Source organism: Trichosurus vulpecula, chromosome 3 (assembly GCF_011100635.1).
Source record: "Trichosurus vulpecula isolate mTriVul1 chromosome 3, mTriVul1.pri, whole genome shotgun sequence".
NCBI classification, from domain to species: Eukaryota; Metazoa; Chordata; class Mammalia; order Diprotodontia; family Phalangeridae; genus Trichosurus; species Trichosurus vulpecula.
This window is the reverse complement of record NC_050575.1, coordinates 371,298,334-371,370,422: the sequence shown is the minus strand read 5'-3', so window position 1 is coordinate 371,370,422 and position 72,089 is coordinate 371,298,334.

Sequence of the window (72,089 nt, the reverse complement as noted above, 5' to 3'; positions counted from 1 at the left end):
CCAATATCCCGCTCAGCTCTGGACTTTTCATCAGGAATGGTTGAAATTACATTGAATGTCCATTTTCCCTTGAAGGATCATACACAGTTTCACTGTCTAAGTGATTCTTGCTTGTAATCCCAGCTACTTTGCCTTCCAGAATATCATAGCCCAATGCCTTTGATCCTTTAATATAGAACATGCTCAGTTCTGTGAAATTCTGACTACGGTTCCATGATATTTGAATTTTTTCTGGGTGCTTCCAGTATTTTCTCCTTAATGTGGGAGCTCTGGAATTTGGATATATAATATTCCAAGGATTTTTCATTTCATGACCTCTTTCAGGATGTGTTCAGTATATTCTTAAACTTTTATTTTGCCCTCTGCTTCTAGAATATTGGGACAGATTTCCTTGATAATTTCTTGAAAGATGTTGTTAAGGATCTTTTTTATCATGGCATTTGGGTGGTCTAGTAATTTTTAAATGATCTCTCCTGGATCTATTTCCCAGGTCAGTTGTTTGTGTTTTTGTTTTTCCAATGAGAAATTTCAGATTTTCATCCTTTTTTATCCTTTTTTAAATTTCTTTTTTTTTCCTTAAAGTCTCATGGAGTCATTTGTATTCACTTGTCCCATTCTGATTTTTAAGGAACAAATTTGTTCAGTGAAATTTTCTACTTCCTTTTATTTCCTGTGGAATTTGTGCAACTCTGCCTTATTTCAATTCAATTGCAAATCAAGATATCACCCTGTGGTATCATTAGTCCTTCTTGAAAACAAAGGACAAACAACAAGACTATGAGCAAGTGGAATTTATATCAGCAAGGCAGGTCAGGAAACTATCAGCATGATTGAAAATATCAATAATAAAAACAGCAATCATATGATTATATAAAGAGATACAGAAAAATCCTTGTGGAAAATACAGCTTCCTTTCCTATTAAAAACATTGCAAGCATAGGAATTAGTGGAGTCATTCTTAAAATGTAGTACTATCTCTCTAAATCCAAAACCAAAGATTATCTGTAATGCCAATAATCTTGAAGCCTTCTCAAAATGATCAGGATTGAAGCAAAGATGTCCATTATAACCAATATTATTCAATATCATACTATTAATTCTAGAATAGAAATAAAGGGAAAAAATGTAATTGAAGAAATAAGACTTATCACTCTGCAGATGATAGGATGGCATACTTAAAGAACAGTAGAATATCAAATAACAATCTAGTTGAAACAACAATTTTAGGAAAGTTGAAAGATATAAAATAGTTTCACATAAATCATCAGAGTTTTTATATACTACCAACAAAACACAGAACCAGGAGAAATACAAGAACTATATGAACACAATTACAAAAAACTTTTAACACAATTAAAAACAGATTTAAACAAGTGAAGAAATATTGAACTGCTCATGTGTAGGCTGAGCCAGTATAATAATAATGAAAATACTGCCCAAGATAATTTATTTATTCAGTGGCATAGCAATAAATAAAAATACCAAAGAATTATTTTATGGAGATAGAAACAATAATAACAAAATTCCTCTCGGAGAACAAAAGGACAGAAATGTCAAGGGAATCAATGGAAAAAAATGTGAGGGAAAGCAGCCTAACAGTTTGAGATTTCAAACTACATTACAAAACAATGATCATGAAAACAATCTGGCCCTGGTTAAGAAATGGAGTGGTGTTACAGTTTGTTAGATTAAGTACACAATACTCAGTAGTCAATCATATTAACCAGTGTTTCATGATTCTAAAAATGCAAACTTTTGTGTAAAAGCTCACTCTGACAAAAACTGCTGGGGAAAAATGAAAAACAGTTTGACAGAAACTAGGCATAGCACATAGAGCATACCAAGATTAGGCAAGGAGGGCGGAGGCAAGGTGGCAGCTGGAAAGCAGGGACTTGCTTAAGCTCTCCCCCAGGTCCCTCCAAACACCTATAAAAGTGGCTCTGAATAAATTCTAGAGTGCAGAACCTAGGAAAAAGCATAGGGAAGCAACTCTCCAGCCCAGGACAGCCTGGATGGTCGCTGGGAAGGGTCTTTCGCACATAGAGCAGACCTCAGCATGGGCCATGCCAGGACCAACCAGACCAGGAGCCTGGCAGAACAGACATAGCATCCTGAATCAGTGAGGTGTGGCAGTTACAATACTTCTCAATCCACACATGCCAAAGAAAACAGAGGAGGTTAGTGGAAAAAGCCACTGGGACAGAGTGAAAGGAATATGTAGTCGGTCACCCGCTGGAGGCAGCAGAGATGGTGCAGCTCTGAGGTTGCTTCCAGAGCCCCAGCTGCAGTTGCTTCAGGCCCCAGGCCCACCTGGTGAGAGGAATTAAGCAGCAAATTAGACCAGGAGTGCAAAGTCTGCTTTGCTCTGCCTAGATCTGGGTAGCAATCACCAAAGATAACAGAGAAGATTAGTGGGAAAAGCCACTGGGACAGATTGAAAGGAGTACCTGGTGGGCCACCGACCCAGGGGTGGCAGAGGAGGTGCAGCTCTGAGGCTGCTTCCAGAGCTAAAGCTGCAGTTGCTTCTGTCACCAGGCCTACCTGGTGGGAGGAATTAAGCAGTAGATCAGAGTGGGATTGCAGAGCCTGCTTTGATCTGGGTTGCAACCTGAGTCGGGGGTTCTTGGGTGAGAAGGAGCTCTGGTATGGCAGACATTGCTGTGTTGCTTCTAAGTAACTCTGAAAACAATGGTGCAGCCCCTAAAGCTTGGGTCAAAGTGCTCTCTACTCTACAAGCAGTCATACCCTGAAAAAAAGCTGAAGGTTCAAGCAGTTGGCTGGGAATATGAACAGGCAGCGAAAATGGTCTCAGATTCAGACTCACACTTTCGATTGTTCTTTTTTTGGTGACAAAGAAGACCAAAAGGTACAGCCAGAAAAAGTCAACAAAGTCAAAGAGCCTACATCAAAAGCCTCCAAGAAAAATATGAATTTGTCTCAGTCCATGGAAGAGCTCAAAAAGGATTTGGAAAAGCAAGTAAGAGAAGTAGAAGAAAAATTGGAAAGAGAAATGAGAGTGATGAGAAAATATCATGAGAAATAAGTCAATGACTTGCTAAAGGAGACCCAAAAAATACTGAAGAAAGTAATACCTTTAAAATAGACTAACTCAAATGGCAAAAGAGCTCCAAAAAGCCAATGAGGAAAAGAATGCCTTGAATGGCATTGGAGCAAGTGGAAGCTAGTGACTTTATGAGAAATCAAGATATTATAAAACAGAACCAAAGGAATGAAAAAAAGTGGAAGACAATGTGAAATGTCTCATTGGAAAAACCACTAGCCTGGAGAATAGATCCAGGAGAAACAATTTAAAAATAATTCGACTACCTGAAAGCATGATCAAAAAAAAGAACCTAGACATCATTTTTCAAGAAATTATCCAGGAAAACTGCCCTGATATTCTAGAGCTGGGGGTAAAATAGAAAAGGAAAGAATCCACCAATCACTTCCTGAAAAAAATCCCAAAAGAAAATTCCTAAGAATATTGTCACCAAATTTGAGAGCCCCCAGATCAAGGAGAAAATACTGCAAGCAGCCAGAAAGAAACAATTTGAGTATTATGGAAACATAATCAGGATAACACAAGATCTAACAGCTTCTACATTAAGTGATCAAAGGGCTGGGAAGATAATATTCTGGAGGTCAATGGATCTGGGATTAAAATCAAGAATCACCTCCCCAGCAAAACTGAGTATAATGCTCCAAGGCAAAATTTGGATTTTAAATAAAATAGAGGACTTTCAAGCTTTCTCAGTGAAAAGACCAGAGCTGAATAGAAAATATGACTTTCAAACACAAGAATCAAGAGAAGCATTAAAAGGTAAACAAGAAAGAGAAATCATAAGGGACTTACTAAAGTTGAACTGTTTTCTTTACATTCCTACATGGAAAGATGATGTGTGTAATTCATGAGACTTTTCTCAGTATCAGGGTACCTGAAGGAAATATGCATATTTATATAGACAGAGGGTACAAGGTGAATTGAATATGAATGGATCATATCTAAAAAAATAAAATCAAATTAAGGGATGAGAGAGGAATATATTGGGAGAGGAAGAAAGGGAGAGATAAAATGGGGTATATTATGTCACATAAAAGTGGCAAGAAAAAGCAGTTCGTTGAAAGGGAAGAGGGAGCAGGTGAGGGGGAATGAGTGAATCTTGCTCCCATTGGATTCGACTTGAGGTGAGAATAACATACACACTCAGTTGGGTATCTCACCCCACAGGAAAGAACAGGGGAGGGGGTACAAAGGGGAAGATTCTAGAAAGGAGGGCAGATAGGGTGAGGAGGTAATCAAAACCAAACACTTTCAAAAAAGGACAGGGTTAAGGGAGAAAATTGAATAAAGGGTGACAGGACAGGAGGGATGAAAATATACTTAGTCTTTCACAACATGAGAATTGTGGACGAGTTTTGCATAGTGATATATGTGTGGCCTATGTTGAATTGTTTGCCTTTTTAAGGAGGGTGGGTGGAGATGGAAGAGCAGAGAAAATTTGGAATTCAAAGTTTTAAAAGAAGCTGTTCAAAAAAAGTTGTTTTTGCATGCAACTAGGAAATTAAATATACAGACAATGGTGCATAGAAATCTATCTTGCCCTATAAGAAAATAAGGGGAAAGAGGATGGGGGAGAGTTGGGTGACAGAAGGGAGGACTGACTGGGGAATGGGGCAATCAGAATATATGCCATCTTGGAGTAGTGGGGAGAGTAAAAATGGGGAGAAAATTTGTAACTCAAAATCTTGTGGAAATTAACGCTGAAAATTAATATGTTAAACATATTTTTAAAAAGTTAAAAAAAAACATTAGGCATGAAGGGAGAAATGATCTTGGCATAAAGGGTGACATCATAAGTTAATTAGATGAGCATGGAAAAATATACCTGGCATATCTACAATTAAAGGAAGAGTTTATGACCAAACAAGAGATTAAAAATTATCACTGGAAGTAAAATACATAATTTTCATTACGTTATTGTTTTAAAATGCATGAATAAAACTAATGAAGCCAAAATTAGAAGAAAAACACAAAACTGGAAAAAATTTTCCTGAAAGTTTCTCTGATAAAATGTGTGTATGTGTGTGTGTATATGCATATGCATATACTTGTATAGGTATATCCATATGTGGTATATATGTATATATATATGTAGCATTTGTATATTTTCATATATATGCAACTGAGATAAATTGCACACTCATATATACATATATGTTTATATGCTGACATATATACATACACATACATATACATTTATACCAACATATTTGTGCCATTCTCCTTTTGATGTATAGCCAAAGTATATGAACAGTTTTCAGGAGAAGGAATCAAAGCTATTAATATTCACATGAAAAAGTGCTCTAAGTCACTATTGATTAGAGAGGTACAAATTAAAATAACTATGAGATAGCACCTCACACCTATGAAATTGACTCGCATGACAGAAAAAGAAAATGACAAATGCTGGAGGGAGATACGGACAATAATGGAACACATGTATTTTTGGTGGAGTTAGGAACTGGCCCACCCACTCTGCAAAACAATTTTGAGCTATTCCCAAAGATGTACAAAACTGTGCATATCTATTGACATAGCAATATCGTCTGTGTCTGTATACCGAAGAGATTTAAAAAAATAAAACAATCTATTAGTACAAAAATACTTAGAGTAACTTTTGTTTTGTGGTGGAAATAATTGGGAATTGAGGGGATAGCCATCAGTTGGAAAATTAATGAATAATTTATGGTATATGTTTGAATATCATTCTATTAGAAGAAATGATAAGCAGGATTGTGTCAGAAAAAATCTGGGAAGAACAACTTACGTGAACTGATGCAAAGTGAACTGAACAGGACCAGGAGACTATTGGACACAGTAACAGCAATATTTTAAGAATGATCAACTCTGAAAGACCTAGATACTTTGATCAAGACAATGATCCAAGACAATTCCAAAGTACTCATGATAAAAAACACCATCCACCTCAAGAAAAACAACTGGTGAACTTTGAGTACAGCTGGAAGAATTTTTTAACTTAAAAAATTCTTGCTTTTTTATGTGTTTTACTTTGTTTCAACATGGCTAGTGTTGAAATATGTTTTGTATGAATTCACATGTATAATAGATATATTGCTTGCCTTATTAAGATATGGGAGAGCTGTGAAAGTAAGATACAGAATTTAAAACTGAAGTTCTTTAAAAATAATAATTTGTACATATAATTGGAATGTTTTTATGAAATAAATAATAAAATATTTATTTTGTAAGCATTTATTGTCTTTTCTCCTCCTGATAATCAACTGTGAATATTCTTGAAAATTCACCCATCATAAAATATGCATATTCAATTAAAACAAGTTCCTATATTGATTATGTCTAAAGTGTACATTTCTGAATTTTATATTTTTAGTATCTTTTTTTTTTGCAGGAGGGAAGGCAGGGCAATTGGGGTTAAGTGACTTGCCCAAGGTCACACAGCTAATAAGTGTGTCAAGTGGCTGCAGCCGAATTTGAACTCAAGTCCTCCTGACTCCAGGGCCTTTTTCTCCACACTGCACCAACGAGCTGCCCCAACATTGATGCATTTTAAGGAGGAGATGGGTTGTGTGTTTGGTCTCCAGCCCTGTGAACCTTTTGTTTATCATTTTGATTAGTTATAAAGTCTTTTAAAGCTTTTTTTTTTTCCTATGGACATTTTCCCCTAGACATTTTCATTGTATAAAGTGTTCCTTTAAAACTGTTTAATTCAATCCACACTATTTCATAGCAATCTATCTAACTTCCTCTTAAACTGTCCATTTTTCATTATTTATGACAGTATAAGAGTATATTATGTTGAAGAAACCAAAATTTTCTGGTCATTCACTAATAATAGTGTACTGCCTCACTTTTGAATTCTAGGTTACTACAAAATCTAGCTTTTATGAATATATTTTTATACATAGGTCCATTTCCTTTTTTTAAGTCTCTGAAATAGAAATCTAGTAGTGTGTTTTTGTGGTCAAGTGATACACACAGTACAACAACCTTTGGATGCATAGTAGATTAATTCACAGGTCTATCAATATGACAATAATATGCTTCCTTTCTTCGATGCCTTTGCAGGTGTTTCTTGAGGAGAAAGAAGTGTCACTGAAGAAAAAGGAAATAAAATCAGCTATCCCACAAGTATAAGTAGAGGAAGTCTACGTTAAAGTTAACCCAAATTTGAGGGCATTGAGAAAGTAATTCTAAGAAGATGTGAAAGGGAGGGAGATACTTGAAGATGTAAACATCAATTGAAATATCCCAGGCATGCCATAATATGATTGTTTTTTAAAATAGTGAGTGAAATACTGTGGATGAATACCTACAAGTCTATTTCCTTATCTATAAAATCATAAATAATATACATAAGCAGTGAGCCTATACTTGTTGAAGATATTGGAAAACATTAGTAATATGTTCACAACATTACATATGTGATTATAACTATAAACTTATGAGCTATAAATACACAGAGACTGTAAGATCCCATTGTACTAATCTTTAGCTGGTATTAAAATGAATTAGTTCAGCAGAATCTAATGTCACTTTACAGATTTTCCTCCAAAATGCATTTCCCATGAATATGCCAAAATTTTACAAAATATTTTGTAAGCTGTAAAAAACATAGACAACCTTGTCTGCTGACCCTCTGATTGTCAACATTAAGAAAAATCTTAACACAAGATGTTTGCTCACCAAAGAAGTTTATCATCTTCATGAAGGGTAGGTAGCACTGAATCTAAGCCAAAGGATTTCCCAGAGATGAGGAACTCCTCCATATGTTCCTGGCTGCAGTTGGCATCATGACGATTGCCTCAAGTCCTGTTATATTTGCTGAGTCTCTTGAATGACATTTTTACTTAGTTAAAAGAGTTTTTCCTAACTGTCTCTCAAAGAATAATTAAGTAAATGAAGACCAAATGCCTGGTATGCAGATTCTGATGTGTCATTGCAGAGAGGACAGATAGGGTTCATCCATTAGGAGATATGTATCTGTCTCCATATGTCTATATCTATTTGTCTATGTCTTGGTGAGAAACTGCAAAAGAAGGCATTAAATGGGTTGTAAATGGAATTAAACAGAAAAAAAAAACCTTTCTAAAAAAATTTAAATTTCTTATAATGACCGAAATTTCTTCTTGAATCCAAGGCTTATATTTTAATCCAAGTCTCTTCTGTTGACTTTATGTCATAGAATGATTGTAAATGTAGAACACATTTCCAAATAATTTAAATTGTGATTGACTGACTCTCATACAATTGGCTCAAAGAGGGAATAATATGCACACTCACTTTGGCGTAGAAATCCATCTTACCATACAGGAAAGCAGAAATGGAAGGGGATAACAGAAGGGGAGGGTGGGCTGATAGAAGGGAGAGCAGTTTGGTGAAGGTAAAAGTCAGAAGCAAAACATTTTTGAGAATGGGCAGAGTAAAAGGAGAGAGAGTAGGATAAACATGAGGAATAGAATGTAGAAAAATATATTCTTGGTAATCATAACTGTGAGAAATATTACATTGAATTTCTCTCATAAAGATCTCTTTTCACAAATATATAGAAAAGTGCAGCCAAGTTTATGGAAATCAGAGCCATTTCTCAATTGATAAATGGTTAAAGGATATGAACAGGCAGTATTCAGACAAAGTAATCAGTTACCTATAGTCCTCTAAAAATGCTCTAAATCATTATTGATGAGAGAAATGCAAATTAAAACAACTCTGAGCTACTACTTCCCACCTGTCCAATTACCTAATATGACAGAAAAGTAAAATGACCAATGTTTGAGGGATGTGGGAAAATTAAAACACTAATGTACTATTTGTGAAGTTTTGTGCTGCTTCAACTATTCTCAAGAACAATGTGTAACTATGCTCAAAATGTTATAAAACCTCGAATACTCTTTAGCCAATCAATACCACTACTAGGTCTCTATCTTGAAGAGATAAAAAACAGAAAGGAAAAGGAACTATGTGTACAAAAATACTTATAGGAGCTCTTTTAGTGGTGGAAAAAATGGAAATTAAAGGGATGTCCATCAATTGGGGAATAGCTGAACATGTTGTTGCATGTGATTATGATGGAATACTTTTATGCTTTAAGAAATGGCAAGCAGGATGCACTCAGGAAAAAAAAAAAACAACAGGACAGACATATGAACTGATGTAAAGGGGAAATGAGCAGAACGAGGGGAATATTATATGCAGTAACAGCAAGATTGTATGATGATCTACATTGGATAACTTTGCTATTCTCAGCAATACAATGATCCAAGAAAATTCTGTAGGACTTGTGATGAAAGGTGCTCTCCATCTCCAGAGAAAGAACTGGTAGAGTCTGATAGCAATTCAAAGCTACTTTTTCTTTATTTGCTGGTTGTTTTCTTTTCTTGTCTGTGTTTACTTTCACAGAATGACTTATGTGGAAATATGTTTTGCATGACTACACATGTATAACCTAAGTCAAATTGCTTGCCTTCTCTGTGAGGGGGGCAAGGGATGAAAAGAGAGATTTTGGAACTCAAAATCTGACAAAAAAGAATGTTAAAATTGTTTTTACATGATTGGGAAAAATAAGATACAAGGAAAAAATAAATTATGATTCAAACAAAAGGCAACAGAGAATCATGTGTTGCATATGAACAGGTTGCAACATATTAGGTACCAAGTTCTATGGAGGAGAATTTATGTAAAGCATGTCATCAGCAAAATGATATATTTATTGTCCTACTTATGTGCCCTTCAAAACCTCAGTACTGTCATCTAACCTACTGATGTAACATAAAGACCACTGGGCCTTGCCATCTGTCCTGCTAATACAACCTTAGACCTTCTGAGACTTTCCATCTGCTTCAGAGATGAACTCTATTTTATTTGTTGTCTCACTCAATTAGAATGCACATTCCTTTAGAATAGGGGCTGTTTTGCTTATTTATATGGAGGTTCCCATTTCTCAGCAGGGTTCTAAGCCCAGAGAAAGCATTTGACAAACTATTTTATTTCAGTCATACAAGAAGATTGGTTAGGCCTGATGGATAACAAGGTGACAACTTATGTGCTCCATTAAGATCTCTAAGTGAAGGGCATGTTTGACTGTCATACTATGGCAAAGTTATGGAAGAACATGGATGAAAGGAAAATATGGAGAGTTTGTATTCCATATTATTTAAAGGGATAGAAAAGTGAATGAAAATGTGGGAAAATCAGAGTACAATTTGACCAAGTATTGTAGGAGAGGGAAACAGAGATAGAGTGAGGGAGAATAGGAGAGAGTAGAACAGAGAGAGAGAGAGAGAGAGAGAGAGAGAGAGAGAGAGAGAGAGAGAGACCCCATAGAAGGCAGGAAGGAATGGGTTTAAGAATATAATTAGAATGATTTGCTTTGACGGTTAGTCACATCTTCCTCAGAGACTATATAGCAAAGGAGAATAGAGTGTATGGATAGTTGATGATATTTAGTTGTTTTGATTTCTGGAATGATAGAGATGACATTATCATCAATAACAACAACAATATTTTCCTTCCATGAAACATAAGGTAATAAAATCTAAGTTTATAGAAATCTACTAGAAAGATGTTACAGATTATGAAAAAGACTCAGAGTACACATGTAGGAAAAAAAAGGGGCAGGGCATGATAGTAACTTGTTTTGCCATGGCTAAATATCACATATTAAATACAACATTCCATTCTGCGAACAACGTTTTTGGATTGATTTTGAAGTCCTGGAAGATACCTGAGGACAGATGACCTTGTTGGGGTAGTAAATTCAAAACCACATCAAATGAGGTATACTTCCAGGGATTTGCTCCTTCCTATGAAAATGTGGCTTTGGGGGTAGAAGAGGGGGCCTAGGAAGATATGATCAAATATTTCAAAAGCTGTCTCATGGGAAAAGATTGTGCTAATTCTGTTTGGTCACAAAGATCAGAATTTATACAAAAGGTTAAAAACTTCGGAGGAAAATCTTGACACCATGTAAAAGAAATATTTTTAGTTATATTAACCCAAAATGAAATGAGTGAGAAGAATAAGTTCCCTATATCTAAAAGTATTGTAGCAAAAGAGTAGTTTATCACTTTTCTAATAAGCTTGTAGAGTTCAATACAGAAATATATCGGTTTTATTGTCTTTTGATATGATCCTCTACCCCTGAGACTGTTGGATGAAACTATCATATCTTTCTTATGTTTCAATCTCTATTCAGACATCATCTGTTCTTTTTCTGGGAATAAATAGCATTTTCATCGTAAATCCTTCAGTGTTTTCTTGGATCATTGTACTGCTGAGATTAGCTGAGTCATTCACAGCCAATTATCTTGCAATATTGCTGTTACTTTGTACACAGTACATTTCACTTTGCATCAGCTCATGCAAGTCATTTCAGGGTTTTTCTGAGAGCATCCTGCTCATCATTTCTTATAGTACAATAGTATTCCATAATAATCACATGCAACAATTCCTTCAGCCATTCCCCAAGTGACAGGCATCAATTTCCAATTTCCAATTCCTTGACAACAGAAAAAAAAACTTCTATAAATATTTTTGTACAAATAGATCTTTTTCCTTTGATTAATCTCCTTTGGGATACAGACCTATAAGTAGTACTGCCAGGTCACAGAGTAAGCATGGTTTTATAGTCTTTTGGGTATAGTTTTCAATTGCTCTACACAATGGTTGAATCAATTTGCAACTCTACCAACAGCACATTAATGTTTCATTTTCTCTAAGTACCATCCAGCATTTGTCATTTACTATTTCTATCCTATTAGTCAATCTAACAGGTATGAGATAATGGCTCAGAATTATTTTAATTTGTATTTCTGCAATCAATAGTAAGTTTAGAACATTTTTATAGGGCTATAGATAGCCTTGAGTACTTCATCTGAAAATTGCTTATATCTTTTGATCATTTATCAATTAGGGTATGGATCCTGTTTTTATAAATTTGACTCAGTTCTCATTTGAGAAATGCGGCCTTTATCAGAGGAATCTGCTTCATGTGTTTTGCAGTCACTATTCTAAATGTATTTCACTCTATCCAATCCACCCATTTATTCTATTCTCTCTCTCCTTTCACTCTGTACCTCCTCAAAAGTGTTTTGTTTCTGACTATTCCCTCCAAAAATCTATCCTCCCTTCTATCACCCCTCTTCTTTTATCCCCTTCCCCTCCTACTTTCTTGCAGAGTAAGATGCCAAAATGATTGTGTATGTTATTTCCTCTTTGAGCCAATTTTGATGAAAGCAAGGTTTACTCACTCCCCTTCACATCCTCTCTTATTATGTCCATTGTGAAAGCTTTTTTCTTGGAACTTTTATATGAGATGATTTACCCTATTCTTGCTCTCCCTTTCCTTTTTTCCAAGTACATTCCTTTCTCACCACTTATTTCTTTTAGATATCATCCTTTTATATTCGACTCATATCTGTGACCTCAGCCTATGTATACTCCTTCTAACTGCCCTAATAATAAGAAACTTCTTATGAGTTAATAGTATCATCTTCCCAGGTAGGAATGCAAACACTTTAGCCCTATTAAATCCCTTATGATTTCCCTTTCTTGTGTGCTTTTCATAATTTTCTTGAGTCTTGTATTTGAAAGTCAAATTTTCTATTTAGCTTTGGTCTTTTTATCAGGAATGCTTGAAAGTCCTCTGTTTCATTGAATATCCATGTTTCTCCTCATAGATTATACTGTTTTATTGGTAGTTGATTCTTGTTTGTAATCTTAGCTCCTTTGCCCTCTGGAATATCCTATTGCAAGTACTCTGGTTCTTTAATGTAGAAGATACTAAATTTTGTATTATCCTGACTGTGGCTCCACAATACTTGAATTGTTTCTCTCTGGCTGCTTGCAATATTTTCTCCTTGACTTTGGAGATATGGAATAATAGTCCTTGGATATTTCATTTGGGGATCCCTTTCATAAGGTGATCATTGGATTCTTTCAATTTTCGTTTTTACCCTCTGGTTCTACAATATCGGAGCAGTTTTCTTTGATGATTTCTTGAAAGATGATGCTTAGGGTTTTGTTATTTGTTGCTGTTGTTGTTGGTGTTGTTTTAAATCATGACTTTCAGGTAGTCCAATAATTTATGAATTCTCTTTCTTGAATCTATTTTCCAGATCAATTGTATTTCCAATGCAATATTTTATATTGTCTTCTATTTTTTCATTCTTTTCATTTTGTTTTATTGTTTCTTGATTACTCATGCAATCATTAGCTCCTGTTTGCTCCATTCTATTTTTTAAGGAATTATTTTCTTCAGTGAGCTTTTTTACCTCCTTTTCTATTTGGCCAATACTAATTTTTAAGGAGTTTTTAGTGTTGTTGTTGTTGTCTGTTTGTTTTTGGTTTTGTTCTTCAGTAAAATTTTGTGCCTCTTTTTCCCTTTGGCCAATTCTACTTCTTGAGGCATTCTTCTTGTTACTGGTTTTTGTACTTCTTATACCATTTGTTTTTCTAAGCATCTGTTTTTTAAGGTGTTGTTTTCTTCAGCAAATTTTTGCATCTCCTTTACCAAGCTATTGACTTGTTTTTCATTATTTTCTTGCAACACTTTCATTTCTCTTCCCAGTTTTTCCTCCACTTTCTCTTACTTGATTCTCAAAATCCCTTTTCAGCTCTTCCATGGGCTGAAACCGATTCACTTTTTTGGAGGCTTTGGATGTAGGAGCCATGACTTTGTTATCTTCTTCTGAATGTGTGTTTGATCTTACTTGTCACCATAGTAACTTTCTATGGTCAGATTTTTTCCCCTGCTATTTCTTCATTTGTCCAGCCTATTACTTGATTTTAACTCTTTGTTACATGTGGCTTTTCTTCCAAGATGGAGGGAACACTGCTCAAGCTTCATGGTATGTATGTGCCTGTTTTCAAAAATGCTTCTATGGACCTGTAAATTTTCAGTGCTTCCAAGGTGGTATCATCTGAGGAGAGACATTTACTACTCTCTTGGCCTGTGCTGTGGTCTGTGAGTGACCACAAGCATCTTTTCTTCTTTTGAACTCTGAGGAGGATCCCCACTGGATTGTGTCCACAAGCTCTGGTGTGCTAGTGCTTCTCTTCACCCTGGTAATGCTACCCAGGATTGGGATACTGATCCAAGTATAAGCAAAGCAATGGAGTCCTTCCTCAGTGCTAGCAGAGAGAGTCCTGTAATCTCCTTCTGACTAGCAGTTTGACCACCTTACTGTCTGCGGGCAGAGAGTTCCAGAAGCTGCTGCTGATTCCGTGGTTCCCAAGTCCCACTCCTGGTTTGCTAGGACCTGGGCTATGCTGGTGTGGCCTATGCTGGATTGTGTTCCTCTCTCTCCCTGGTGCAACAGAACTGCCCTACTTACTAGGTCAAGTTGTCTTGACCTAGAAATTTGTTTCACTCCATCTTTTCATGGGTTATACCACTCTAGAATTTTTTTAGACTCATTAACCAAAGGTATTTGGAAATGTTTAGGGGAGAGCTCAGGTGAGTTCTTGCCTTTACTCTACCATCTTGCCTCTATCTCCTGATGTAGGACTTAAAACTATAATATCCAATGGTGTTCCTTGTGCCAATTGGTTACCAGATTGAAGTCTATCACCTCTACCATCCATTCTCCATGCAGATGTCAAATTGAAATTACTTAAGGTTAGGTATGATCATATTCATCCCTTTCTCTTTCAACAAATTCTCACAATTTTCTATTTGTTTTTTAAGACATGTCATAACTTGTCTCCTTCATAACTTGCCAATCTTCTTAAACTTTACTACCAATTCTCTCCACAGTTACTCTGGAATTCAGTGACATTGATTTCATCATTGGGTTACCCTAAAAGATACACCGTCCCCAAAATATATCCATTTTAACTGGCTATCTCCTACACCTTGGACAACCAGTCTCATTTATGTCTTATAGTTCCCCTGATTTCCTTGATGTCTCAGCTAAAGTCTCACAATATGCAAGATACCTATGAAAGACGCAGAAGAGTTCAAATATAAAACAACATTCCAAATTTCAATGAAGGAAATAGTTCTTTAAAAAAATTAAAATCAATCAGGGAAGAACCAAGATGGCAGAGTAAAAGCAGGATGTTTTCAGAGCTCTCACCCAAACACCTCCAAATAACTGTAAAAAAGACTCTAAACAAATTCTAGAGCAGCAGAACCCACAAAAAGGCAGAATGAATCAAATCTCTTTCCAAAGACAACCTGGAGGGTTGATGGGAAAGGTCTGTTTTGCCAGGTTGAGAGAAGAATACAGTCCAGCACAGGCCACACCAGCACAGACCAGGTCCCAGAAACCCCAGAGCAAGTTTCAGGGGATAGAATCACTATCAGCTATGGTGGTTTCCAGATTTCACAACCCACAAGCACCAAAGATAATTTTGAAGGTTAGTGAGAAGGAGCTGTTGAACCTGGGTAAGTGTGGAGCACAGTCCAGCTCCAGGCCCAACACAACCCCAGGCCCAGCAAACCAGCAGTAGGCCTGAAGAGTGACTGAATCAACAGTGGTGGTGGCAACAGTGGATGTTTCTGGAGCTCTCAGCCCCCAGGTAGTAAGGGGATTGAACAACTGGTCAGAAGGAAATTACAGGGATCTCTTTACCAGCACTGAGGCAGGACTCTGTTGCTTTGCCCATATCTAGATCTGGGTCACAGTATTGGGTGGCAATACTGGGGTAAGGATGAGCAATAGCACAGTAGAACTTATGCCTGTAGTGGAGAGGGAACCCTACTCACAGTTCCAGGGCAGGAAACAGTGTTTGTGGTCACTCACAGATCAGAGCACAGGCCAGGAGAGGAGTAAATACCTATCCTTAGTTCATACCATCTTGGAACCACTGAAAACTTACAGTTCCCCAGAAGTATCTCTGAAAATATGTGCACAAAACTCATGAAGCTTTGGACAGTACAGCCTCTATACTGGAAGCAGAATCCTGCCTTAACAGAGAATTAAAAAGTCAAGAAATAGGCTGGGAAAATGAGCAAAAAAATGGAAAAAATACTATAGAATCTTACTTTGGCAGCAAGGAACTTTAAAATATACACTCAGAAGAAGACAAAAAAGCCAAAGCTTGTATGTCCAAAACCTCCAAGAAAAATATTAATTAATCTCAGGCTAGAGAAGAACTAAGAAAGGATTTCAAAATTCAAGTAAGAGAATTAGAGGAAAAATTGGGAAGAGCAATGAGAGTGATGAAAGAAAATCATGAAAAATGAGTCAAGAGGGGGCATAGCCAAGATGGCAGAGTAAGAGCAGGGACTTGCTTGAGCTCTCCCCCAAACTCCCCCAAATACCTGTAAAAATGACTCTAAAGAAATTCTAGAGCAGCAGAACCTACAAAATGACTGAGTAAAACAAACTTCCAGCCCAAGAAAACCCAGAAGGTCAACAAGAAAGGTCTGTGTCAGTGGTCTGGAAGAGGAATACAGTCCAGCATGGGCCGCACTTGCATTGACAGGGCCTGAGCAGGCCTCAGGGTCTCAGTCATTGGAAGCTGTGGCAGTTTCTAGATTTCTCAGCCCACAAACCACAAAGACAACTTAGAAGGTCAGTACGAAATGTCTGTTGGACGTGGGTATGAGAGGAGCATGATCTGGCCACAGCCCCAGGGCAGTGGCAGCCACAGTAGTGCTCGTGGCAGCTGTGGCTTCTTCCAGAGCTCTCAGCCCACAGACATTGGGGGAATATAGTAGCTGATCAGATGGGGATTGCAAGGATCTTTTTGTAGGTGCTAAGGCAGTATTCTTTTGCTTTACCTGTGCTTGGATGTGAGTTCCAGTCCTGAGTAGTGGTCACGGGGCAAGGAGGAGCATGGACATGGCAGAGCTTGTGGCGGTGGTGGAGAGGGAATCCTGCTCATAGTTTCAAGGCAAAAAAGAGTGCCTGACATCACTCACAAACCAGAGCACAGACCGGAAGAGGAGTAAACCCACCTCCTTTGATCATACCACCTTGGAAGAGCTGAAAATTTACATGTCCCTAGAAGTATCAGTGAAAACAGTTCCATAAAACGCTGAAGCTTGGGGCAGTTTGCCATCCACCCTGGAAGCAGATTCCTACTTTAACAATGCACTAAAAAGTCTAGTAATTGCCTGGGAAAGTGAGCAATCAGACTATAGAATCTTACTTTAGTGTCGAGGATGATGAAATCATACAACTAGAAGAAGATGACAAAGTCATATCTCCTACATCCAAAGGCTCCAAGAAAAATACGAATTGGTCACAGGCCATTGTAGAGCTCAAAAAGTATTTTGAAAATCAAATAAGAAAAGTAGAGAAAAAATAGGGAAGAAAAATGAGAATGATATATAAGATAATCATGAAAAACAAGTCAATAGATTGCTAAAGGAGACCCAGAAAATGCTGAAGAAAATAAGACCTTAAATAATAGACTAACCCAAAGAGCAAAAGAGGGATTGGAGGGCTTGGAATATGATATTCTAGAGGTCAAAGGAGCTAGTTAAAATAAAAAATGACCTACCCGTCAAAACTGAGTATAATCCTTCAGGGGGGAAAATGGGTATTCAATGAAATAGAGAACTTTCAAGCATTCTTTATTTTTGGAGTGGGGAAGGCAGGGCAATTGGGGTTAAGTGACTTGCCCAAGGTCACAAATCTACTAAGTAGAGGCCAGATTTGAACTCAAATCTTCCTGACTCTAGGGCTGGTGCTCTACTCACTGCACCACCTAGCTGCCCCACTTTCAAGCATTCTTGATGAAAAAACCAGAGCTGAATAGAAAATTTCACTTTCAAATACAAGAATCAAGAGAAATATAATAACATAAACAGTAAAGAGAATTCATAAGCTACTTATTGAAGTTGAAATGTTTACATTATTACATGGAAAGATGATATTTATAGCTCATGAGGCCTTTCTCAGTATTAGGGTAGCTGGAATGGTGAATATGAAGAAATGGTATCTAAAAAATAAAATTAAGGAGTGAGCAAGGAATGTACTGGGAGAAGGAGAAAGGGAGAGGTAGATTTGGGTAAATTGTCTCACATAAAAGAGGCAAGAAAAAGCTTTTACAATGGAGGGAAAGAGGGTGCAAGTGAGAAGGAATGAATGAGCTTTACTAGATTTGGCTTAAGAAGGGAATAAGATACACATGCAATTGGATATGAAAATCTATCTTACTCCACAGGAAAATAGAGGGGAAGGGGATATGAGAGGGGGGATGATAGAAAAGACAACAAATAGGAAGAGGGTATAATCAGAAGCAAATACTTTTGAGGGGGGACAGGGTCAAAGGAGAGAAAAGAATTAATTGGGGGGGTTGGAACCGGATGGAGGGAAATATAGTTAGTCTTTCAAAGCATGACTGTCATGGAAGTGTTTTACATGAATACACATGTAAAACCAATATTGAATTGCTTGATTTCTCAATGAGGTTGAGTGGGCAGGGAGGAAGGGAGAAAATGTGGAACTCGAAGTTTTAAAAGCAAATGTTAAAAATTGCTCTTACATGCAACTGGGAAATAAGATATATAGGTGAAGGGGTATAGAAATCTATCTTGCCCTACAGGAAAATAGAAGGGAAGGGGAAAACAGAAGGTGGGGGGTGATAGGAGGGAGGGCAAATTGGGGGAATGGGGAACCAGAATTCATATTGGGTTTGGGGGAGGAGAGAGATAGGGAGAAAATTTGAAACAGAAAATATTGTGGAAGTAAATGTTGAAAACTAAAAATGAAATAATAGAAATAAAAAATTAAAGAGTATCTGGAAAAGAGGGTAACAGTGATGATCTATTGAAAGAGATGATGAAATGGTTAGAGAATTCTGTAATTCTTATGACTTTCTAATAAATGTGGACCCAAAACTCTAAAAAAAGTCAACAGCATGGTAAAGGAGACACCCCAAATGCTGAAGAAAATAACAATTTAAATATAGACTAGACCTAATTGCAAAAGAAGTCCAAAAAGCCAATGAAGAGAAGAATGCCTTAAAAAGCATACTTGACCAAATGGAAAATTAGGTCCAAATTCCAGAGTTCCCAAGTCAAGGAAAAAATATTGCAAGTAGCCAGAAAGAAACAATACAAATATTGTGGAACCACAATCAGGATAATTCAAGATTTAGCATTTTCTACATTAAGGGATTGGAGGACTTGGAATATGGCATTCTGGATGACAAATCAGGATTAAAACCAAGAATCACCTACCCAGAAAAACTGAGTGTAATCAATGAAGGGGAAAATTTATATTCAATGACATAGAAGAATTTTATGCATTCTTCAGAAGCCAGAGCTAAATAGGAAAAAAATGATTTTCAAATACAAGACTCAAAAGAAAGCATGAAAAGGTAAACAAGAAAGAGAAATCATAAGGGACTTGCTAAAGTCAAACTGTCTACATTCCTATATGGAAAGATGATATTTGTAACTCAAGAGATCTTTCTCATTATTAGAGTAGTTGGAGGGAATGTGTATATCTATATATATACATATACATAAGTATATATATAATATATATATGCACGTATAGATATACACATGTGTATATATATGTGTGTGTGTGTATATATATATATATATATACACGTATAGATAGATAGAGAGATAGATGGAGGGCATAGGGTCAGTTGGTTATTGAGGGACAATATCTAAAGGAGAAGGAGAAAGGGGGAGCTAGATTGGGGTAAATTATCTCACATAAAAGAGGCAAGGAAAACCTTTTACAGTGGAGAAGAGGGATAGGTGAGGGGGAATGAGTCAATCTTACTCTCATCAAAATTGGCTTAAAAAGGGAAAAACATACACACTCAAATGCATTTGTAAATCAGTCTTACCCGACAGGAAAGTAGTGGGGAATAGAATAAGAGAGAGAAAGTGATAGACAGGATGGCAGATTGAGGTAGGGGGTAATCAGAAGTAAAAACTTTTGAGGATAGACCTGGTGAAAGGAAACAACATTACTATTATGAAAGTGTTTTGCATGACTCTACATGTATAACCTATATCAAATTTCTTGCCTTCTCAATGAGTATGGGTAGGCAGGAAGGAAGGGTGAGATTTTGGAAATCAAAATTATAAAAGCAAATTTTAAATTTTTTTTCATGTAACTGGGACATAGAATACTCAAGTAATGGCGTATAGAAATTTATTTTACCCTACAGGAAAAATAGAAGGAGAAGGGGATAAGAGAAGGGTGTGGTGATAGATGGGAGGGCAGAATTGGGGAAAGAGAAATCAGATACAATCTCACTTCTTGCCATTGGTATTTATACTGGCTACTTTTAAATTTACTATACTCACTAGAAATCAGGGTGGGGGGTGGTCAGAAGGACCAGAATAAGATACAATTTTAACACAGCAGGACTCATTGTTCACCTTCATTTTAATAAATATTTCTTAAGCATCAACAAAAAAAAAAGGATATAGGCAGAACCTGAGTCAAGAATTTTCCTGATTGAGAGATTTTGAGATAGTAGAATCAATATCAAGAAAACCCATGTTAATCCATTTCTAAGGGCCAATGTGGGCAGTGGAAACTAGATCTAAAACCAGAGGAGTTGGGTTCAAATCCCAGCTCAGGTATTCACCACTTTTATGCTATTTTACAAGTCATTACTAAAGTCATTGCACAATCTCTTTATCTGTAAAATTAAGGCATTGAGCTAGATGGCCCCTAAGATCCCTTCTCATACTAGGTCTCTGAAAAGGAAGATGGGCTTGTTTTAAAGTTCAAGTACTTCAAATTTCTAGTATATAGTGGGAACATGACAGTTGTTGCCAGAATCATGCATCCAAATATGGCATCAGTGGAAGAAAGAAGGAAAAAGAGGGATCAATTTCTGGATATCTCAAAATTCAATTCAACAAATATTTATTATACATCCAATATGTGTACATATTGTACACCGGATCTCTAAACATTTAAAGCTAGAGGGCCTTAGGGCTCACCGACTCTAATGTACTCTATGAAACAATGTACCACATAACTCTAACAGAGCTATTACTATGTATGTGTGCAGATCAGCTAACATGGAGCCACCCACATGAGGGACTCCAGGGACCTGCTTCTGGGAGAAGACATTCTCCATTTCCTGACTATATGGGCAGAAGCAGCCCCTTCCACTAGCTACATAGATGGAACTACCAGCCTGAGAGAGGCTTTCTGTCTTTCTCTATCTCTACTTCTCTCTCTCTCTCTCTCTCTCTCTCTCTCTCTCTCTCTCTCTCTCTCTCTCTCTCTCTCCCTGTTTCTCTCTCCATAGCAATGTCCACAAAAGTGACTGTGCAATTACCTACAACACAGGCACCAAAAACTAAGCTGGATGGGTGGAAGAGTTGCTTTCAACTTTCCCTTTAGGCCCTGAAACTCTCAGAAGAGGGCTTGGGGTTTTATTTTGTATTATTTCATTTAACCTTTTCAGTTTGGGGCATGAGGTAGAGTCACTGGACCTGGACTCCTGATAGGATAACATTGGAGGCAGGATTCCAGCCCACTCCAGCAGGGATGCCCTGAGAAGTCATGGTGCCCTGGACTCAAGACTAAAGGGGGTAGGAGGAGCTTTGGACTTAAAAAATCATGAAATAATACTAGATATTAACTTAACTAAGCTGTGAACCTAGTCCTCCTTCCTTCTCCAAAGTCCCAGGTTGTCCAAAAGGGGATTAGACCCCACTCCAGGTGTTAGGGAGGTGGGTATGTGTATACATGATGACTCCATGAGTTCTTCACTGATAGCCCTAGTAGGTAACCCACTCATAACTCAAAATATGTAGTTTTGCAACTCTCTAATGCATTTATCATGTATATTTTTGCATTTTATTGCTTTACTATAGTGAAAGATTCCTGAGGGCAGGAACTATATTTTATCAAACTTTGTATTTCTCCAAGTCTCTTCACAAAGCTGTGATTTAATAAAAATTTGTTGAAAATAGGAAAAAATATAATCAATACCCAATTGAAAAATGGTCAAAGGATATTAAAAGGCAATTGTCAGAGGAAGAAATTGGAGCTATTTAGAATCATTCAAAAAATGTTCTAAACCACTATTGATTAGAGAGATGCAAACTAAAACAATTCTGAGGTAGCACATCATGCCCATCAGATTGCTTAATGTGACAAAACAGGAAAATGATAAATGCTTAAGAAAATGTGGGAGAATCGGAACACTAATGCATCATTGGTGTAGTTGTGAACTGATCCAACCATTCTGGAGAGCAATTTGGAATTATGCACAAAAAGCTTTAAAACTGCATACCCTAAGAAGTCAAGCAATTCAACATAGGTCACATGTGTATCATTATGTATAACCCTTCCACAATACTCATATTGTGAAAGACTAACTATATTTTACTCCTTCCCAACCCATCCCGCTTTATTGAATGTTCTCCCTTGACCCTGTCCGCTTTCGAAAGTGTTTGTTTTTGATTACCTCCACCCCCATCTGCCCTCCGCTCCATCATCCCCCCCCTTTTTTTATCTTCCTCACTCTTCTTTCCTGTGGGGTAAGATACCCAATTGGGTATGTATGGTATTCCCTCCTCAGGCCAAATCTGATGAAAGCAAGGTTCACTCATTCACCCCTCACCTGCCCTCTCCCCTCTTAGGGAGGGTGGGTGAGAAGGGAAGAGGGGAGAGAATTTGGAACTCAAAGTTTTAAAAACAGATGTTCAAAAACAAAAAAAAAGTTTTTGCATGCAATTAGAAAATAAGATACACAGGCAATGGGGCGTAGAAATTTATCTTGCCCTACAAGGAAGGAAGGGAAAAGGGGATGGGAGGGGAGTGGGGTGATAGAGGGGAGAGCTGACTGGGGAACAGGGCAACCAGAATATATGCCATCTTGGAGTGGGGGGGGAGGGTAGAAATGGGGAGAAAATTTGTAATTCAAACTCTTGTGAAAATCAATGATGAAAACTAAATATGTTAAATAAATAAATTTAAATAAAAAAAAACTGCATACCCTTTGATTCACTAATATCACTTCTAGGTCTGTATCCCAAAGAGATCATAGAAACAGGAAAAAGACCCACATGTACAAAAAGAGTTATAGCAACTCTTTTTTGTGGTGGCAATATTTGGAAATTAAAGCGATGTCCATCAATTGGGGAATGGCTGAACAAGTTATGGTAAATGATTGTGATGGAATGATATTTTGCAATAACAAATGATGAGCAGGATGCTCTCAGAAAAAACAAACAAACAAACCTGGAAAGACTTACATGACCTAATGCAAAAGGAAATTAGTAGAACCAGAAGAACACTGCATACAGTAATAGCAGGATCGTATAATGATCAACTGTGAATTAAAACTATCTTCAGCAATGCAATGATACAAGATAATTCTGAAGTACTGATGATTAAAAAAAAAATCGCAATTGCATCTACCTCCAGTAGGCAGGGGAGGGAAAAGTAATGGACCCTGAATGCAGATTGAAGCATATTTTTTTTTTTACTTTTTAAATTTTTTTTCTTTCTTTTCTTTAACAACATGACTAATATGGAAATATATTCCACATGACTGAACACGTATAACCTATATCACATTATTTGCCTTCTTAATGGGGGGGGGAGGCATGGTGTGAGGGAGACTATTCAGAACTCAAAATTTTAAAAAGTTGTTAAAATTTATCTTACATATAATTGTGGAAGATAAAATGTTAAAAGAAAAAGTAGCTCTTACAAAATTGCTTCAAAATGTATAATAATAAATATATAAACATACTCTTATATATGGTATAATGTCCCATATCCCTTTTATGCCATGCCAGTCTTGGGAAAGGGGAGAGGATTTAGTTCTTAACTTAGCGCAGTTTCTATATAGTACAGTCCCAAGTTTAAGGTCCCTTTGTGCTTGAGTCTCAGGTACTCTGGCACTCCCAGGCTTCCCTACTTGACTAGCTGGCTGCAGTATCCCACAAGTAACTGCCATTGCTTGAAATCACAAGTTCACTGGGGATCACTGTAAGTATCTGAAACTGGGTGAAATAGACTATTCCAGTCTGGTCAATTTGAAAGATTTAGTTGTTTTTGTTTTTTTCCCCCAGCAACATAGCCAATTAAAGAATGCTACAGTTACCCACATGGTGGGAGACAGAACAATTACAAGTTAGGCAATCTGACCATACTCCAAAGGCCACTGAGGCCTTTATAGATGATTTAGTCATGTCCAGAAAAGCCTGTGAATTTATTATTGTCATTGTTATTATTATTATTTAGATTTTATTACATTTATTATATTATATTTTATTTTAAAACAATATTCTTCTCAAATGTCAGTTCTCTGAAATCTGTAGGGAAGAAGAAAAACAACATTCCACATACTTCTCCAATGCCACACAGTAAACTCTCAAGACAGATTTTAGCCGATTTTAGCAGCTACAATCCCACATGGACAGGGAAAAATCACAATCATCCCAAACTACAAAGTTTTATAGATCCAATAGACTAAAAATATTTTATACAGTTTAACAAATATTTCTGATTGCTTAGCTTGAGCTTTTTAGGACCTTCCTCTGTCCATAAACAAAAGAAGAAAGACAAAGAAAACTGCTTTCCCTCTTGAACAGAAACCTGTTTCACAATGAGCTATTTAACTACATGGAGCTCTCTACACAGGGATATGGGACATGGAGCTGACTAGGCATCACCACTCTCTCAAACGAGAAAACTCTTCCTGGGTGGAAATATTTCTAATCATTTCCTCAGTACAGAAGGCAAAACACCATGGGTCTTCACAAAAGTGTCCTTTGTACAAAAGGAGCATCAAAATTCTCCAGGTGTCTGTTTCTGTAGCATCAGCAAAACCCATAGAGGTCCATGCAATTTCCTCTGGTCCCTTATACCAAAGGGCACCTAATATTCTCCTATGGATCTTGCTGCCGTCAAGGTAAATCAAATGAAATTGCAAAGACCCATCAGACCAAGAAAAGAAGTAGTCTCAGTTATAGAAGTAGAAAAAGAAAGTCAGCTATTTATTATAGATTTTAGGCACAGGCATATCACCCTGGAAAGTTGTAGGACATTTTGCTTTCACAAAAGGTAATGGTATAAATTGACTAAAATGTAGATCAATATGAACATTCAATTTAGACAGTAGTAATCTAGTGAATCTGTAAAATATCGCTTTCTGTAAAATATCAGTACTTATATAGTACTCAGTGATAACTGATATATCAGTATATCAGCACCAGATATCAGTATTTCATCAATCAAATAGTCAACAAATGAGAAGATTGCAAATTTTGCCAATGGAATTGACTGTTGAAGCTACATATACTGTCAAAAATGGCTTTAAATTTACAATCCAAAATAATCCCAAGTTTCCCTAGAATCTCGTAGTCTAGAGTATCTCAAAAGTCCTAGGCAGAGAATCTTTCTAGGAGTTCCCACAAAATTGAAGGGCCCAATTTAATTCCATATAGAGATCAACCTAAAACATATCTAGCCTGTTTCTTACAGCCTGAGAGCCATATAGGTCACATTTTACCTCCACCCACCCCTGATTTCTATAATACCCTTCAGGAGTTTTGAGATAATCTGGACTCTCAGATAATTGTTCTAACCTTCACCAATGGTATTCCCATGTACTGTAGTGATGTGGGGCCCCTGCACTCCAGTTCTATTTAACCACTTTGAGTGGGATTATTGTTTTGTTTTTACAAATGAATATTTACTCTAAAAGGTACAATAGCAAATATACAAACATGCTCCACCAATACATGGGAGTGACAATCCTCTTCTCCCACCACCAGCCCACCCACTTTGTACCACCTCAGTTTCTGGAGAGGGGATGGAAATTAAGTTTATTGTTTAGCTCAATTCTGATAGAGCACAGTCCTAATTTCAAATCCAAATTCTTCCTCTGGCTGTAGTTGTCCCAGGAACCTAGGATAGAGACTGATACATCCAGGCCACTTTCTCTGAGACAGGTTAAAAGAGAATGTGAGCAAAGGAGGGAATTCTTTTCCCTCTCATTAATTTGTTTTATGGCACCAGCACTGTGGCTGAACTGTGGTCTTCACCCTTTGGATGCAACAGAAAAGAATGTTTAGGAAGAAGAGGAACTATTTCAATTTGCCCAGTTTTAAAGGTGCAGCGTTTCTGACTATGTAGCTAATCAAAGGAAGCTACTTTGAACCCATATGGTAGGGGATATAGAGTGTTTTCATTTTAGGAAATCTTGGCATGCCAACATAAGCCTGGTTACACATTAATGAAGCATATATGGAACATAAATATGGAGCTGGTGGAAAATCACGTGCCTAAATTAGGTAGATTAGGCGCTAATGAATAAATACAAATAAAAAATAAAATGGTTCATTGTAGCAGTAGTTCTTCCAGGGATGGATGCACTTTATACCTACTTGAGGACTCTTTGCAGGGGGGATGGGGGAGGCTGAATAGCATTGATGTAACAGTAAAGCCAAATAAAATCCAAGCTGCATGCTCAAGTACAAAAGACTATGTCTCTTGTAATCTCAGAGTAGTCTTAATGAGCCTCATCTGTCTGTAGGACTCCCTGTGATTAGAATAATCTATTCTGGGATAGAGGCAAGCCACAGTCTCAATCCCCATGGTTAGGAAGAGAAGCCGGCTAGGCCTCTCAAGGGGATCGAGTATGTCTCTGGCAGTGCTGGGGCTATTTGCTCCTGCTTTTGAAAACTCTCTCTTAATGCAGCTTAATGAAATTGAGGCGGCTACACCTGTCACATGCTGTCGAATAGGATTTTATTAATACGTGTCATGACAGGCAAATCAGTCACTTTGTTCTCTAAGTCAGACCTGGAATGGTGAAGGTGATTTGCTAGCAGGGAAACTGTCAAAATTTGATTGCCTGCATCCACTCTACCTACTGCTGTGTTGTTCTTGAAACCAACAAAAGCCATGGTGATTACCTTTCTTGGCCAGGTACAACAATCAGACTTGAAGGAGGTAGAAGCAGACATTTCCTTGATCACTAGTGTAAATTATTCAAGAAAGAGAAAAGCTTAGTCCCCACCCACAACCCCATTTAATAATAGCTAATATTTTATAGTTTTAAGGGTATCCAAAGCACTTTCAATTTTACTTCTTTATTATTTGTCTCTATCCAGATGGTTTAGCTTCCTTTGCCCTTCTCTCAGGTATTAGGAAACTGCAGGCCCTTCCTCCCTTTCTCTTACTTTTATGCAGTTCTAAGCACTATGGAGAATATAGTGCAGTCTGTCATATGAAAGAGAGGATGGTATGGGGGGTCAGGAGAACTGGACTATTGCAATCTTACTCTAATTAATCTGGATTCCTGTCTGTCTCCTTTGCAATCAACCCTCCAAACAGTTGCCAAACTGATATTCCTTAAAGCACAGGCCTGATTATGCCAGTCATCTGCTAAAGGGGTCAGTGATTCCCTCTTTCCTGTATGATAAACTATTAACTTCTATGCAGGGGGTTTAAAAGCCTTCATAGCCTGCCTCTATTTCTTTCTTTCCCAACTGTTCTACATTACTCCACTTTTCGCACTATACCTTGTAACTAAATTGGTATGCTAGATGCTCCCTGTATCTGATATCCTATCCAGGTGATACGCTTTACAACAGGATTTCTCCCATACTAAAAGACTTTCCTTCTTCATCTCTGCCTCATATGTAGATTCCCTCCCTAGCATCCTTCAACTTGTCATTTCATGCAGGAGATTTTTCCTTAAGATGCCAGTTATTATTGCTCAGTCCCAAACACACATACATACACACGTTTGTATTCATGCACACATGTTTGTATATAGGTCCAATGTACATTTATGTGCATAATTATATGTATGTTTATGTATGTATATATACATATGTGTGTATTGGGAACTGCTAATAAATGTTTATAAACAGGCTCTCTGTAATAAAAAGGATGTACAATACACTTTAAGTTTAATCTATATAATTACACTTTCTCTATCACTTTCATAAATCTAGACAAGCAACAAAAAAAAATCATGTCTTGAGTTATAGCATTTGCTGATAACTGAGGTATAAATTTTCACACTGAAAATTGAACCATCAGTAGCTGGTTAGAGTTGGCACTAAAGCACTCTTACAAACACACACACACACACACACACACACACATACTTTTATCCATACACATACTAGATGTATGTATCTGTATGTCTGTGTGTATATGTAGTAGCAATTTAGATATGAAGATCTTTCCCACCCATTAATAGGTGTCACAGGAAGCCTAAAACATATGTGGTGGGAGGAGCTTCCTGACAGGAAAAGGAGGTTATGTCACAGGAAATGCTGAGAGAGAGAGAGAGAGAGAGAGAGAGAGAGAGACCACTGTATGTCTGGTAATGGCTGCTAATGGCTGCCCTTGTGATTGTTAGAACTCAACAGGATGACTTAGCTGTACTGTGAGTTTGTCTTTGAGAAGAGTCCAGCAGGGGGTCTGAGAGGGACGGTTGGGATGGAGAGGCTCCAGGTTGTTATATTGTGTGTGGAATGTTTTACTGCTGTGGTGGAGTGGATAAACGTCTTGTGGATATGGTCCTTAGGTGTCTGAATAAATGGTTTACTTTTTCTACCTTCTATGGGGAGAGTCTCTCTCATATACTTAGTGATACAGAGCTACATAGGCATTTTGACATTTATGATCTACATTGTTATTATTGTCTTACAGTTTCAGTATATCCATACGCACACTAGATGTATGTATGGGTATGTGTGTACATGTATCTATGTATGTACATACACATACACACATACACACATATGCATACATACATATACATGCACATACACATACACACCCATGTATACATACATACATGTGTGTATGTATATGTGTATGTATATATGTATATGTGTGTATATATATATATATACACATACATACACACATACTAGATGTATACACTTATCTTTGTACATGTTGCCAACACCCCCTCTTCCCAGGTGTAAGTTCTTTCATGACAAGGACTATTTAATTTTGGTCCTTTTTCTCCCTTTGTTAGGATGGTCTCTTGCACATAGTTGAAAACCAATAAATGATCAAAGTGATTTGAATCAAATTGGATTGGATTGCATTGAACTAGAGTCTCATTTCTGTTTCATTACAGCCATGTTACCTGGAGTTGGCCCCTTCTTCTCTGTTCCCTACTTCCTCAGCTATAAAATGAGGGTGTTGCCGTAGAGGCTCTCAAAGATTCCTTGTGACTTTAACGTTCTGAGTTCATTTTCATCACAAAGTTTCTGGTTCTTAATCATTATTCTAGCTCTGATAACACAGCTTTATGTTCAATATTTACAGGTCTCTTCTAGCTATAACATATGATGTTCAGTGTACTAACGTTCAACTAAATGTCCTAACATTCCTTCCACCTCTAACTAATTTACAAATTTTTAATTTTCTTTTACAATGTTGTTTTTTATATGTATGCACACTTGTCTGTGTGAATCTGTGTGTATATGTGTGTATACACATATAAACTTATTGACTGAAGATGATACTGTGTTCTGTTTCCTGTATGTTCATTTATAGCTCAAATTACTAAGAAAAGTGATAATTATTCTTTTCACATTGGTTAAGTACGTAACCGGTATCTGTGAATCATCAAGTCAGTCAACAGGTCAGTCAATGCACCAGACCACTTCCATTTCCTGAGTGTTGTGGTATCCATGATGCTCCCTATTTGAGGGTTGATTGCAGTGGTTGCTTTTATTGATAGTCCTTTACTTTTCCCCCCATTTAATAGTATTTTTTTCCAATTACATGTAAAAATAGGTTGCCACATTCACTAAGATTTTGATTTCCAAATTTTTCTCCCTCCTTTCTTCCCTTCCCAATCACCTCCTCAAGACAGCAAGCAATCATAGATTATACATGTACAATCATATTAAATATATTTCCACATTAGTCATTTTGTGAAAGAAGAATCAGAACAAAAGGGGAAACCCATGACAAAGAAAAAAAAAACAAAGAAAAGTGAAAATAGTGCTTCAATCTTCATTCAGTCTCCATAGTTCTTTCTCTGTATGTGGACAGCATTTTCCATCATGAGACTTTTGGAATTGGCTTGTATCATTGTATTGCTTAGAGGAGCTAAGTTTATCATAGTTGACAGTAGTACAATGCTGCTGGTATGGTGTACAATGTTGTCTTGGTTTTGCTCACTTCACTCAGCATTGGTTCATCTAAGTCCAGTTTAGTTTTGTTTTGAAATCTGCCTGCTCATCATTTCTTATAACACAATCATACTTCATTTCATTTACATACCACAACTTATTCTGCCATTCCCTAATTGAAGGATGTCCCCTCAATTTCCAATTCTTTGCCACCACAAAAAATTTGCTATAAATATTTTTGTACTTGTGGGTTCTTTTCCCTTTTTCATGATGTCTTTCAGATATAGACCTAGTAGTGGTATTGCTGTATCAGAGAGCATGCAGAGGTTTATACCTCTTTGGGCATAGTTCCAAATTGTTGGGAAGTCTCCACAATGGGTTATCAGTTCACAACTCCAACAACAACCAATTAGTCCTCCAAATTTCCCATATCTTTTCCTAAATTTATCATTTTCCTATTTTGTCATGTTAGCCAATCTGAGAGATGTGATATGGTTCCTCAGAGTTGTTGTAATTTGCTTTTCTTTAATCAATAGTGATTTAGAATATTTTTCATACGACTATAGATAGCTTTGATTTCTTCCTCTGAAATTTGCCTGTTTACATCCTTTGAACATTTTGTTGATAGCCCTTTAGTTTAACTTTCAAATTACGTAGATTCTAGAAAGCCATGCCATCAGACTCATTTGAAATTTAATTCATTAATTGCAATTTAATGATAATAAACAATACTCTAACACTTTGGTTTTTTTGAAAACACAACAATATTGAGTTGAAATTAATCATTGAACTTAAAAAAAGCATTAGTTGAAGAAACTTGAAGTGCGGAGCCCGGAAAACAGGATGAAGGGAATACAAGATGGCTTCTTTAAATATAAATAAAATCATAGAATCAGACTTTAAGGGGTTATTCAGTGGTCTTTTATTTCAACCTCTCCTGGAATTGGATCCAAGCATGTTGGGAGGCTCAAATGAGATGATGGATGTAAAGCACTGTGTAATCCTTTAAAAGTATATAAATGACAGTATTCTTGTCATTGTTATCATCACCATCATCATCATTTCTGTCATCATCATCATCGTTGTCATCATCATCCTGGAAACAGTCTGGCCATGACTTCATTCTCTGAACAATCTACTTAACTTCTCCCAAATAAAAGCAATGTTTATCAAGCAAGACACAGGTGTGCTAGTAAATGTTTAACAATCTGGCTCTTGGCAGGAAGGGCAATTATGCACACACTTTTAGGTTTAGTCTGCATTAACACTTTCTTAAGGCTAGAAAATCAACAAAACAATAAATCAAGCCCTGATTGTAGAATTGCCCGTATCTGAGGTGTAAATACTCACAGTGGAAATTTAGGAATGGGTTCTCAACATGTCTCTTATAATTAGTTCCAGTACACCACTGATGACATACCTTTTAAATAATGCTGTCCAAGTGTTCATCTCATTTTTGCTCAAAGACTTTCTATGAGGGAGAACATCTTGCTTCTCAAAACAACACTTTAGGATAGTCTTTTGTTAGGAAATTTCTTCTTACATTGAGTCAAAATTGGCTTCTTTGTAAGATCTACCCATCTGTCCTGCTTCCTCACTCCATCCCCAAATACAACAAACATTTTTCATCTTCTAGATGCATATTCAAAATGTTGATAGAGACTGATTCTCCTTGTTTCCAGAGGTTAAATTGATGACCAAGTGATGAATATTATAGACATGACAATTTTAGCCCAGTCTGATAATAAAGGTTAACCAAAAATGGAGTGGATACTCATGTTAAGTACTGTTCTCCATAATAAAATGTATTTAAACAGAGACTGACAAAAATGTACTTACATATACAGATATACATATGCATATATGTATATATTGCATAAATTCATATATGTATTGTTATGTGTGTATATATGTATGTGTAGAAATGTATGCATATATATATATATATATATATATATATATATATATAAAACCAAATGATCTCTATAGTCACTTCTAATCCAATGAATCTGTAAGCATTAAAAATTAATGTCTATGCTTATTAAATCCTACCTGTTCTTAATTACCAGTGGCTTTATGAACACTTCTTTAGGAAATTACTATTATTGTCACCCATGTGAAATAATTTGGAATTGAGAAGACTAGATGAATTGATCATTCATTTTTCTCACTGTTCTAACAATCTATGATCCTATTCCAATGCTACTTCCCATGTGACTCAGAATCCCAAAAGCTTGTGTATAATAGACCACTGAAGTCGTTTACTCCAATTCATACATGAACAAGAAGCTTCTCCATCGTGTACCTGATAAGTTGTCTTACTCCCTTTTCTTGAAAACCTGGAATGAAGATGGAAACTGCCCATTTGATTTGGAATACCTAGAGTTACTTATTGGTGGCTTATTTTTTATCCTGTACATCTAGCTAGTATAGAAGGAAGAATGCTGGACTTGGAGTCGAGACAACTTGAGTTCAAATCTTTCCTTGATCATTTATTATCTATGATACTCTGAGCAAGACATTTAATCTCTCTCAACCTATATGCAGTTTCTTCTGATATAATGTAAGCTTCAAGGGGGCAAACATTATTTCTTTCATTTTCCCTTTGTAATTCTAGTACCTAGAAGAGTACCTGGCACATAGTAGTCGTAAAAACAATATCTGAAACAGTGATTTCATTGGCATGGGGATATCTCAACATATATTAAGCTCATCTCTCACCTAAAGTAAAGGATGCATATCATCACATCATCATCATCATCATCATCATCTCCTCCTCCTCCCCTTTCTTTTTATTCTTTGCTCATAGTCCTCCTTCTTAGTGATAAGTCTTCAATGATACCTTTGAAGACACCATTCAGTTTTACCTACTGCCTAGATTAAGGTAGAAAAATGTCTTCATTTACATTTAAGTCAATGGAAAGATCCCCTTCTGTTTCAAAAATCATCTGAAAACATGGCTGTCCCCAACAAAAATCATATCTCATGTTAATTACATAAAACCCCCATTACCACACTAAATCATAAAGTTTTATTGGGAACTTATTTTAAAAATTGCTATGCACTATCTGTATGGTTTCAAATATTTATTTTTGTCATGTTTCTGTATCCCAGAAAGCTTGGAGTAACTAGGAGTAAATTATTTCTTTAAAAATAGCTTACATTTATACTAGGAGTTTATAATTATATCTATTTTGCATCATCTCCTATGTTCTTGCAACAACTCATTCACACATACAGAGTACACATAAATATGGCCCATTTTGCAGTTGAGGAAATGGGCTGTATGGGACTAGAAAACATCACATATAACAATTAGTTGAAGAAACTAGTGATGTTCAGCCTGGAGAAGAGAAGACCTAGTGAAAGGGATGGGGAGGCATTTTAAGTACTATCATTGTAGAATGCGCATTGAACTTCTTTTGCTTGGAAGGAGAGTATGACTAGTTATTAAAAAAACTAACATTGCAAAAATACAGTTCAACTGACAATGGATTAAAAAGAGAAATGGCATTAGAGTTATCTGAAAGTGTCTGCTTTGGATTAGGTAGTAGGCAGCCCACCACAATTACTCTTTAAATAGAGGACAGATGAAAATTTTGGGAGGTGTTTATAAGAAATTACTGTACAAATATTACACAATTAGTTGCGCTCTAGGGTCCCTTTCAAGTCTGACATTCTATGACTTTATGACATGTCCAAAAGTATATCTCTAATAAGGAAAAGAATCATGCTTCAAACCCACATTCTCTGATTATGAACCTTGTGTCCTTAACTACCTTGACTAAACTTAACTGCCTGCTATTGAAGGTAACACATATAACCAACTAATGGTTTCAGGAAAACTCTGACTTCCTTTATTTCTCCATTTATTCTATCTGAAGTTTTTGCTTTAGCTACATTAAATCTGTCCATGTGAAACCATCAAGTACCGAGGCACTAATTCCCACTAAAATAATAAATAAAAGTCTATGAATCACCATTAGCATTCTTCCCAGTGCTAAGAAACAACCATTATTTTTGTTTACAGTATTGAGTTATAAATTACATTGAAATATCATTCAGTTATAGTCATTCTCCAAGATTGTAAAGAGATGGATGGTCTCTTGGGTAGGGTTGTCATAAAAAGGAAAATCAAACCAGCTGAATAATACAATAAGTCTATGTATCAAGCTAACTCAACCAAGCAGCAGTAAGAACTGTGGCAGCCTGTAAGGAGCTTGCTGACAGATTTCATTTGTCTAAGTTCAGCTCTTACCCCAATGTCACATGTCATATTTTCCCACCATCCCTTTAGTGTTCTACAGGTACCCCCACCAGATGCTGTCAAGGGATTATGAGGAGACTGCCAGTGAAAGGGCATGAATGGCTAAGTCAAGTGTACAAGAGACATCCATTTCTTCCTCTTCCCTTGTGCTGTACATGTCTTAAGTTTTATCTGGTCGATTCATTAATTATTTAGAAAGAAACTAGAAATAGAATATATATTGTCTGTTTTGGCATCAGGCGATTGATCTTTCAAGATTCAGTTATTACATGCCCACTATGTGCCTGACATTCTGCTAAATACTAGGCAAAACGTAAAATTTAAACAAGACTCCATCCTAACTTCATAGAGACTAGAGTTAGTTGAGGTAAAAGATGTAAAAATGGATTACTATAATGTACGTTATTATAATATGATGTTGAAAAAGAAAAGCAAAAACAAAAAGCAGAGGGGAAGTCCAGTTGAGAAGATGTTATGGCTAACATTAGGGAACTAAGAGGATGGCATTCTGACAGTAGCATTTGACTGTGTCATTAAAAGATTATTAGAAATTCAAAAGGACAAGAAGTAAGGGCAAGGCATCCAGATATAAAGCACAGTATGGGAAAAGACATTAAGGCACAATAATATGTGTCATGCAAGAGGTAGCTTGGTGGCTTATCGGATGGAGTGGTGTGTCTGAAGTCAGGAAAAACTTAATTTAAATCTGTGCTCACATATTCCCTAGTTGTGTGACTTAGAAAAAGTCATTTAACCTCTTTGTGCCTCTATTTCCTCAAATATAAAACGGGCACTATAAGAGCACCTATCATTTAAGGCCATTGTAAGAATCAAATGATGTGAATGCTTGGAATTGTCCCTGGCACATATTCAGCACTTAATTAATGCTTTTCCTCTTTCTCCTTCCCTCACATTTGGGGGATAGTCCAGTTTGACCAAAGAATTAACATTGCATTGAAAAGTGGCATGAGATAAAACTGGAAAACATGGGGACATGTGTTGAGGAGTATCACTGATGTCAGGCCATGGAATACAGTCTCTACTAGACAGATATAAGAAGCCATTTCTGAATTTTGGGCAGAGTAGCAATATTTATTCATTTATCATTGATTCAACAGTGATAATGCAGCATCAAATATCCATTGGAATACAAACTCATTGCCTTGAGTCCTATAACATTAGAGCTGGAAGAGACCTTGGATTCCAATTCATTTTAGAAAATAGAAAACTGAATCCAAGAGGGAGAAGTGAATGAGCTTGTCAATGAAGGAGTTGCTACCTCAAGGCATGTTTCCTAATTCTTAGTCATCTTTCAAATGTGCCCTGTTTTATGGAAGACCACCTTCTTCAAAAATTCCATGATCTTGTTATATACTACTTCATTGATCCTCAGCAGTCTTCTAGGACCACGCCTGTACTGATAAGAAATCCAACATGAATGATCCCCTATAATAGCATCCTAACTTGTCTATATATTAAATCCATTCTGAAACCAATGTGGTTTATACCCTAACACTGAAAAACGCTTCCTTTAAAAACCCAGCTTTCATCATGACATTTTGCTCATGCAGAATTTTAGATGGCTCCCCATTACCAGTAGGATAAAGATGAAACTCCTTAGAATGGCACTGGCATTTAAAGATATTCAGAGTATGACCCCAACCTAGCTTTCATGCTCTGTTACCTATAACACACTATTTCCCTACTCAAAACATTTATTCCAAATAAATTCATGCCAATATTTCCTGAAGTTATGTCATCCCCTCAAGTCTCCATGTTTGATGACACTTTTAATCTCACCTGGAATGCCCCCCCAACCAATTCTATCTTTCCAAACCCTGCCTCCAAAACCACTAAGATCAAAAGTTCACCTCTCCCATAAAGAATGTCTTACTAATTACAATGTGAGGTATTCTTTCCATCCTTTGAATTCAAAGCCTTGTCTCTTCTCCCACTCTACTAATGTTTCCTTAAAATTAAAATAAATAAATAAATAAAAACCAATAGAGATATAACATCTAATGCAACAAATGGATCTTCATGAAAAAGAATTAAAAATATATTACAAAATCTTGTGAACACAATGGCAAGTAGAATGAGTGATTGCAGTAAAAAGAAGAAATGCCATATATCATACAGTTTTGTTAATATATATATATATATAATATAATATATATATGTGGAATGTTTATTATAGCAGTAAATACATTTAATTATTTTACTTAAATCAGTTAATTTGAACATAAATATAATTCATAGGCATTCAACTTGGGATAAACTCCAAGACAACTATTTCATTCTAAGGTCTTCAAATTATTTAATTCCCCACCAGTCACACCATTTCTTTCTCTCATCCAGTGACCACTTGCCATCATTCAGCAACCACTTAATCCATCATGATCTAATCCACCTGTATATCTGTCTTTGTATGTTACTCTGTTTCTCTTCAATCTCTCTCTTTTTCCATTAATTCTACTTTTCATTCATAAGATGGCTTGACATTGGAAGATGACAGAAGCAAAGAGATTTCTTAAGGCCCTGTAATAATGATCATTTGGTAAATTCCAAGTAAATAAAAAGGTAACAGCTATAGGAATAGAGAGAGGTAAAGGTAATAATAATTTTATTTTCATTAAAATCTATTATTATCTCACCAATAAGAAAAAGTGGGGACTTTGCATATTATTTGCCTGCTTTAGTAGATCAGAAAGCCTGGTAGAAAAACCTGCAACTCCGGCCAGTTGGATTCTGGTTATACAACTAATGATTGGCATTCTGGCCAATATGCAAAAAAAAATTCATTAGGATCAAAGACAGATATGGGACAGCACTCAATTTTAAGAGAGTCTCATTTGATCATAATGCAGAAAGGATAGGGGGAAAGTGGTCTTTCTTCATGTGCTGGTGTTACATTAAGGCAAGGGAGACCAGAATAAATAAATGCCAATACTTTGCATTAATATCCATGATATAGACTAGGGATGTGAAGACTTCCATTATATGATAGTTCTATGAGAAATAAAATTGAAACAAATCTCACAAATTATAGGAAATGGTTTTCTTTTCAATCTTACCTTCTGTTCCACATCACAATAAAACATTTTATTGCTGACATATGTAGGGCAATCATAAGAGTAACTTCATTGTTCAGCCTAAATTTTATCAAAATGAGAGATGAAATAAAGAATCTTATCTGGAGAGAATTTTTTAAGAGCTTGAAATCATTGAAAATACTCACTAACTTAGAAAATCCATAAATTATACTTAATATTGAAATTTCTACAAAAATTGCGATGTCTCCAATTATTGTAAGAACAGATAAACGACCATAAATTGAAAATCTGAAAAGGACTTTTAGAGTTTTATTACATGATTTAACTGGATTTGTTTGTGGAAATAGAGGAGATTATGATGCCAATTCCAGAACAGGTAGGTCATAAATACAAAAGAAAAAATAAATAAATTGGATTGCTCTTAAGCAACCCAAGCTTAGCCCCATATAGATTATGGAAGGAAATATATAAACTATGTAACATATCACCAAAGGTAATTATAATTATGTATCTACTGAACATCTAACAAGATAAGACTTAATCATAATAATTATACATTAGAAACTTGATATTTTTCATAGTCTATCAGAAAATAAATCCCTATACAGCAATACCTATAAATATAGACCTCAAAATACTCTGGAGAACTCAGCCAATAAATTGTATTGCAGCTAAGACCATTATCACAGATCAAACTGTAGCTTACAATTGCTTACACATAACATAGATCCAAAACAACTTAAGAACAACCTCCAAAAAAAAAACATAAGTGAAGTCATATAAAATGTTTAGAATCTCTAAAATATATAGAAGAAAACACAAAATATGGAGTTCTGCCAGAAGAAATTCTAATCAAATAGAAATGGGATAAGGTACAAATTGTTCCCATAAATATATCTGCTGATGGAGTTGTACTAAAGATGCTTTCATTTAGCTTATAGAAGATTAGCTTACATAATAATACTTTTAATTCAACTGCAAAAGTGGTTGTTTTATCTACTTTTGTGGTCTTCAGAAAACTAAATATAAAAGTACAATAGTAGAATAAGAGGATAGCTACCTGTCCCAAGACCATTTCTATCTGATCTCCATTGAGCAAGATAAGAGAATGTTCTTTTTCTATGACAATAAATGAAATCTATAGTATGTTAAAATTTGCAAAGATCTTTATGTATGTTATGTTATTTGAATATAACATCACATGTGTTAATTAACACACATACATATATATACATACATTTATATATATATGTTTTTTTATATTTATATATACTGTGTGTATGTGTAAGAGAGAGGGAGGGAGGAAGAGAGAGAGAGAGAGAGAGAGACAGAGAGACAGAGAGACAGAGAGACAGAGAGACAGAGAGACAGAGACAGAGACAGAGAGACAGAGACAGAGAGTGAGAGAGAGAGAAGGATAAAATCCCCTTTAAACCTATTGTATAATCACCTAGATATCTTAAATGAGAATGGCTGGAAAGCTTGAATGACCAGGAGTTCACTTTACTTTGTATGTGCAAACAAATCCCAAATGTAAAACTATATTCCTTTATTTCCACCATCACCATGACCCTACTTGCCAATCTTAAGAAAATAATATAGTACTGGATGAGCTTAAAATGCATTTCCTTCAATTTACTCTCATAAAGTTCCTTCTGAGAAAAGAAAGAGCAGTCTCTTGGTGAGTGTTTTTCCATTTCAGACCTTTCAGGAATCCTCTGTTGGGATCATTCTCACTATCATAGAACGTTTGGCATGCAGAGAGGGAGAGCACATTAAATCACCTGCTCCATCCTGCTGCTCTTGTCCCTATAAGTCAAATAAATCTATTCAGTAAAGGAACTAATCATATCAGTACCATCCACACAGATTCTCTTCCTTCAAGTGTTTTTTTTCTCTTTTTTAACTTATAATTCTTTAATACTGCTGAAAAGCTTTGACCATAAATCAGAATTGGTAAGATTTGTACTCATTACAATATTGTGGAAGAAAAGAATAATTAACAACCAAAAAAAAAAAACTATTGGTTCCTCAGGATTGGGAAAAATTCCTATCATAAAGCCAAACTTATTTGAGGAGGTAAACCTAGGTATAATATATACTATTAAGAACAAGGGTCTTCAGAGGATTGTTTAATGTGAATCAAAAGTGTGTTAACAACATCTACAAATGATATGTCTGGAGACATTAAAAGCAAAACACATATCTAAAACAAAGAACTTTATAGTATCAGAGTCATAACTGCCATGGGGTAGCACACAAGTCTCAGAATTTTTTGGGTGCTATTAATTTTTAAAATTTATTCCTTTAGCATCATGCCTACAGTTGTCAAGAATTAGAATAGGAAAGAATAAGATAGTAAGCTGTAGTAAGGTCCTCTGAAGCCCTCCATCCTCTTTACTCTTCTACCTACTCCTAGCAGTTTCATTGCTGGCACATTTGGAGAGAGTGCTGTCCCTGGGGTCAGAGGGACTTTAGTTCAAATCTAGCCTCAAATACTAGCTGAGTGATCTTGCTCAAGTTACTTACCCCTTTTTGCCTCAGTTCCTAATCTGTAAAATGAGCTGGAGAAGAAAATGACAAACCACTCCAGTATCTTTGCAGGAAAAACCCAAATAGGGTAACAGAAAGTCAGACACAACTAAAATGACTTACAACAACAACATTATCTCAGATTTCAGTCAATCAGTACATTTATTAGATACCTACTATATGCCAGCTACTTTGCTACACACTGAGGATTGAAAGAAAGGCAAATGTCTCTGCTTTCTGGGAGCTTGTGTGTCTAATGGATTGTGAATTGAGGCACTTACACTCCCTGAACTTTTCATACCACTTGTTTATATGCGGTTTATGGAGCTTATAGTAACTGCAAACTGTCCTAATTATAAATTTGGTTATTCCTGCAGTACTGTTATCCAGGCAGTATATCTATAGCATATAGTTTGGGTTGCCTCATTATGGAAGGAATATAGATAATGGTATTTTGCCTCTTAGATCTCAAATAGCATCTTAGCACCTTTTTTCTGAATCTAAAGAGTCCTAGGTTGATATAACATTTATTTGTATTAATTCCATGTGCCCCTGCTAGACATTAAATTCTGTGAAGGTAAAAATTTTGACTCATCTCCAATGTTTCAAATAGTGCGTTAGAAAAGTAAAGCCTTAAAAAAATTTGGTTGAATTGAATTGTTAGCTGGACCTATAGAACAAGTGGCCACACAAGATGAAAATGGGACATAACATATTAATATCAACAATATTGGGAAAGTTGAGTTTGACAATGTGTATATGTGGGAGAGGGGAAATGGGGAGCATCACAACAGGTTTTAGTTGGCCAAAGGACTTTCAGACAATTAAAGAATCTCAAAGGCAAAATGCATTGCTTTGGAAGATGTTAAGTTATTTCACTGGAAATTATCAAAAAGAAGTTATATGACCGCTTGTTGGGGAGTCTGGCTTTAAACACACCTTTATATAAAATGTCTCTAATGTTTTTGCAACTCAGATGTTCTATAATTTAATACTTTAATGTGTCCACCAAAGAATTACTGGAGGTGCAGAGGAAAGATAGATGCGAAATTTGAAGAATGTTTATCTATCTATGGGGATAATGACCGAATATGTGATTCCTTTGGCACAAAGAACCTCAGATAAGGTGACTCCTACTACCACTGTCACTTTGGAACTTCCTCTGCACTTTAAAATCTCAGAGGCTTTCATGGAAAGATCATGATTAAGTGTGTCAAAAGTAGGACTTGAACCCTGTTCTTATCCACTGCAAACCTGCCTGTCATTCCACTATGCTGCACTATACATAAATAAAATAAGATCTAGGCCAATCAAATTACTTCAGTCACTTGACTGAGCACATGGATCACATTATTACACAGTCATGCTAAATGATTACTACACAATGTGCTATAATATACTGGGGAAAACTATAAACAAGTTTTCTGTACTGTAGTCAATTCATTCATGCACTATAGTCACTAGTTAATTGTAAATTATAAAATCCAAGGGCTGAAAGGCTTGCAAAATCCAGAGAATCATGGAATCAAAGTGGTAGAAGAGCCATTTTGTCCAAAATGACACTGACCAATATTCCCTTCCACATGTAGGAACTAGAATTTAAGAAAGAGCAGATTGAGGCAATGGTCTGAGTGAGCTATCATTTATTAGCAAGGGCATGCAACCTGGTAACAAGAGTCTTATTTGGCCAGCCTCTATTTGTGCCAAAAGACCCAAAGGGAAGGCCAACAGGTCTTATAGACCTAGGTGTGTCTTCTTGCTGATTGGTATATCATTTGGACCTCCCCTGGTGACTCTGTTGGTGGACATTTTAATGAGGAGGTTGGACAAGAATTCTTGGCTCTTCCCGATTACCTAGTTATTGGAGGGGAGGAAGCAAGGATGTCCCCTGGGGAGGACCTTACCTCAAACTGGCTTCTGTTAGCCAATGTTGGAATGCAAAACATAAATTTGCCTAAAAGATTATTTTATAGAGAACTCACACAAGGCAGGCACTCACACAGAGGTCAGATATAATATGAGGAAACTCTCAAGTTCTCTCTGAAGAAATTTGGCATTGATTTTGAGACATGAGAGGCACTGCCACAGGAAGATCCAGCTTGGCATGCCTACATCAAAGAAGGCATTGTGCTCTATGAGCAAAGTAACATTGAAATTACTCAAAAGAAATATGAGATGAGCAAATGTATAGGCATCTCCATTCCAAGTACTCATGCGAACTATTTGTGCCCAACTTGTGGCTAAAAGCTCCTGAGCTCAAATTGATCTGATCAACCATAATTGGACACACTGTACTTTGACCCCAACATCTTGTTGTGATTTTGGTCTTCTGCAAGTTAAAAGGAAAAGGATAAAAGAAAGGCAAGGCACCTCACCCAAGCTAGTTAAGGAACAGATGCCTTGGGGGCTTGGAGTAATTATTCTATTATGGTCTTCAGAAAGGCTGCCTTGACAATCAGAGGTTGGGGTCTGAGGAAATGGATAGAGTCATATAGAAAAATTGGTAATAAATTCAATCCAATATTAATTTTCCTCACATCAAATTCCCCAAAGTGTTTATTCGGGCTCAGTTTTAAGACTTCAACTAGAAATAAGGTTAAAGGGGAAGGACAACCCACCATTTTCTGAGGAAACCCATTCAATTTTTACACAGCTCAAAATTGGGGAAAGTTTTATTTCTTTTTCCTCTCCTTTCAAATTAAGTCTAAAGTTGATTTTCTACTACTTCTATACATAGCTCCTAATCCTGCCCTTTGTCAATGAGCAGAAGAGTGATCTTTCCTCTTAAACCGTAGAGGCCTTCAGGTATTAATAATAGAGCTATTACGTTCTCATGTACTTATTTCCAGGATAAGTATCCCTAGTTCTTTCACCCAATCCTTCTATGACATGATATCTTATTCTTATTGGTTTTCCACTTCTGGTTGCACTCCAGGTTATCTCTGTCTCATCTATTTCCCCATTTCATTGTCTGTAGTATTAAAATATAAGTTCCTTGAAGCCATATCTCTTTTTACCTTCTTTTTATTCCCAGTGCTTAGTATAGTGCATGGCACATAAATACATGTTGATTGACTGATGAATGAATCTACTCCAAGAAATAATCCTTGTTGCTTCCAGTCAGTAATGACTCTTTGTAAGGGCAAGCAAAATGGGACTTCTTAGTGTTTTTTTTTCCTTTTGGAATGCTTCTCAGCACTAAGGCAATCAAGTGCCTTTGATTGAGTCTTACCTTTGTTTGTAGAAGGCCCACACATTTTTGCTAATTAGGTCACAAGATGTGTGAAGCCGGGGGGCCCTGAAAAAGTATGTATCTGTGTATGTGTATATACACACACATACATGTATCTATACACAAATACTTATATACATACATATACACACACATACATATATGTATACATTTATATACATCTATATATATATGCATACATATACAGATATAGATATAGATACCCAGAAGATATTCATTGAGCTCAAAATTGAGAACTGAGAACTCTCAGAACTGTGGAAAGTGAAGTTTTGCTTTGGGGGCACACTCATTGTAAGAGTGTTCTGATTTGGCCAGACAAGACTCTGGGTAGCTGGTGGAGCGCCCTCAGGTTTGAAAACCCAGATGTTGGTGCTTCTTTCTCTGGAAACTGTGTATGTATTGCTATGGTCAGACAGATAGAAGCTTATCTGTTGATTTGTGTTATTTTGCTCTTTTTATAATTCCTGCTTGTAATTTCTGTTTGTATTTGCTCTGTGGTCTTACACAGCTGCCATAGCAGCAAGCAGCATTGTTGTTACACTATTCTTCCTTCCACATTTGGCTCTAACTTCTCTTATGCAATTATCACATACTATTTTGCATTATATTCATCTGAGTAAATGTCACATCTCCCTGCTATGTTGTGAGCTCTATGAGGACAAAAGACCACATTTTATTTTACCTGTTCATCCCTCACAGGGCCAAGTAGAATATTTTACACAAAGTATTATTTGACAAATATTGAATGTTGAACTACAGGTTAATTGTGAATATTTTTATACATTTTCAGACAACTTAATACTTCACTGTATTATTGTGTATTCATATATATGCATATACATAAGAAGTAGATGTGTAACTATGTGTAAACATTTGCATACATGCATATATACATGTATGTGAATTGCATGTGTTTTGTGCATTAAATGATATACATCCTATATTTAACAATTAGAGCCAAGTGATGTGTCTGGGAGCCCTAGGGAGATGAACCCATAAAAATTACATAATAAATATAAAGCAATTCTTACAGTGGAGTGTAACAACAATGCTACTTGCCATTACTGTGACTGTGTAAGACCAATAACACCAGCACACAGGAGGGCTGCTAGCACAATTCTTTGGTCTGCTTTTCTAAGGACAGAAACTTTAGAGGGTTTGAAATCTCACTTTAATTAAACATACATATATCATTCACTGGGTTTTCAAAGTAGGGTTTGGGTGGGCTCTCCTTAAGGGCTATCCAAAGTCTTATCTGGTGAAATCACAGAAACAATCTTCCAATGAGTGAGCCCCCAAAGCAAAATGCCGACCTCAGAGCAGATATACCCTGCTTAGGGCCCTGGGGCTTAGGGCCCACATAGAGAAAAGGGTGTAGGCCTAAGGCTCAGCATCTACTTAACAAAAGGGTGTTGGGAAGATCATTAATCACTAGCACCACATCGTATATATTGTTTCCAATCAATGGCTCTTGATTCAAACAAAGACAAGACTCAAAGGCACTTGATTGCCTTAGTGCCTTAGCACTCAATTTTCCTAATGTTACTATCTAGGTTAAAGCAGAATACTCCAAAACAAAAGACAACAAAGAAAAAAGTCCCACCCTGCTTTTCATTACATGGAGTAAGGGGGGCAGTAAGAGCCATGAGTATCAAGCCAGGTCTCATGTAGAAAGAGCCATCTTTGAAGGTTAAGCTTTGAAGGAAGCTTGGGATTCTCAGAGCCAAATACGAAGACAGAATATATACTATACAGAGGAGATTGTCTGTGAAAAGCACAGAGAAGAGTACTAATACAATCAGACCTATGATTTAGGAATATAACGTTGGTGAATATGTGGAGTATAGAGAGGAAACGGGAAGAAATTGGAGGCAAGGAGACTAACAAGTTATTTCGTGAGTACATGCAACAGGTGATGAAAGGCTGAATGAGGAAGAAAAGGAGACATATATGAGAAATTTTGGAGCTAGAATCAATAAGATTTTACCAAGGATTTGATCTGGAATTGATAGGAGACTCAGAATCTAGCTTAACTCCAAATTTAGAACTTTATTGACTCAGAAGATCATAGTTCTGTCAACCTATGCTCTCTTGAGGAAATTTAGATCTCTCTTTACCCACACAAGAGTGGAAGCAGCCCAGAGAATACAAAGGGTAGTTTTCAAAATTTAAATCCCCCTTTTCCTGAAAAGGAAGAAAACCAGAGGAAGATGGTGCCTATTAAACTATGGGTGAAGATAAAACAAGCAGTTGACTAAATAATGAATGAAGATGTGCATTTCAGGAACTGGGGATAGAAAAAGGAGGAAACCTTGTTCTGGTTCCCTGAATTCATGTCTAATTCCTTGACTGTCTGTTTTGTTTTGTTTTTTAGCTCTGTTGAGAACCCCTACCAGTTTCACTGAAAAAATGCAACTCTAATTTCTTTTTCCAAGATGTTCATAGTACTTCTAGATTCTCATTTAAGTTGAAATCAGTTTCATGTATAGCCCTATGAGTTTGTATTAGAAAATTTGGATCAGGTGACAAGAAACTAGTTCTAATGGAATTTGATGAGGTATACTACTCTCATTCTTACCAGCTGTATTTTTAGAGCTTTAATTTTCACATATTTCATGAAAGTATTTTCCTTCAATTTAATATCATATAGCCTGCTAGGTTATTTCAAATTCAATATTCATTCCAAGGCAGATCTGGAGCAGAGTCTTTTTGAAAACTATGGGCATTGTACCCTCAATAGATTTGAAAATTGTTCTCTTGATGTGTTGCTAAAACCAAAAAAAAGTTCAGTTTTCATTGTAATGGTAGTGGTTTGACTCATCAAAACCTATGGGCAATGGGCAGCAATGTTTTCTGGAATTTCAAATTATCCCATTTATATTAATTAACTTAACTGTCACTGTGACCATTTGCATGTTGCAGCTTAACAGGGTGCAGAGAAAAGGAGATTAAATGGGAGACATGAAATGTGAGAGGAATGGATGAGGATGGTGGGATGATGATGAAAGACAAGGAGCGATGAGACAATGTGAAGGAATGAGAGTCAGAGAATAGGGATGAGAAAAGGGAAGGTATTAGGGGAGGAAATATGAGAAGTTGAAGGTTAAGCACATAAAGTTAGACCAGAAGAAATGACAACAGATGAGCTGAGACAGATGAAAGTTGTCGATTTCATTTTATTTTTATTTATACTTTCAACTGATTTGTACCTTCTTTTAGATGAGGGATTGCATATGTAATTTCCTCTGTATCAGAAAATACTAGGTTCTGAATTTTCTGTTTTTATACATGTTGGCACTTGCTCTGAAGCTTGGGTGTTGCCCACAGCATAGAGAAATTAAATGACTTTTCCCATGTCATATAGCCATTGGTGTCAGAAGCAGGATGTGAATTTACCTTTTCCTGGTTCTCTATTGACTATGCCATGTTATCAGTCAGGTCCTACATATGTGGGAGTCTGAATATGAAGGACTGTTGGAGCCCAGGAATTCTGGGCTATAATGTGCTGTGCCAATACATTACCTTTTTTTCTACATTCAGAATTAATACTCATAGAAACATAGGACAATCAAACTGCCTAGGGAAGTGTGAGCTAGCCTAAGTCATCTGACTTCCTGACCTACTCTTAATCTCATCTTTACTCTAACACACACACACACACACACACACACACACACACACACACACCGTAATCTACCTCAATAAAGATCATTTGAAGGAACCATGGATGTTTCACTTAGAAAAGAAAAGGAGTTTGGGGAAGGAGTGAAGAGGGATGATTGTTATTTTAATAAAGAAATAGGGATGCCATGTAGAGGAAGGATCATTCTTGTTCTGCTTTAACCTAGATAGTAACATTAGGAACATGGAATAGAAGTTATACTTAAGAAGATTTCAGCTGAATAAAGGATTTTTTTTAAAGGGTTGATGACCATCTATCACAGATGTTGTATTAATGATACATTTATCAGAAAGAAGGTGAGACTAAATGACATCTGAGAACCTTTACAATAATATAAAACCATATTTCAATAATATATTCTCCCATTTTTCCTTATATTTTCTTGCTAGTAAATTGTGAATGTCCATATTAGACATAGCAGACAACAATACTAAAGATAAAATTTTGAAAGAATAGAAAATTTTTAACTAACAAATTGAGATGTGTCCATACATATGACTCATTTTATTTCACATCCCAGGTGACTCATTAATGGTTTGGTGGATGAAAGATGAAATGACTGAGGAAAGAGCTAAATGATACAGTGGTGAGATTTCTGAACCCGGAGTCAGGAAGTCTCAGCCACCTAAGAACTGCATAACCTTTGTTACATCACTTACCCTCCTTTCAGCTTCCATTTCCTCATCTTTAAAATAGAGGGAACAATAGTACGAAACTCACTGGATTGTGGCAACCCATGACATAAAATATGCATGGTGTTTTGAGAGACTTAAAAGTTCATGCAAATGGAAGCTATTGTCATGGTTATTTTTTTATAAATCTGGAAAGTTAATTATATTTAGCATGTAAGCTATATTTTAAATATCTATTGTACACTAGTGTATATCTTCTCAAAAAAGGTGGCAGAATCTAGTATTTTAGAGGGTTTATTATGAAATGCCAATGCTATTTATCACAGCAAATATCAAGGACACAGTCAGTTACAGATCAATAAAATTTCTATGAGTTTTTAACTGCATTATTCATATATAAAGGCATACTTTAAAGTTTTTAAATTGTTAATTTTAAACTTTAAGATGCAACAAATAACAAAAAGATTTCGGAAATATGTTTTCATAAATGTATGAGCATAGCTATACAACACACACATATATGTGTGTGTGTATATATATATATGTATGTATGTATATACATTCATGTAAATCACTTAACCCCATTTCCCTCAGTTTCCTTTCTGTAAAGTGAGCAGAAGGACCATTTCTGTACCTTTACCAAGAAAACCGCAAATTGGCTTGCTAAGAGTTAGATACAATTAAACAACAACATATGAACAGGTGTGTATGACACAGATTATGTCAACCCAGCAGTGTTATAAATATTTATTTGGAAAAAATCATAGAAATATCATAATAAGATTGTTTTTTCCATTCACCCTGAAAAACCTTGTTGAGGACAGACTCAAGACAAGTTCCCTTTTAATTCCCTCCCTATTACTGAATGGTATCCACTGAAAAGGTAGTTTACTTCTTATCTAAAAGTCTTCTTTTAAAACTCATTAACAGGGGAATCTCATCATGATACTCTTGGGAAAAAGCCTTGCCCATGTAATAAGGTGCAGATCTAATTTTGGACCTTCTCTTCTAGTAATCATATGAACTTAGGTTATTTCCCTGATTAATCTTTGAAATCCAGTAATCAGCACAGACTAGAAGAGTTCTGATCCAGCAGCCCCTGCTATCCCCAGAATATGAGGGTAGGATACGTGCAAAAGCACTTACTCAGAGAGTCAACTTTGAACCTCTGTGTCAGTTCATACAAAAAGCCTCTTAAGGAGGCAATCTCATTCACACTAAGAACAGAATTCACCAGAGCACACCCAGTCCTTCCTGTTTAATCATCCTAGATGTGGAATTACATAGATTTCACTGCTCTGCAAAAGCATCTTTTCATAAGAGTGAAGAAACTAATCAATCAGATTATAAGCATTACAAAAATTGCAGGTGCTCTAATAGGCTAAATCTTTCTAACCTGGGTGGTGGCTGAAGATAACTTAGTTTTAGTCGTGTATCCTATTCAGTCACTGCCTTGTGTCTGAATCCTGACTGTCTCGGATACTCTTCTATGATAGCAGGCTCTATATTGATGGTCCTTGCAGTGAGAAGAGCTTAGGTGCAGCCTTTTGGGTTTTTGTTGACTTACTGGCTTACAGGAGCCTCAGGGCATGTCAGCCTGTATGAACTCAACCTGCTGACATTTAGTGACTTTATCAGGAAAACCAACACTAACAAGAGATGCCCTGCAATATTTTGATGATCATGAATTCCTCACCACTGAAACAAACAAACAAAAAACACTTCTTTAATACCCTCTTTAAGCTGATGATGATAATGATGATAACAATAATAGCTAACATTTATATAGTGCTTGCTATGTGTCAGTCACAATGCTAAGAATTTTACAATTGTTATCTCATTTCATGTTCCCAACAAATCTGGGAGGTATATGCTATTATTACCCCATTTTACAGATATATTTGAGGCAAATGGAGATTAAGTGACTTGTCTAGAGTCACACAGTTAGGAAGTCTATGAGCCAGATTTGAACTCAAATTTCCTGAGTGCAGGACTGATACTCTGTTGTGCCACCTAACTGCTCCAGTGATAAATAGTTCATATTATTTTTTTCTGTTTTTTCATGCTGTTTGGTTTTTAACATTAAGGTCATTCCCTGAAACCCTACCTCAAGCCAGGATTTCAGATAACACATAAAAGATTTAAGGAAATCACAGCAATATATAACTATAGCTTACATTCTGTCAATAAGCATTTATTATGCAACTACTGTGTACCAGGAATCATCATAAGAGCTGGGGGTATAAAAGAAGGGAAAAGACAATGTTATATCTTACAGCCTATGCAATATTCTGCACTTTTATTTCATACTTTTCTACCAAGAAAAGGGGGATGGGTTTTATTTTTTTATTTTTTTTTTGTCTAGCGCTAGGATAGATCATTGATTCTAATTTGAATTGTTACTTTTTAAAGTCACTTTCATTTAGGTTATTACAACCAATGAGTAATTATTTTCTTATTTCTTTTTTGTTCTTTCTATGTCAGTTGAAGAATTCAAATTATAACTCCACCATTGAAAATCACATTAAAAGATTCCTTTTGTTGGCATTTAAATATCTGAAATTAGTTTGTATTTTGTAAAGTTTTGTTTGTTTTGTAGATAGAATAAATGCACAGTGAACAAAGTGAGGCTTAGCAACATTGAATTTATGTGAAATGTGTGGTGAAAATAATTATTTTTAAAATAATCAATGGAAGAGATTTTCTAGCCATAGAAAAATAATGAAACTCTGAAGTTAATCATATAGAATATTTCACTAGACCCTTGGAGTAATAAAGATAAGGAAGGAATTAAAGAAGAAAAGGAAGAAAGGAAGAAAAAAGAAAAGAAAGAAGTAAGGGAAGGAGGGAGGAAGGAAGGGAGGGAAAGATGGAAGGGATGGAAAAAAAGGAAGGAAGAAAGGAAGAATGAAAGGAAGCAATGAAGGAAGAAGAAAGAGAAAGAAAAAGTAAAAAATAATCTTATACATCATATGTACATTCTATGAAGGACTGATAAAAATGGCATGAATCACACAGAATGGAGGGGTTAAAATCTGATATTGTAAGAGAGTAACTATCTTAGAAAATCATGGATCACTCAAAATAGTAATGTGACACAATTTTTTTTAGCCTTCTTTTTTTAATCATTATTTATTTATTTAATATTTTAGTTTTCAGCATTAATTTTCACAAGAGTTTAAATTACAGATTTTCTCCCCATTTCTATCCTCCACCCCACTTCAAGATGGAATATATTTGGATTGCCCCATTCCCCAGTCAGCCTTCCCTTCTGTCACCCCACTCCCCCATCCATCCCCTTTACCCTTACTTTCTTGTAGGGCAAGATAGAATTTTATGCCCCATGGCCTGTAAATCTTATTTACTAATTGCATGCAAAATTTTTTTTCAAACATTTGCTTTTAAAACTTTGAGTTCCAAATTCTCTCCCCTCTTCTCTCCCCATCCCCCTTACCTAAGAAGGCAAGCAATTTAACATAGGCCACATACGTATCATTATGCAAAACCCTTCCACAATACTCATGTTGTGAAAGACTAACTGTATTTTGCTCCTTCCTAACCAATCCCACTTAATCCATTTTTCTCCCTTGGCCCTGTTGCTTTTCAAAAGTGTTTGCTTTTGGGGGTGGAGCCAAGATGGCAGCTGGAAAGCAGGGACTTGTGTGAGCTCCCTGCCAAGCCACTCCAAAAACCTATAAAAAATTGCTCTGAAAAAATTCTAGAGCTGCAGAACCCACAAAATAGCAGAGGGAAGCAGGGCTCCAGCCCAGGACAGCCTGGATAGTCTCTGGGTGAGGTCTATCACCCACGGAGCTGGGAGCAGAGGGGAGCGGAGCCCAGCATGGGTGGCAGCAGGACCCACCAGACCTGGAGCTGGGTGGAACAGGCTTTAGTGTCCTGAATCAGTGAGTTGTAGCAGTTACCAGACTTCTCAACCCACAAACACCAATGAAAACAGAGAAGATTAGTGGGAAAAGCTCCTGGGAGTGAAAGGAGTTCGCAGTTCAGGCACCGCCCCAGGGGCAGAGGAGGTAGTGCAGCTACAGAACTAGAGCTGCAGTTGCTTCTCACCCCAGGCCCACCTGATGGGAAGAATTAAGTGGCGGATGAGAGCTGGAGTGCAGAACCTGCTTAAAATCTGAGTCAGGTCCGGGGTGGTGGTTCTTGGGGAAGGAGGAGTCCTGGTGTGGCAGAGCTGGCTGTATAGAAATAGCTCTGAAAACAAAGGTGCATACCCTCAAGCTTGGAACAAAGAACTCTTTATTCTACAAGTAGTCATACCCCGAATAATAACTAAAAGGTCAAGTAAGTTTGCTGGGAACATGGCCAGGCAGTGAAAATGGACTCAGATTCACTCTCAGACTTCAGAATCTTTCTTTGGTGACAAAGAAGACAAAAACACACAGCCAGAAGAAGTCAAGAAAGACAAAGAGCCTACATCAAAAGCCTCCAAGTAAAACATGAACTGGTCTCAGGCCATGGAAGAGCTCAAAAAGGATTTGGAAAAGCAAGTTAGAGAAGTAGAGGAAAAATTGGGAAGAGAAATGAGAATGATGAGAGAAAACCATAAAAAACAAGTCAATGACTTGCTAAAGGAGGCCAAAAAATACGGAAAAAAATACTGAAGAAAACAACACCTTAAAAATAGAGTAACTCAAATTTCAAAAGAGCTACAAAAAGCCAATGAGGAGAAGAATGCCTTGAAAGGCAGAATTAGCCAAATGGAAAAGGCGGTCCAAAAGACCACTGAAGAAAATACTACCTTAAAAATGAGATTGGAGCAAGTGGAAGCTGGTGACTTTATGAGAAATCAAGATATTATAAAACAGAATCAGAGGAATGAAAAAGTGGAAAACAATGTGAAATATCTCATTGGAAAAACCACTGACCTGGAAAATAGATCCAGCGGAGATAATTTAAAAATTATTGAACTACCTGAAAGCCATTATCAACAAAAGAGCCTAGATATCGTCTTTCAAGAAATTATCAAGGAGAACTGCCCTGATATTCTAGAGCCAGAGGGTAAAATAGAAATTGAAAGAATCCACAGATCACCTCCTCAAATAGATCCCAAAAAGAAAGTTCCTAGGAATACGGTTGGCAAATTCCAGATCTCCCAGATCAAGGAGAAAATACTTCCAGCAGCCAGAAAGAAACAATCTGAGTATTGTGGAAACATAATCAGAATAACACAAGATCTAGCAACTTCTTCATTAAGGGATCGAAGGTCTTCGAATAGAATATTCTGGAGGTCAATGGAGCTAGGATTAAAACCAAGAATCACCTACCCAGCAAAACTGGGTATCATGCTCCAAGGCAAAATAAGAGGACTTTCAAGCTTTCTCAGTGAAAAGACCAGAGCAAACTCCTTTCACTCTGTCCCCATAGCTTTTCCCACTAACTTTCTCTGTTGTCTTTGGTGTTTGTAGGTTGAGAAGTCTGGTAACTGCCACAGCTCACCAATTCAGGGCGCTACGACCTGTTTCCCCTTGCTCACAGTCTGGTTGGTCCTGGCGCAGCTCACACTGAACTCTGTTCTGCTCTGCTCCCAGTTCTGTGCGATAGACCCTTCCCCACGAGCATCCACGCTTCCCTGAACTGGAGCCCTGCTTCCCTTTGCTATTTTGTGGGTTCTGCAGCCCTAGAATTTGTTCAGAGTCATTTTTACAGGGTTTTGGAGGAACTTGGGAGGGGAGCTCATGCAAGTCCCTGCTTTCCAGTGGCCATCTTGGCTCCACCCCCCATGACACAATTTTTATGGTTATGCATATGGAATCATATGAAGGAATACCTGCACTGATATTCCATTTGTGACACTGTTAGCATAAGAAATTCACTAAATCTGTGTGATCCTCACTTTCCTAAAGCATCAAATGAACACAATCATAATCATTCCTGACCTCCCTACTTAAAGGGATCATCCTAAGGTTCAAATGTACTAGTGTATATAAAAACCTTTCTGAACATTAAAGTATACATGTCAGTGATTATTAATCGTATTTTTATAGATTACCAGGTAAGCATTTTATTTTACACTCTACTTAAAGGGATCATCCTAAGGTTCAAATGTACTAGTGTATATAAAAACCTTTCTGAACATTAAAGTATACATGTCAGTGATTATTAATCGTATTTTTATAGATTACCAGGTAAGCATTTTATTTTACACTCTTCAGATAAACTCTGCAAAAGGGCAGGCTCCAACCAATGGCTTTGGAAAGAGCACCTTTGATGGGCATTAAATATCTACAATTGTTCTTTGTTTTTTTTAAGGAAATTATTTTTGTTATAAAATATTGAATTTTTATTTTCTGTCTTAATCATAAGGCAAGGGTTGTCATACCAAATAATGAATCAATCAACAAGCATTTAGGGAACATTTACCATATTCAAGGAATGGGGAATTCAAAGAAAAAATCATCTCTACTCTCTAAGAGATTAGATTCACATCATTCAAGAGCCAAACAAGAAATGAGCTTTTTCAAAGTTCATTCACCTGGTCCTTGGGCAATGCACATAAGACAGTGCTTGCATTCCACTGCCCTTAAGGACCCTAGCTTTCCCCTATTCTACAATAAGCATTTGAAGGAGGATTTTAGGGGAGGATTGAATCTCTTATAATGGAATTTCGAGTATCATGACATGCCCAAGTCATTTTGTTTTGTTTAATAGGAATGGACCACTCATGAAATCATTCTATGAAGGTGATACATAAATTACACAACCCTGACTATATTTCTTCAACTCTCATAAATTAGGAGACATAAGAAAAATACAAGCCCTTTGAAGTACTGGAATATAGCTTATTTATCTTCATATTCTCATTGCTTAATCTAATATTGTGCATAGAATAGGTACATAATAAATACTAATTGATCTCAAGGGGGCATGCAACCTGACAGACCACCTGATAGAAGCATAGTGGAAGATGTGGAAACCTTTAGAAGGAATGTGCTAAGAGGACAATAGTGGGCAGATGCACATACCCTGGGTCAGCAAATTTCTTCCTGGCTCATTACCACCTGCAGACACAGAAGGCAGAGCTGGGCAGGATATTTATAATATATGTCTATGGCTGTAATTCTATGAGTTAAATAGAGGGTATTTTAAGTGATTTATATACAGCTTTCCATTTCTAACTTTTCAGGTTGTTCAGGAAAGTTTTTATCTTTTAATAGTGTACATTCCATATTCCAATATTCTAAAGTCCCTTTTTCCTCTAATATTTTGTGTCCTAAGGGGTCTTTGATGATTTTTGTGTCATATACCCTTTTGAAAATTCACTGAAACCTATACACCTTTTTAATAATATTTTAATGCTTAAACAAAATGTTATAATATTTTAAGAAATTTATTATAGTACAATTATATGTGCATATATACATATATACACATGTGTGTATATGCATGTGTGTGTATATTTTATAGACCTCAGGTTAAACTACTTTGTTCTAAGATTTCTAATACTAATAACATTCTATACTTAATATTCTAAAATTATATTATTCTATTGTTCTATGGCAATATTGTCTAAATTTACATGAATACATTAAAAAATCTTCCTTCCTCATCTAAATAACAACCATACATTTAGAATTCTTTTTTTGCTACATCTTATAATTTTCCAATGTGAATTACAGTCAGAAGGACCATTTCTAACTTCGCGGACACACCAACTGTTCTCCCATTAGTTTCTACTCTATAATAATTAAGAGTCTCATTCCTTCTGTCCTTGGCCATAGACCACTGGTCCGTACAATCACTCTGAGCAGATTCAGCTCCTGGTGAGGGCACAGGTGAATTGTAAAAGAGAAAGGTCCTTCAGAAACTGAATGCTTCTTTCTCAAGTGGTATCCTTCTTTCAATTTCTTCTATGTTTTCCTGTCTTAATAAATAAGAGAGGAAATACATGAAAATTTAAAATATAGACTCCCAAACTAGGTCTGTCACATACAATTAATCAGAATTGCTTACATGTGTACAGTATGGTATACTTTATAAAGTGCTTTCATGTATATTGTCCTATTTGAATTTCATACAAATCTTGTGACATCCCTAGGGAAAGAGGCTGTTATCTCTACTTTACATATGAGGAAACTAAGCTTCAGAAAAGTAACTCATTTAAATTGACAATTTATTCCTCTGGTGTGAGGACTTGCTGAGCCCTTTTCAGAGTTGCTCATTCCACCTTTGGTTTCCTCCTGTCACCCAACTCCTCATCTGTGTCTCCAAGAAGCTGTAACCTGCTCAGTTGACACACTTTAATAAAACCATCTTGGCAAACAGGCTCAGCCAGGTTGAGGGTAACTGACACACCTCAAACCCATTTGTGAGTTAAGAGTATGTCCACCCCAAGCATGTGATTTCCCCAGTGAAATGCACAAATGAGAACAATTCCTATGGCCATAAAGGTGGCTGAAGCAGGTGCGAGTTTGGTCAGCTATCAAAGAGGCTAAGATCATCCGCTGCATCCTGGGCTATCACCAACTGTCTTTTTTTTTTTTTGTCCTGTCACCAGACTTCAATGACTCTGGAGGAGAGAGTGAGGCCGACAACTTTGTGCAACTCTGCCACACTTAAATCCAATTCATGCACAAGTCAATACATCACCACCATGATTCCGTTGTTGCTATTAGAAAGCAAATAATGAACAACAACAAGGCCTACTATGAACAAGACTGCATTTAGACCTCACCCATAGTCGTTCTGTTTTGGGCCACCCTGACCTTCACCTTTCCATCAAGATTATCACCATGTATGATAGGAACATATAAATAGAGCTGAAAAGATGCTCAGAGGCCATTTATCCTAGTGCCTCCCTCATGTTATAGATAGGAAAAGTCAAGCCCAGAGAGTTTAAGTGACTTTCACAATTCCGTTGAGGTGGTAAGTATCAGAGGTGAAATTTGAATCCATGGCTTGAGTCTTTAGATAATATTCTTTCCCTCAGTTCTACTCTAAGAAGGAAGGAGAACATAAAAATTTTACAAGACTTAGGCCTTGTTTTCTAGAATCTAGTGATATAATAGGAGAGATAACATGAAGACTAATATACATTCACACCCCACATATATTTACCCTAAAGACTATCATTTATAGTGTGCGTGCACACTCTCTCTCTCTCTCTCTCTCTCTCTCTCTCTCTCTCTCTCTCTCTTTCTCTCTTTCTCCCTCTCTCTGTAAGAGACTTTTGTCTCATGTTCTACTCTCATGGGACCAGGTAAGGAGGTTAAGTGAGATATGCTTGCAACTATTACTCAAATTAAAATATGATGAATGTAGAAGAAAGAAATAATCAAAATACTGGAGACTTTTTAGCAAATGTTTATTGACTGACTACATGGCAATGAATAAAGGAATCTTGAAGGAAATTGTTTCTGCCCTGGATGAGAAATGAAAGGAAATACTTCAGTAGGCAGAGCTGCTGGGAGGAAAGTCTAATGTGGGGTGGGGGTGGGGGGTGGAGAAGGGAATGAGGATTTATATAGCAATACTATGCTAACTTACCTGTCTCCTGCGAAAAAAAAAAATCTTATATATTTACTATGGTCTTGTGAGCTAGATGCTGGTATTATTCCCATGTTACACTTGAGGAAACTGAGGGAAATAGAGGTTAAGTGACATACCCAGGGTCCAACAACTAGAAAGTATACAAGGTAGTATTTGATCTCAGATCATCCTCACCCCAGGCCCAATACTCTATCTACTGCAACACTAGCTGTAGGTAATACGCAAGTGAATAAACCGAGGCAAAAAAAAGTAGGCCAAGATCGGGGAAGCCATTGAGCAGTTAGGTGCATCTAAATCCATGTCTTCACATTCTCCACCAAGTATATTTTCTACTAGATAATAGCAAAGCCTTAACCTATTTGGCATGAGTGACTAGGGCTTTGATACAGGTGCTGAAATTTAGAAGGCTCTGACAGGATTTGCAACCCCTCAGAATTGCAAATTAGTTTATTAATTAGTTAGAAAGAATAATTATTTAAAATAGGACACTATCAAATGAGTTTTCTTCTCCCTTGGCAGCCACATTCACATAAGGTTCCCTCCCTCCTGCCCCTGAGCCTCCTGGGTCACTGAACATTTTGTAGAAATTGCTACAGGTTAAAAAAAATGCTTTTTGAAGCTCAATGCTCCATGTCTCTAACTCTTATAAGAATTAATTCAAATGAATTATTATTCCCACCATATTTCTTATTGTCTCCAATATGCAGGTTGTCAAATTTGTTCTGTCATATTTCCGAGGCAAAACACAAGTTTTTAGTCAAATTCACTGACTTCAAAAAGAGACAACCATATCTATAGGATTTTGTCTTTCAGGAGACACTTCAGTAGCATATTCTCCCCCACCCCCATCCAATGTGCTTTACACCTTTAATCTCCCTTGAGAACATTCATTCAGTGCTGACACCATTCACAATTGTGTAAATGACATTATCAACTTGTCAAGTAAATTGAAGCAATTACCAAGTGAGTCTTAAGTAATGCACACATTGACATACATTCGCTTTTTAATAACAAGGAGTGATCTGTCAGCTGAATTGTGGCTTTATCATTGCAAATCTTTATAGATATGTGTTCCTTTAGCTAGGAGTGACAAGGCCAGCAGTATCTATATCTATATCTACTTTTCTTTTTTTTTGCCTAAGGTGGACTTTAAGATTAGGGAGCTGGGTTAGGGCTGTCAGCCTGGCATTTATTAGCATATGAAAGCATTCAGTATTGTGTCTCCTGAGAGAAGCCCATAATTAATCATAGACAAACAAATTGTAATACTTATTATGCATAATAGTAAGGTAATAATATTTGTGCTCAGTGCATGCTGGAATAAGACAGAGGGGGAGGAAGCCTGCTGCACAGTTGGGAACTCTGTCAGAGTCTCTGAACGTAAAGATCACTGTGGTACATATTTCTAGGACACATAATGTAGAGCAGAACAACGATGGAGAGAATAAATAATGATAATAATTAATAATATAAATAAGATTCTGTTTCACTACCGACAACAGTGTCCCTGCAGAGAAGGCAATTAATAGGTATTTTTAAATGGATTTTGCCTTAGCTCTATGGCATATTGACTATTTTCAAATCTGATCCAGGTCAATGTCTAAGTGGAACATGAGCAACTCATGGAATGTGAGTGAAGGGTGATTTGCAGGTCACTTTCAGTCCTGAACCTGACATCCAAATCACCTTTCACAAGCATGCCTTCACCACCCCAAAACTTAATGAGTAACCTTTCCAGCCCATCCCAGCAATATTGACAGGGGACTATTCCACATTTAAGAAATAATTCTGCACACTCATTGGAGTCACAGCTGTCTAGTCTATACCATACTCCAAAGGCATTCTCTCCTTTGATAAAAAAAAAAAAAAGACATCTTTTATTCACCTTCTGAAGGCAGACTACTAAAGCTTTGGTTCACTCTGTTAGGAAAATCTCCTCCCCCCCACCCTCATACACATCAAACATAAATTTGTCTCTTTACAATCTCTACCTGTTGTTGCTTCTATATTTTGGGGGTCAATCAGTAAACATTTATTGTGTGCCTCCTATATTCAGGCAGTGAAAAAGCAAAGCTAAATCTCATGCAGTTTCTCCCCTCAAGCAGCTTAGATTTAGGTACAGAGACAATATGAATATCTGTTTATACAAAACAGATAAAAACAGATAAATAGTAAACCAAGGAGGAAAGACAGTAATAGCTGAGAAGACTAGGAAAGATTTCTCATAAGGCATTATTCTAAATCTTGAAGGAAGACAAGACTTCCAAGAGATAGTGAGGAGATTGTGAATTCCAGGCTGGGACTGGGAGGTGAGCAGTTGGTGCAGTGGTACAGAGACAGGAGCTATATCATGTTAGAAACAGCAAGAAGTCTAGTCCAATTGTGCCGTAGCATGTAGACAAGAGTAATAAATAAGTTTGAAAGAGTAGATAGGGGTCTGGTTGTGAAAAGCTTGAAATGCCAAATAATCTAGCTGATATTTGATGATTGAGTAGAGAACTACTGGAGATTATTCAGGAGTACAGTCACATGGCTTAACGTTAATTGGATATGAAGATATTCCTGCCCATTAATAGGCCTCATATGGATCACATTAAGGAAAGCTTGCTTAACGGAGGCTTGCTTCTAGGAAGGTTTTCACATTGTTTGCTAATTTCTAATTAGGCACTGACTGAGTCATGAGGGTTGTGATGCCTTCTCACTCTAAGAAGTGTGTATATATTCTGAGTTGGTATTTTCTTTGAGGGTTGGCTTATGAGGAGGACTTTGTGATTTCCTGGTCAAGGCTCTCAGTAGCCATATGTTCAGAAACATCCCCCCCGCCCACACACACACTCTGCTCAGATCTAAAGGTTTAAGGTCAATCTGTAAATCAAAGATCTTCCCCTCTCATTGAATAGGCCTCAGATGGGGCCAACAAAGGGAGGCCCACACCCTTTCACTAGCTAGATGTGAGGCCCCAAGCCCCACACCTTTTTTGCTAAGTAGGCTCTGAGCCCTCAGGTCGCTAAACAGAGTATATAAGATCTGAGGTTGGTGTTTTGTTTTGGGGCTCTCACTCACTGGAAAAGTGTGATTGGATTTGACCAGAGGAGACTCTGGGTAGCTGCTGGAACCCACTGGCTTTGAAAACCAAGATGTTGGTGCCTCTGTCTCTGGTAACTATGTAATTCTTTGGTCAGGCAGATAGAGGACAGTCTGTTGATTTATTTATGCTGTTTCCTCTATTTATATAATGTATGTTTGTAATTTCTGTTTATATTTGCTCTGAAGCTTGGAGTGCTGGCTTTTTCCCCCTGAACTAAGTGAATGATACATGTATATTTAACTAAAGTAAGATTGTTAACCCCTTAAAGTCGCTTTCCTTAGAAAAGAAGATCAAAGAACCTGTGTTGGCAGCCCTCCTGTGTGCTCTGGTGGTTGGTGTTGTTATTGGTCTTTCACCTCCACAGCAACTGCTACCAACATCGTTGTTACAAAAGACTCTCTCAGTCCAGGGGTGTATGTAAAGTATACAGCAATATTGCTGTGATTCAGGCATAAGAGCCCTGTCTGTTGGTCTTTCTGCTTATATTTTCTCTGACCTTCAGTGTGCTGACCCTTCCCCTGAAGTAGTGAATGTAACTAAAGAAGTTTGTTGATCCCTTTAAAGTTGCTTTTCTTTAAAAGCAGATCAAAGAACCTGCTAGCAGGCCATCCTGAGTATGCTAGGGTGCTTGCTGTTACATATGGTCAGACAAATGTTTCAAATACTGCAATTCGATAAACCTTTATTAAGAACCAACTATGTTCCAATTACTGTGCTAAATCCTGGGGATACAAGTAAGAAAAAGAAAGACAGTCCCCTGCCCTTAAGGATTTTACAATCTAATGGGAAAAGATGGCATCCAAAATGGATGTAAAGGGGATTAGTCCAAACATAGACACAGATGGAAAGTGAAAAGAACTGAAAGTCCGAGTTCTGCCTTGTGTAAAGAAAGGTTTTTTTTTTTCCTTATTTGTCAATTTCTTATTTATTGTAGATATTGGAGTTTTACCTGAGACACATGATGCAGACTGTTTTTCACATTAATGTTTCTCTTCTTATTCTGACTGCAATTTATGAGCAAAGATTTTAATAGAAATAAAAACATGTATTTTGTCTATGGTGTCTAAATCCCTTTAGCTATTGCCATTCACTGCCCTTCCTGTCCCATAGTCCTGAAAGGGTCCTGCTTTTTTATTCTTATATTTTAAAATGATGTATCCTTTTTTTAAAATTTTTTTTTATTTAATATATTTAGTTTTTAGCGTTGATTTTCACAAGAGTTTGAATTACAAATTTTCTCCCCATTTCTACCCTACCCGCCACTCCAAGATGGCATATATTCTGGTTGCCCTGCTCCCCAGTCAACCCTCCCTTCTGTCACCCCACCCCCCTCCCATCCCCTTTTTCCTTCCTTTCTTGTAGGGCAAGATAAATTTCTATGCCCCATTGCCTGTGTATCTTATTTTCTAGTTGCATGCAAAACTTTTGTTGTTGTTGTTGTTGAACATCTGTTTTTAAAACTTTGAGTTTAAAATTCTCTCCCCTCTTCCCTTCCCAACCACCCTCCCTAAGAAGTCAAGCAATTCAGCAAGGGCCACATGCGTATCATTACGTATAACCCTTCCACAATTCTCATGTTATGAAAGACTAACTATATTTTGCTTCTTCCTAACCTATCCCCCTTTATTGAGCTTTCTCCCTTGACCCTGTCCCTTTTCGAAAGTGTTTGTTTTTGATTACCTCCACCCTCATCTCCCCTCCCTTCTATCATCCCCGTTTTTTTATCTTCTTCCTCCTTCTTTCCTGTGGGGTAAGATACCCAATTGAGTATGTATGGTATTCCCTCCTCAGGTCAAATCTGATGAGAGCAAGATTCACTCATTCCCCCTCACCTGCCTTCTCTTCTCTTCCTACAGAACTGCTTTTTCTTGCCACTTTTATGCAAGATAATTTACCCCATTCTATCTCTCCCTATCTCCCTCTCTCAATATATTCCTCTCTCATCCCTTAATTTTATTTTATTTCTTTTAGATATCTTCCCTTCATCTCCAACTCACCCTGTGCCCTCTCTCTCTCTCCCTCTCTCTCTCTCTCTCTCTCTCTCTCTCTCTCTCTCTATATATATATATATATACACGTACATATATACATACATACACACTCACATATACATATATATACATAAACATATATATATATGTATATGCATATTCCCTTCAGCTACCCTAATACTGAGGTCTTATGAATCATAAACATCATCTTTCCATGTCGGAATGTAAACAAAACAGTTCAACCTTAGTAAGTCCCTTGCAATTTATTTCTCTTGTTCTTTTTCTTGATTACCTTTTCATGTTTATCTCGATTCTTGTGTTTGAAAGTGAAATTTTCTATTCAGCTCCAGTCTTTTCACTGAGAAAGCTTGAAAGTCCTCTATTTTATTGAAAATCCATATTTTGCCTTGGAGCATGATACCCAGTTTTGCTGGGTAGGTGATTCTAGGTTTTAATCCTAGCTCCATTGACCTCCAGAATAACATATTCCAAGCCTTTCAATCTCTTAATGTAGAAACTGCTAGATCTTGAATTATTCTGATTATGTTTCCACAATACTCAAATTGTTTCTTTCTGGCTGCTTGCAGTATTTTCTCCTTGACCTGGGAGCTCTGGAATTTGGCGACAATATTCCTAGGAGATTTCTTTTTGGGATCTATTTGAGGAGGAGATCTGTAGATTCTTTCAATTTCTATTTTGCCCTGTGGCTCTAGAATATCAGGGCAGTTCTCCTTGATAATTTCTTGAAAGATGATATCTAGGCTCTTTTTTTGATCATGGCTTTCAGGTAGTCCAATAATTTTTAAATTATCTCTCCTGGATCTATTTTCCAGGTCAGTGGTTTTTCCAAGGAGATATTTCACATTGTCTTCCACTTTTTCATTCCTTTGGTTCTGTTTTATAATATCATGATTTCTCATCAAGTCACTAGCTTCCACTTGCTCCAATCTCATTTTTAAGGTAGTATTTTCTTCAGTGGTCTTTTGGACCTCCTTTTCCACTTGGCTAATTCTGCCTTTCAAGGCATTCTTCTCCTCATTGAGTTTTTGGAGCTCTTTTGCCATTTGACAGTCTATTTTTTAATGTGTTATATTCTTCAGTATATTTTTCAGTATTTTTTTGGGTCTCCTTTAGCAAGTCATTGATTTGTTTTTCATGGTTTTCTCGTATCCTTCTCATTTCTCTTCCCAATTTCTCCTCTACTTCTCTAACTTGCTTTTCCAAATCCTTTTTGAGCTCTTCCACGGCTTGAGACCAGTTCATGTTTTTCCTTGGAAGCTTTTGTTGTAGGCTCTTTGACTTTGTTGACTTATTCTGGCTGTATGTTTTGGTCTTCTTTGTCACCAAAAAAAGGTTCCAAAGTCTAAGACTGAATCTGGGTGTGTTTTCGCTGCCTGGCCATGTTCCCAGTCAACTTACTTGACCCTTGAGTTTTTCAGCGGGGTATGACTGCTCGTTGAGTAAAGAGTTCTATGTTCCAAGCTTGGGGGGATGCGCTGTTGACCAGCATTCCACCTTCCCCAAGAACCCCCAACCCAGACTGGACTTAGATCTTCAGCAGGCTCTTCACTTCTGCTCTGATCCACCACTTAATTTCTCCCACCAGGTAGGTCTAGGGCTGGAAGCAACTGCAGCTGTAGTTCTGTAGCTGCCCCACCTCTGCTGCCCCCAGGGCAGTGGCTGAACCATGAAATCCCTGTCCCCAGAGGCTATTCCCACTAACCTTCTCTTGGTGTTTGTGGGTTGAGAAGCCTGGTAACTGCTGCAGCTCACTGATTCAGGGCACACTCTGCCCGACTCCTGGTCTGGTTGGTCCGCGCTGCCAAAGCTGGGCTCTCCCCTGCTCCGCTCTGCTCCCAGCTCTGTGCATGATAGACATCTCCCAGCAACCATCCAGGCTGTCCTGGGCTGGAGCCCTGTTTCCCTCCTCTATTTTGTGGGTTCTGCATTTCTTCTCTGTTGTCTTTGGTGTTTGTGGGTTGAGATGTCTGACAGCTGCCACAGCTCACTGATTCAGGGCGCTAGGGCCCGCTGTGCCCGACTCCTGGTCTGGTTGGTCTGTGTGGCCAATGCTGGGCTCTGCTCTGCTCAACTGCCAGCTCAGTACGTGAAAGACCTCACCCAGCAACCATCCAGGCTGTCCTGGGCTGGATCCCTGCTTCCCTCTGGTATTTTGTGGGTTCTACAGTTCTAGAATTCGTTCAGAGCCAATTTTTATAGGTTTTTGGAGGGACTTGGCAGAGAGCTGACGCTAGTCCCTCCTTTCCAGCTGCCATCTTGGCTCTGTCCCCGCTCCCCCCCCAAACCGTAAAGAAAGGTTTTGATGGAACTTGATGTTCTACCCTCTAGCCTTTCAATCAAAGTGGAGAGGTTGCTGAGAAAGGCTGGAAGACATTTGAATATCACGGTTATGGCTTCTTGTCTGTTCTCTTCTGGGCTAAAATTTTGTATTCAGATGACATGGATTCAAGCTCCTTCTCCATTCTCATGGTGGGAGATAGCTAGGTGCCGTAGAGGATAAAATGTTGCGCCTGGATTCAGAGAGACCTAAGTTCAAATCTAGCCTCAGATATTTACTTGGTCTGCGACTCTTGGCAAGTCACTTAACCTTGATTTGTTTCAACTTCCTCAACTGTAAAATGGAGATCATAAGAACACATACCATTAAGGGGTATTGGGAGTATCAAATGACATCTCTGCAATGTGTTTAGTACAGTAGGTATTTAATAAATCCTTTTTCCTCTGTCTTTGTTATTTTCCTCCCTTCCTTCCTTTCATTCTTCCTTCCTTCACCCTTTCTTCCTTCCTCCCCTCCCATACTTTCTTATGCCCTCCCTTCATCTCTCCCTTCCTTCCTACCTTCTTTCCCTAGCATTTAGGCTTACTGCTTCCTTTTGCAGAAATTCATCAACCATTTCTTTAATTCTAAAATTTTCCTAAAAATTTAAGTTGAACTGTATATTATATTTCCCCAACACCACTTCCATGAAAAGTGAACTACTTTTTCTACTTTAGTCCATGTAATACCACTTTTCCTCCTTAATATTTCAAATATAAATGGTCAAGGGTCAGGAATCACGCTTGCCAGTGCCTTCAGTAGCTGAGGGTGCAGCCGTAATTCAACATTATCATAATTATTACCCAGGATATACACTTTAACATATTTGCTCCTTTTCATTTGACATTAGCAAACAAACAAGCAAACAGCATCAATGAAAATTTCAATACAAAAAGAGAAATGAAAAGTAAGCTTGCATATGAAACTGTGAAATTTGTAACACCTTTTTTTTTTTCAAAATGCGTATTCAATTTAGTAAGGTAGTAAGCAAATTACACTGGCTGTTTCCATTTATGAATGATTCTGACTTCTCTTTTATACATCAAAGCATTATTTCACTGAAGATTCTTTATTTTCTCCTTATTAATTCCTTTAGGAACAGTATCATTTTACTATGCCATCTCTCACTGTAATAACACTCCCCTTTAAAATAGAGTTCTCTGTTTAAAGAAATATATAAAGCAAAATAAATCTGTACATTGCTCATGTCTCTACTACTAGGTGAGAGACATGCTTTATCATCAGTCTCCTTAAACCATGATCAATATTCTTAAGTCTTTCAAAGTTATTTTCCTTTACATTAATATAGTCATTGTGTGTGTATGTGTGTGTGTATATATATATGTATCTATTTATGTGTACATAGATACATATATATATACATATATAAATATATATACATACACACACATATATATACATATATAAATATATATACACACACACACACACACACACACACACATATATATATACATTTCTCTTCATTCTCTTAACTCCACTCTCTTTCAGGGTATATAAATATTCCAAGATTTTTCTATTTCATTATTTCTTATGGTGAAATAAAGGTTAATTACACTCATAAGTCATAATTTCTTCAGTCAAACCTCAGTTCTGGGCACTTCCTCTGTCTCCAATTCTTTGATGCCAAATAAAGACAAAAAGAAGAAGTAAAAGAAGGAAAGAGGTAGGGAGGAGGGAAGAAAGAAATAAATAGAAAAAAGAAGGAATGAAGAGAGGGAGGCAGGGAAAGAGGAAGTAAGAAAGAAGGAAAGGAAGAAGGAATAAAGAAAAAGACAGAAACGATAGTATAAATAAGTTTTGCACACATCAGTGCTTTCCCTCTCTTTTTAAACTCTGTGCTGTATGCCTCGTAAAGGTACTTCTGGGTCAAAGGGAATATACAGTTTAGTGGCCTTTTGGGTACAGTTCAAGTTAGGGATAGGGATAAGGACAGACTTTGGACCTGTGATTTAATTGACACAGGGAACTATCAGACAAAGAAACGCCTCTATTAACAGAAGTCAGTACCTTCTCTAGAACTTAAATTCTTAGTTGCTGAGAGCACTATAATCTTTATGAATTGCCCTGGGTTAAACAACCAATATATGAAGTAAATACTTATAGTAATCTGTCATGCTGTATAGCTGCTGCACAGTACTGCCTCTCAAAACATTCCAAATTCCATTCTAAAATGGTGGAGCCCATATACAGCTCTACTAATATGGGAAATTGTCCTCTGCTAGTGCTTCCAGAATTTGCTCTTTTACTCTATCCTCTGATTCTGAAGGGGAACACGTAGAACCTAGGAGGTGGTATCATTGGCATTTATTTTTATTAGTGATTTGGTACAACTTTTCAAATGATTGTTAATAGCTCATTGTTATTATTTTGAAAACTCCCTGTTTATATCCTTGACATTTTATTTATTGAAGAATATCTCTAGTTCTTATACATTTATATCATTTCTTTATAACTCTTGAATATCAGCCTTTATCAGAGAAATTGGCTGAAAAGTTTCTTCCCAATTAACTTTTCCCCATCTAATTTCAACCATATTCACTTTGCTCATATAAAACCTTTTCAATTTTATAAAATGGACAATTTCAATTATACAAAATTGAAAAGCTTTTGCACAAGCAATATCAATTCAGTTAGAACTAGGAAGGAAACTGTTAACTGGAGAAATTGTTGTTGCAGAATTTTCTTTAAAGATGTTGCATATGAAAAAATAGAATATTGATATAAATATAGAAGAATGAAAACATAGGCATTCCCTTCCAAAAGGCAATAATTGCCAACTAATTAATGATCTTACAATAATTAAATGCAACATTCAGTGATAACAGGAATATCAGAGCAAGCAAAGTTTAATTACTAGACCTTGTTACTACCGGTACGTCCAGTATGACCCCACTTGTCCACCTCAGAATTAATATTTGTATACATTTGATTTTAGCATGGAGAGGTAGCATGATTTAGATAGGTGGGAAGATGGGGGAAGTCCCTCTGACTTGGAATTGAAAATCTAATATGATATTCTCACTCTATTGCTATTGGCAGTCTGTAATTTTCTCTTTGTGATTTAGTTTCATTATATGAAGAATATATAGATAATCCCTAGTGTTGCTTCTTGATAGGCTCCATTCTAAGGTTCCTGTCAGCTTAACATTCATTATTCCCAGATGAATAGAAATTACTTAATACACTACACTACACTACATTGCACTACAGTGCAATACAATACAATACAACACACACTTATTGAGCACTTATGACATGCCAGACAAAGTGGTAAGCACTGAGGACCTAAAGAAGAGAAAAAGGAATATGGTACCTGACTTCAAAGAACTTACGATATAATGGGGAAAGACAATGTACAAAAGGAAGCTGAAAAGTGGGAAGAAGGAAGAAAGTACCGAGTGAGGGGACATGATAATAGTCGAGTCAAATCCAAGTAGTCAAGCTGGTAGAAAATAGTTTTCTTGGCTTCTTAGCACTTCTTAGACAGGATATTCAGGTAGAGTTTGTTTTGTTTTAGTTTATTTTTGTTTTTGTTTTCCTCTATCCTCCAGTCTTCCAATCAGGGGCTAAGACAACTGAGGGTGTTGATGAGGTGTGGGTACTAAAACTGATACAATCTCCATGATGATGAGTTTTCTGGGGATCCTTTTTTTCCCTTGGTCAGTGTAAAGGCATTATTATTGTGGAGTCAGATCAAAACAGTGCAGTGTGTGGAGAATGAGCTAGGAAAAGGGATTCTCTCTCTCCCTCTGCCTCTCTCTCTCTCCCTCTCTTCCTCTCTCTCCCTCTCCCTCTCTCTCTCCCTCTCTCTCTTTCCCTCTCTCACTATTCTCTCTGTCTCTCTGTCTCTGTCTCATTCTCTATCTCTTTCTATCTCTCTCTTTCTCTGTCTCTCTCTTAATACCCATACAAGTGATCCATAAAAATTCTTTAAACTGAACAAAATTAAGTTTCCTTGCATTCCTGGCATTATTTTCCATTTTAAAATCTGTCAGAAATGTAAATTTATCACTGAATCAATAATCCATTTCACCTCTTCCAAGAGAGCCATTCTTTATAATAAAAAATTAAGCCAAAATAGTAAAAGTAACCATTGTATTTTACAATGTGTTTTATTTGTAGTTTACCACATTGAGACTCTCTTTACCTTTGAAAAGATGTCTTCTTAAATCCGTTTTTGGGGTTGAAGCTGGGTCATTGTAATTTTCTACCATTGAGTTTCAATTCTCATCTTTTAATATTGTTCTGTACATGTACAAAATATTTAAATATATACACATCCATGCATATGAAGTAAGCAAAAGCAAGAAAATATATGTGTATATTATACATAGATACATGTGTATATTCATTTTCACTTACATTTTATGTATAATGTTTATATTAATATAATTAAACATATGACAAACATATATACACATTCAATATAGGTATTTATGTATATGAGTGAGGGGGGTGTTTATGGAGAGAGAAGGAGCCAGCAGAGGGAGACTCCCTTATTTTGCTTACTTCATTTGGAATGGGTTCATGTTAGCATTCAATTCTTAAGACTCTTTCTATCTTTAACATAGCATATCATATTTTTAAACATTCTCTAATTTGGGGCCCTAAAATTCTCCCACAATATTCCTTTTATTTTAACTTTTTTTCAATGGTAATATTTTTGTTGCCCTTTAAGTGGCAAAAATGACTGTTGTTTTAAGAATCAATTCTCTCCTCACCTATAGGTGACCTATGTTTTCTGACTGATCTACGATTACATGGGCAGTCTGCCTTTATCTAAGGAATTCAGAAAGATAAAGGGGCATTATGACTTCTGAGTAGGAGTATATATTATGAAATAAATCCCTTTCCAAAGAGTTAGGCTACTACCTTTTATTTCATACTTTGCTGTTGATGTTCAGTTGTTTCAGTCATGCCTACACTCCATGACTCCACTTGTTTTGTTTTGCTTTTGCAAATGTACTAGAATGGCTTGCCATTTTCCTTCTCCAGCCTATTTTACAGAAGAGGAAGCTGAGGCAAACACAGTTAAATGACTTACCTGGGGTTACTCAGCTGGAACACATCTGAAGCCAGATTTGAACAAAGGAAGATGAAACTTCTTGACTCTAGGCCCAACACTTTATCCACTGTTCCACCTAGCTTAATTATTTTTCACAGAGCCCTAGTGTTTTCTTACCTGGTCCTTTAATTGATGATCTAATACTAATGAGTATAATGATAACTCAAGTTTATGTAACATTTTAGTATTTTTTTTTCAAAAAAGCTCAGTGCAGTTCATAATAATAGTATTATTTCCATTTTACAAATAAAAAAAAACTGAGTTTCAAGTGGATTGTCGAAGTTGTGTATATGAGTTAAGTTGAGAACCAGGACTCAAACTCAGATGATTGATGAGAAGTTGAATATTATTTTCACTACACCATGTAAAGATGCCATAAATTATTTTTCCTATATCTTTTATAGAAGGTTCTTACCATATCCAAAAAAGAAAAAAAGAAGTAATATTACTCTGAAATAAAAGAAATGTCAATAAAATGAGGTGCGATATAACTTTTAATACATTCCTTATTTTAAGAACAGTTAAGACAGGTGCTAATCTAATATTTGAGTCATTCCATTAATAGGGAGCAAAAAGGCAGTAGTCGTTTTGTAGAAATTAAGGTCACTGGCAAAATCATCATTTTACTCTCTTGTTTTGAGCCTGCTAGATGAGAAATAGCTCTAGGGTATTTTTCTACCTTTCTTTCATACAAAAGCTCTTACCATATCCATAAAAAAGGAAAAATACTTTAAATAGAAAGGAAATAACAGAAATATCAATAAAACAAGGTACAATATAATTTTTATTATATTCTTTATGACTTTTTCTGTGCTAAGCTAAAACTAGCAGAAAATACTTTATCTGCCCATTAGTTCAGTGCTCCATGGGATAAAATATTTCTAGAGTCATAAAGCTTGTATGTAGCATTTGATTTGAAAGAAATGAAAAAATCAACATATCATAGACAGCTCAAGTTTCCATTTCTATTTGACTGTGTAGCTTTGATAATTAAGGCTATATAATTAAATGAAATTAGATTATTTCTATATGTGAATGTGATTTATCACTGAATAGAGCTTAGAGTCAGTAGACATCCTGAATCTGTAATTTCAGTAGCTGTGTAGCCTTGGAAGACATTTAATCTCTATGAAGATTAATTTTTTTTCATCTGGAAAATAAGGATAATAATATTTAAATTCTTGGATTCATAAGATTACTTTGTGACTCAAATGAAATAATTTATGCAATGTGCTTTACAATAAATAATGGTATATTTGTATGTACCTACATACATGTATACCAATATATACATATATGTACACACTATATGTTATACCTATGTACATCTATTACACATACATCACTGTGTGTACTATATATATACATATAAGTATATATATATATATATATATATATATATATACAGACATATATGTCTTTATATACATCAAATTTCCTAATTCCCATACTGTTAAATTTACAAATCTTTATGAAGTGCACTTATACAAAAATTACATATTCCTATACATTAAAGGTAGAAGGGTTTCTTTTTTTTTTTAGATGATATGGAATCCCTATTTATTTATTTAATTAGATTTTTTATTTTTAGTATATTTTAGTTTACAACACTCGCACAATTTCTGGAATTTCAAATTTTCTTCCCTTCCTCCTCCCCTTTCACCCCCAAGATAGCATGTAATCTGATATGGATTCTACATAAACCTTCACATTAAACTTATTTACACAATAGTCAAGTTGTAAAGAAGAATTATGACCAATGGAATGGATCATGAGAGAAAAGAAACAAAGCCAAAAAAGAAGAGAAAAAAGAAAGCAAATAGTTTGCCTCAATCTTTGTTCAGACTCCACAGTTCTTTCTCTGGATGTAGATAGCTTTTTCCATCATGAGTTTTTTGTAGCTGTCTTTGAGCATTGTATTGCTGAGAAGAGCCAAGTCTATCAAAGTGAGTCATCACAGAATCAATACGTCTGTGGCTGTGTACAATGTTCTCCTGGTTCTGTTCCTCTCTCTCAGCATCTTATCATGAAGGTCTTTCCAGGTTATTATGAAGTCCTTGTGTTCCCCATTCCTTATAGCACAATAGTATTCCATTACATTCATATACTACAACTTGTTCAGCCATTCCCCAATTGTTGGGCATCCTCTTGATTTTCAACTCTTTGCTACCACAAAAAGAGCTGCTGTAAATATTTTTTGTACATACAGGTGGTAGAAGGGTTTCAAAAGTGAAATAGTATATTTTGTATTTGACACATGAATTCTGCTCCAATATCCCCAAGAAAGACTTTTCCAGCTTTAAAAATACATGTTCTATGTTCTGATATTCTGTGCTCTAAGGCTTCTTTCGACTGCCACCATTTGACAGTCTCTAGAGATGGGAAAAATCACCTACAGTCACACCTTCTAATTTTTAGTAGCTCTATTTGGTAGGGAGTTTTTCCTTCCATTAAATTCATTCAGTCAAATAAATTCCAATTATCCCTAGGATAACATATGTACAGATTTGATAATCTAATCCAATAGTTTATGCTTTCCCCCAATATATGAGAAATTGCAAATGAAGGGTCTTTACTATGGAAAAGACAAAA